The sequence below is a fragment of the Plecotus auritus genome (genome assembly GCF_963455305.1).
Source record: "Plecotus auritus genome assembly, chromosome: 1".
NCBI lineage: Eukaryota > Metazoa > Chordata > Mammalia > Chiroptera > Vespertilionidae > Plecotus > Plecotus auritus.
The window spans coordinates 245,672,939-245,741,575 of NC_137770.1; the positions used below are offsets into that span (position 1 = coordinate 245,672,939).

Below are 68,637 nucleotides of genomic sequence, written 5' to 3' on the forward strand. Positions count from 1 at the left end.
AGAGGATGGGGTGACTCCCATCTTCCTGTCTTCACTCTTCTCTTGAAGAAAGATCATGGACTATCTCCCCTCCCCCGCAGCTTGTAGTCACTTAACAAATACTGACAGCGGTAGGTGTGGTGCTTGTCTGGGGTCACAGGGCTAAAAAATGGAAGTTTTCTCTTCCGGGACACACACATCTGGTGGGAACAGTAGACAGTCAGGGACGACACTGAGTGGTAGGAGGCCCTGGAGCCTGGAAGAGGCGAGGTGACGAGTCGGTGGGGCGTGGGTGTCAGGGTGTCGGCGGGGTGTCCCGGATTTGGTCTGCGTCTTTCTACAGCTCACAGCCCTGCCCGGGGAGTCGTTTCTCCACGGCCCTCCTGACCCAGAGGCCGAGCTCCGTGCACCCACGGCTCTGAGGCCTCCTGCTCCCCCCTGTCCCAGCCCCACACCATGTCACCGGTCACACGGCAGAGCCAGGTTCACAGTGTGGCCTCAGTGAGACCCACAGGGCCTGCGCGGCGGGGGCACGGGTCACCGTGGCTTCGCGCTCTGCCTGGCACGACTGCCTGTCTTCGACTTTGGCGAATGAACGAGGAGCCGTGGGGTGTGTGGGGACATCATCAGGCGACAGGAGAGGAGGGGCTGGCGCCAGAGGCCGAGGAGAAGAAACGGGTCCTTAGGATGCAGCTTTTATTTCAAAAAGTAAGAGACCCAGCCTGTCCATTTCCTGTGTCAGCCGACCAGACGGCCGCTGTCCTCCTGTCCGTCCTCGCTGCTGGGCCGCGTCGGGCCCTGTGGTTGCCCGGGTCTGGAAGCCCTGGGCCCGCGGCCTCGGCTGAGCACTCACTGCCTCTGAAAGTGCACGAAGAAGGTCCGGATCTCCTTGGGGCCGATGGTGACGATGGGGCCTTGCGGGGTGCTGGGCCGGGAGCCACCTGGCAGGGGCAGAGGTGGTCAGCCCAGCCCTCCCCCTCGGAGCCCCTGTTCCCGGGACCCCCAGCACCACAGTGTGTGTGGCTGCCCCTCCTGCCAGGACCCACGGCCGCGGCCCTCGCATTTCTGCCCTTCCCAGGGCACTGGGCCTGCAGAGGAGGCTGGTGCTGGTCCCGCGTGGCCGCAGGACCTAAGAGGCTTCTCCCTGAGGCCATTGGGGGCCCTGACCTTTAGTTCACTGGCTCCCCAAAGTCATGCCCTGGGGTTTGGGCTCATACTGCTCATCCACCCTTCCCTCCTGCACCCACCCATGCATGATCCACCCATTCACCCCCTCGCACACTGACTGAAAGGCCCCCCGCCCCCGCCACGGCGCTGCGCAGTGGACAGAGAGAAGGTCGTGGGACCGAGACTCATGGCACGGCGAGCAGAGGCTCTGCCCCTGCCTGGCCCGGAGCAGGACAGGCCGGAAGGCAGGGCCAGGCGCGTTCCGGCGGAGGGAACGGCGTCGGCCAAGCCTGGGCGGCAGGAAGCAGCCTGTGGTTGGCGGGGGCCACAGTGGTGTGTGCGGAGCGAGGCGCAGCCTGGCACACTCAGACCGTGGGGGCACGCCGGCGAGCGTGGGTCTCACCCAGGGCACGGACAGCGGCGTGGCCTGCACACACACGCACTCGCAGATACGCACACGCACTCGCACCCGCACACGCCGGTGTGGAGCCCTGGCAGGCAGGCGCTGACCCCAAGCCTCTCCTAACGGCTAAGGCGGACTCGGGGCGGCCGCAGAATCAGAGGAGGCGAGGGGCCTGCTCAAGGTCACACACACAGCCTGGGGGGGCAGCGCGGGCAGCACCCAAACCCGGCCTCCCAAACCTGTGGTGCGTGTCCTCCACCTCCAGCGCCGCAGCGAGTTCACACTCCAGGTCCCCGTGAGCGAGCGCTCCTCCGCGGCCACCAGCGTGCCCAGCCCCCGCAGCGCGGACTGCAGGGAAGGCAGCGCGGGGCGGGGTGAGCCGCCGGGGCTCCAGGGCTGAGCAGAGGACACACGGCGGCAGGGGGGCACCCAGGACCCCACACGCCTCCTTCATTTCATTCTCACAGCAAAGCCACCGGCGGGAGCCCGCTTCGCAGGTGAGGCAAGTGAGGCCAGGAGGCCCTGCTTCCCAGCTGCCCAGCTGGATGGCTGTGCCCAGAAGGTGGCTGGCGCTCAGAGCTGCCCCTCCCACATCGAGCCTCCTCCTGCCCAGGGTGCTCAGTCAGTCACCCACCCCCTTTGCCAAGTAGCTCAACCCAGCCACCCACGCAGGGAGGGAGGCAGGGGCCCGGCTGGCCATCGGAAGACAGGCGCAGTGGCTGGCTGGAGGGCGGGGGATCTGGGCCAGCTGCCCTTGCTGATGGACGGGACGCGCACGGGCGACCAGGCCCTGGGTGCTGCGACCCCGCTCCGGTCTTACACCTGCTGGTGAGGCCCGACCGGCTGTGACCACAGGCGACAGCAGGAAGAACAGGAGCTAGTGTGCTGAGGACGGCCCGAAGGACAGCGACCAAGGGCAGCACGGCCCAGCCGCGTCCGCTGGTGAGAAACGCCCCGCCTGCTCCAGGCGCCCTCGCTGGCAGCCGCCCCGGGAGCCACGCACCGTCCTCCCTGAGACCCGCTTGGGCCACCGACCAGCACCATCCACGCGGAGAAGCAGCACGGCGTCCGCCCGGCCATCTGCCCCCCGAGGGCCTTGGCACGCCGCCTGGGTGGGGGCAGCACAGGGCGACCGATGCCCAAGTGCCACCTTGGTCTTCCCTGCGCCCTGACCACACTCACCCAGACCTGCTCTGGGCCTCCGAGGGGCCGTGGGACGGGGCAGGTGAGGGAGGAGACTGGTGAGGCTGGGAAAAGGGGGCGTCCGGAGGCACCCAAGGGAGAGGGGAGGCGTCCCGAACTACCTTCCAGGGAGAAGGGGTCAGGCCGGGCACCGGCTGGGGCGGGGTGGACCCACCAGAGCCCACGGGGCCGTGGTGAGGGCACCCTGACACGCCTCTTGCCAAGGTGGTTTCCGAGTTGGGACTGTGACCTGGGAATGCGACTCCCTGGCCCAGCGCCCCCAAGAGGCTGGACAGGGTGGTCCGGCAGAGGGACATGGGAGGGGGGCGTTTACCTTCAGGTTCACGGTCACCGGCCGAGACAGGACCTGGTGCTCCCCGACCTCATACAGGTGGTGGAGCCGCAGCAGCACCCGGCGGAGGTCGGCTTTGGCCTTCCTCGGAAAGCCTGGGGGACGGGAGGAAGGCGGCCGTGGGGACCCCACTTGTGCCGGGACTTGACACACTCACCCCCTTTACACCCTCACGCTCCCTGGGAGGCGGCGGCGTGGCCTCCCCCGGCTCAGAGCGGGCAGGCCCTCGCCCGAGGCCACACAGCGCTGCTGGGCAAGGCGAGGCCCGGCCCTCCGTCCTCCGCCACGGCTGTGGCCTCGCGGCCCCGTGCTCAGATCTGCCGGCTCTGGAGCATTCTCGCCTTCTCTGCCTGTGGCCACGGAACCCTGAGGCCCGTGCAAAGCGAGCAGAGGTGACCTGTCACTCGAGGCAGGAGCGTTTCCTGTCACCGGGACTAAGGCGGCACATGGTGCACCGTGGCCTCCATCTCAGGTCCCTGGCCCCACAGAGAGAGGGGCTTGCCGCTGACCCTCGAGACATACAGCGGCGGGGGCGGGGGGCAGGGGGCAGGGGGCAGGGGGCGGGGGGGGTGGGGGGTGGGGGCAGAGGGCGGGGGGTGGGGGTGGAGGAGCGGGGTCAGGGGGCAGGGGGTAGGGGTGGGGGGGCAGGGGCAGGGGGTGGGGGTGGGGTGGGGGGCGGGGGTAAGGGTGGGGGTTGGGGGGGCAGGGGCAGGGGGCGGGGGGTGGGAGTGGGGGGGCGGAGGGGGGGGTAAGAGTGGGGGTGGGGGGCAGGGGCGGGGGGCGGGGCGGGGTGGGGCGGGGCGGGGAGGGGGGCGGGCTGTCGGCACAGGGACAGCTGGGCCCTTGGCTAGGCGGCAGAAGGTTTGTAAAATCCCTTCTCCGTGGTCCTGGCTCAGTGGTTCAGGACAGGCCTCGAGCCGAGCGAAGCTTCGGGTCCCGATGAGGTGGGGCGGGTGAGGAGGACGGTGAGGATGACAGCCTACTTCACAGGGGGTCGGGGGGACTCCCGCCCTCCCGGTGCTCCCCGGCCTCTCCAGGAAGGGGTTTCTCATCAGGGGCTGCAGGGAGCCCCTCCCTCCTCCTCTTTGGGAGCCAGCCGCCCGCAGGAGTCACGTTCGCAGTCTGCGTGGCCACGCGCCCGCCCGTGGGAAGGATGTGCTGCCGGGGGCGGGGGCGGGGGCGGTGAGAGGCCGTCTGCCCAGTGTCTCCTGTGATGGTTGAGGTGCTGGGGTTCAGTGTGAGGGAGCCTCTGGGATGCAGACATGAGCCAAGGTCTCCCACATACACTTTTCCAGGGACAAGGATGCTACTTGGCCTATCGCCGCTTCTTAATTCCACAGGCTCTTACTTTGTGGGGGGCCAGGTCCTGGGTGGGACTTTGAGGGGGACCCGAGGGTGGCTGAGGTGCAGCCAGCCTGCTTTTCAGCGGCTCAAGTGCAAAGGGGCAGAGGAGGTGCAGCTGGAGCATTGGCAGCAGGACCAGTTGCTTCCTGGTAGGTCTCGCCTCCGCCGTGAAGCCCTCCCTGATGCCCAGCCCCGAGTTTCTGTCTGATCACTGTCATCGCTGCCTGGTGGCTTGACTGCTTCCCTCCCTAGACCGAGAGCTCAGCCAGCAGAGACCTTGCCGCACCGGTCACTGCGCACCCCCCGGCCCAGCCCGGAGACGTTGGCTTCACGAATGAATGGAAGTTCCAGGCAGTCGGGCTGCCAGGGCTCCGAGGGTGACGGGAGTCAGGTGCTTGCGGCCCCAGGAGGAGTCCCCGGGGGAAGCAGGCCCGGCGCGCAGCCCTAGGTCCGGCAGGATGTGGACAATGGTCTGGAGGTGAGGTGGGCTTACAGGGGTCCAGGGAGAATCATTTGGGCAGGTCCTGGGCTGGGGTCCAGGCCCCCCGTCCCTGGGCCCTCGATGCTTCTCTGTGGGCCTCCGTCTCCCCATTTGGCAGGTGAAGGGACCAGGTGACCTCCTGAGCCATGACAACGCTGAGGAGGCCCTCACCTGGCGGTGCGGTGGGGGCCGGGTCGGCGAGGGGGAGGGGGGAGTGGCTGGCCCGGGGCCCTGCTCACCTTTCTGGAGGTTTTGCAGGTGCTTGGAGTGGTCTGAGCTGTAGTTCCAGCCGGGGATGCTCAGGATCTGCAGGTGAAGACTTGGGGGCAGCGTCACAGCCTCTTGCTGACGGGCGATGGGGCTCTTGGAGTCAGCCTCTGTACAGCCCACGGACACAGCGAGGGGACGGGTTTGGGGCCAAACCACTCCTCTGCATTCGGAGCTCTCCACACCGCTGTCCCTCCCAGCCCAGCCGACCTCCCAGCCTCCCCACGGGCAGCCCACACGGCTGGTCCAGCGTCCACCCAGGCTCCCACCCCAGGTCCTTCCCCCCTAATGCCCCCCCTCCCACAGGCCCAGCAGCTCAGATGACGAATCGAAGAGCTGGACGGACCCTGAGTCTCCGGTCCATCCATGGCAAGTGCAGGTGGGGGACCACGGCCCAGAGGGGCACTATTTGCTGCAGATCAGATGAGAGCTCACGCAGAGCCCTGTTTTCTGTTCACGCCTGGGAAGCCAGCTCCTCCCTAGTCTGGTCACCCCGGTCTCTGCTCAGAAGACACCTCAGCCCCTCATCTCCCCAGGAAATGCTCCTTTCAACTCTGGGCTGCAGCTGGAGTGCCATCTTCCCCCTGTGCCCCAGGCCACAGTGATTGGTCCAGGCTGGGGTCATGTGATCCCATAGGGCCAATCAGAATCTTTCCCTGGGACTTTTGCGTCTCAGTTCCTTTGTGGGGAGATGACAGAGGAGGGAGAAACAGCCTCAGGAAGGTGCCAGCCTCGGTCCACGTTACACCCTGCCCTTCCCTCGATGTCTCTCACTTGCAACCAACAGAGACTGGAGTGAGGCCAGATGGAGGGAGCTGAGCACAGCCTCGGCGCTTTCTCAGACACGGCGCTCGCCCCTCCGGGGGAAAGGCTGCCTTTGCCAGGAAGAACACGGGGGTGGGGGAGGGGGGGCGCAGGCAGCCAGCATGGGGCCTGGAGGGGCAGTCCTGGGAGAGATGGCTCCCGAGAAGCCCAGCGCTGCCTGGCTGCCGCCTGCCCGGGCCGCTGCCCAGCTCCGCCTCCCGCCCTGAGCTTCCCAGCCTCTGCCCACCCCGCTGCTCCACCAGCGCTTTTCCTGTCAAACACTGAGACAGCCCACAGGCTCATCTCGGCTTGTGGGTGACACTACCTAACCCCTCAGGTCACCGGCCCTCTCGTCAGCCCCGCCCACTGTCCGCCCTGAATCTCAAAGGACATCCCACGAGGAATCCCTCCCGAGAGGACTCGAGAGGACTCGGCCTCACGGCGCACACAGCCCCGGCCCCGAGGGCACCCACTCGCCCAGGTTCTCGCCGGCCCGACGGGCTCCTTCTCGGCACCCCCTTACCAGTCAGCCTTCCCAGCACCACCACGGGCCTGTGCTGCAGGGCCAGCCCACTCCGCGGGCGCAGGCGAGTGGTCATGGACGGGGGTCCCAGCAGGAGCCAGAACACCGGGCGGACGATCGAGGGTTCTTTCAGGGAGACGTTGAAGTACTGGGACAACTCCAAGTTGTTCCACAGCCGCCGGTGAAGCAGCACCTGCAGGGGAGAGCTGGGTGGCAGGCCCCTGGCACCGTGCTTGGCGTGGGGGCGGGAGGGCAGCGTGGGGCCCCGCCTACCTCCACCTCTCCGTCCCCCTGGCTGGAGACGCCGTGCGCCTGCTCGGAGAGCAGCACCAGCCTGCTCCTGCTGTCCTCGATGTAGGCCGACTGCACCATGGGGTAGTAATTCTGTGGACACAGACAGGGCCAGGAGGGCGGTCGGGCAAAGGGCAAGGCAGGCCACCTGGTCAGCGATCGCCCTGTGGCCGCCCAGCCAAGCCCCAGCTCAGGCGCAGCGGCAGCTGGAGGTGCCATGGGGGAGGGACTCACATCCGGCTCCCCTGCCACCTGACCTGTGAGCTGGGCCTGAGCCCACTCGAGCCTCAGTTTCCCCTTCTGTAGATGGGGCGCAAAGACCCGCTCTGGACAAGTGCTGCAGGGAGGAGGTGACACAGGCCGGTCAGGGCCCTGGGCCGATGGGTGCTGGGGTAAGGGCCCGTGAGCTGAGCAGCCGTCACACAGCCGTGCCTCTGGCTCCCGTGGGGCAGAACCTCCCGGGGTGACAGGCTGGACTGTGGGGGGCCTGGCCGCAGAGGGTGAGGACCAGCGAACAGAGATGCCAGGGAACACACTCAAGGCAGGCAGTGCGGGGCGGGGCGGGGACCCCGTGGGAGGAGAAATAACAAAGGCGCATTGCGGGCACAAGAGATTCTCCCAGGGACCCTCACAGCGCCGGGGCGAGGAGAGGGCAGGGGCGCGGGGAAGCTCAGTCACTTGCCCAAGGTCACCCTGCCTGGAGCTGAAGGGCGTGCGCGCGGGACCGCATGTCTGACTTGAGGCCCTGCTGCCGCACGTTCCGGCTCAGAGCGTGAACGCGGCCAGCCCTTGACACGCGTCATCCCGCCAACCCTCAGACCAAGTCTCTGACGAGCGAGCCCTCATCTTACGGAAGAGGAAGCGGAGGCCCCTCGGGGACTGTCCCCAGCGCGTGGCAGCCCGAGTTCAGACGCCAGGCCGACCCCGACGGGCAGCGCGTGGGGGCACCTCCGGGGGCCTCCGCTCCGGGGGCCTCGCCGCGCGTACCCGGGAGATGCCGTGGACCAGGTAGTCCCGGTGGAGCCTCCGCTGCATCTGGAAGGCGTTGCTGTCCGAGTGCAGGACCCGCAGGCTCTGCAGGTCGGTGCTGGTCCTCAGGATGGCCTCGCGGTTCACCTGCAGGGGGCCCACGCGCAACTCCTGCTCGAGGCGGTGGCAGAGCAGCTCGCGGTCCAGCGGCACGTGCGCCAGGCGGGAGTAGATGGCGTAGGTGTGCTCTTTGGCGTCCAGCGTCCTGGAAGACAAAAGCCCAATCAGTAAGCAACCTCCGGGCCTTCTGGATGCCTCTTCCTCCTCCCCCTCCTCTCCTGCCCTTTCTTTTTTCTTTTTTTCTAATATATTTTTATTGATTTCAGAGAGGAAAGGAGAGGGAGAGAGGTAGAAACACCAGTGAAGAGAGAGAATCATTGATCGGCTGCCTCCTGCATGCTCCCTACCGGGGATTGAGCCCACAACCCGGGCATGTGCCCTTGACCGGAATCAAACCCAGGACCCTTCAGTCCACAGGCCAATGCTCTATCCACTGAGCCAAACCGGCCAGGGCTGCCCTTCCTTGCTTCTCTCCCCCTCCCTCCTGCAGGCAGGCAGGCAGGGTGCCTTCTCAGGGGCAGGACGGGAGGCGCCGGTTCCCTGAGGGTGCGGGGCCTGGCCAGGCCCGATGGCTTCTGGCAGGGAAAACACGAGAACTCCCCTTGTGCTAAGTCACTGGCGCCGCGGGTTCCTGTCCCAGCTCCGCTCAGACACCGCCGAGGTGACACAGCACATGCAGACGCAGCTGGAACGCGTGGCCTGGAGCCCTTCATTCCTGCCCCAGACTTCCATCCAGCGGCAACTGCCAAGCAGGAGCTGGGGACCTAAGCAAAGGTGGGCCCGCAACACCCGCCCACGCGCACCTACTGTGCGCACCTGTAGAAGTACTGCCGGATCTCCGTCAGGAGGCGCCCGCGCACGATCTCCACTCTCACCGCCTCCCACGCCGGGTCCGCAGGCCCTTTAGGCAGAAACACGTAGTTGTCGGAGACGGGGCCGTCATTCGCGTTGCCGCTGACGGTGTACTCCAGGAACTCCTGGGTCACGCTGACCGTCTGGTTGTTCCATCTACAAAAGCAGCCCAAGAAGGCAGGGTTACTGCCCTGCGCAGCACTCCCGGCATCACCTCCCCGGCTGGAGCCAGGCGGCCGCCCCAGTCTGCAGCTCCAGCTGCCAAGCAGGCACGAAGGGAGGATGAGTCGCCTCTGCACCCACCCTGGGGTGGCTTAGGGCCTCTGCACCCACCCTGGGGTGGCTTAGGGCCCCTGTACCCACCCTGGGGTGGCTTAGGGCCCCTGTACCCACCCTGGGGTGGCTTAGGGCCCCTGTACCCACCCTGGGGTGGCTTAGGGCCCCTGTACCCACCCTGGGGTGGCTTAGGGCCCCTGTACCCACCCTGGGGTGGCTTAGGGCCCCTGTACCCACCCTGGGGTGGCTTAGGGCCCCTGTACCCACCCTGGGGTGGCTTAGGGCCTCTGCACCCACCCTGGGGTAGCTTAGGGCCTCTGCACCCACTCTGGGGTTGCTTAGGGCCTCTGCACCCACTCTGGGGTGGCTTAGAGCCTCTGCACCCACTCTGGGGTGGCTTAGGGCCCCTGCACCCACTCTGGGGTGGCTTAGGGCCTCTGCACCCACTCTGGGGTTGCTTAGGGCCTCTGCACCCACTCTGGGGTTGCTTAGGGCCTCTGCACCCACTCTGGGGGTGGCTTAGGGCCTCTGCACCCACTCTGGGGTTGCTTAGGGCCTCTGCACCCCCTCTGGGGTGGCTTAGGGCCTCTGCACCCACTCTGGGGTTGCTTAGGGCCTCTGCACCCACTCTGGGGTGGCTTAGGGCCTCTGCACCCACCCTGGGGTGGCTTAGGGCCTCTGTACCCACTCTGGGGTGGCTTAGGGCCTCTGCACCCCCTCTGGGGTGGCTTAGGGCCTCTGCACCCACTCTGGGGTGGCTTAGGGCCTCTGCACCCACCCTGGGGTGGCTTAGGGCCTCTGCACCCACCCTGGGGTGGCTTAGGGCCCCTGCACCCACCCTGGGGTGGCTTAGGGCCCCTGCACCCACTCTGGGGTGGCTTAGGGCCTCTGCACCCACCCTGGGGTGGCTTAGGGACGGTGCTGGGGACAGGACGAAGAGGAGGCGTCCGCGAGGCCCCTCTGCCCTCCGAAGGGGAGGGAAGAGAAAAGCCTCTTTCACAAGCACGCCCCCGAGGAAGTGAAAAGTCACAGGACGGGAGATCTGCAAACCACGCCTGACAAGGGACTTGCATCCGGAAAAGATAAAGAACTTTTACAACTGAACAATAAAAAGGCAACTCAGCCTGGCCGCGTGGCTCAGGGGTTGAGCATCGACCTAGGAGCCAGGAGGTCATGGCTGGATTCCAGGGACATGCCCAGATTGTGGGCTCGATCCCCAGTGTGGGGTGTGCAGGAGGCAGCCGATCCATGATTCTCTCATCATTGATGTTTCTATCTCCCGCTCCCTTCCTCTCTGAAATCAATAAAAATATATTCTTTAAAAGACTTTAAAAAAAAAGGACAGCCCAGTTTCAAGCTGGACAAAGGATCTGCCCAGACATTTCATCAGAGAAGATAGACGGGGGGCGGGGAGAAGATAGACGGGGCGGGGGGGGGAGATAGACAGGGGGGAAGATAGACAGGGGGGAAGATAGACGGGGGGGAGACAGACGGGGGGAAGATAGACGGGGGGGATAGACGGGGGGGAAGATAGATGGGGAGAAGATAGACGGGGCGGGGGGGGGAGATAGACAGAGGGGAAGATAGACGGGGGAAGATAGACAGGGGGGGAGACAGACGGGGGGAGACAGACGGGGGGAAGATAGACGGGGGGGATAGACGAGGGGGAAGATAGATGGGGGGAAGATAGATGGGGCGGGGGAGACAGACGGGGGGAAGACAGACGGGGGGAGATAGACGGGGGGGAAGATAGACGGGGGGAAGATAGACGGGGGGGAGATAGACGGGGGGGGAAGATAGACCGGGGGAAGATAGACGGGGGGCGCCAGGCCGTGCAAGAGATGCCCAGTACCACAGTCAGCAAGGAAATGCAAGTCAGAACCACATCGGACGCGACGCCACTGCACCCCCGAGGAGCGCTGTCAGCAGCGAGTCAGAAAGTGAGCCCCACACACTGAGGTGGGACTGGAAAGTGGAGCGGGCACCGTGGGAAACGCTCCTAGGAGTCCACCCAAGAAAAGGAAAACCACATGCACACAAAACCAGGTACATGCATCGTCACGGCAACATGCTTCAGAAGAGCCAGAACGTGGACACCACACGGGTGCCCGTCCGCTGTGGGCTGGAGGAATAAACTGGTATGGCTAAGCGGTGGAATACTACGGAGGCATGAAAAAGGCACGCCGTGCACATCAGACGTGCACACGGATGAAGCTTTGGGACCAGGATGCTACGGGACAGAAGCCCGTCACAAAAGGACCACATGCGGTCCGTTTTCATTTTATGAAATCTCCCAATTGGGCGAATCCAGAGGGACAGAAAGGAGACTAGACCTGCCGGGGAGTCGGGGACGGGGAGCTTGAGATGTCTCGTTGGGGTGATGAACATGTTCTAACATGGTTGGTGGTGATGCCTGCACAGCTCTGTGAACATGCTAAAATCATAGGTGCATACAGTTAAGTGGGTGGGTGGGATGGTGTGTGAATTACAGCCAGCCAGCTCTTATCCACCACAGGCCTGGCGCGGGCGCTCCCTTCTATGGCACAGTGCCCCCCTCCTCTCTGCCAGCAGATTCTCCCCCTTCGAGGCCTCAGGCCGGGCTCCTGGGGTCTCCTCCCCGCAAGCCCCTCTGAGCACCCCCACTCCAGTTCCAGCAGCTCCTCTCTGAGAATGCCTCAGATGCTGCTTTGCGTGAGCTCACTGGGACTTTGGGGAGCCCAGTGAGAAACACCCTTCTCCTCACCTAACGCAGCTAACAGGGAGACAGGGGCCAGGAGGTGGGCGGTGGGTCCTGGCTTAGGTGCGGGCATCCAGGGCTGGGAGAAAGGGGTGGCAAGCCGGAGCTGGCCCTGGCAGGGGCATTCTGGAGGGTGTGCAGGACCAGGCAAAGAAGGACCCAATGCCAGCGGCTGACTCCACCTTTTTCCACCTGACCAGGGAGCTCAGAGCATGCTCAGGGCATTTCTGTGGTTCCCCTCCACCACTGGCTGAGGACCAGTCTCCTGAAGGAGTGACTGGATGGATGGATGGATGGATGGATGGACGGACGGACGGATGATTGACAGACAGTTTGCTGGACATGTGGATGGCTGAGTGCTAAAACGGATGGGTTGGTGAATAGATGGATGGATGGACGAATAGATGGATAAGTGGATGGATGGATGGATGGATGGATGGGACAGGTGTGTGGATAAATGGGTGGGTTATAAGGAAGAATGGAGGTGTGATGGGTGAATAGATGGGTGAGTGGGTGGGTAGATGGGTAGTTTGGTGGGTGATTGAATAGATTAATGAATTTTATGTTTCATTAAATTTTAAAAAAGGGGTAAAATGATTATTATATTTATTCCCTCAGGTGGAGGTCCCTCAATACCCCTTTTTCCTCAGGATCAACAGCTCTGGAATGAAAAAGTTTAAGGAAGTCTTTTTTGCACTGGCCAAAACTCATACTCCTAGAAATAAAGATGGCAAAATACTGAAAGGCCTCCCCCACCATCAGGTCCTTCGCCCAGGCAGGAGAGGAAATGAAGTCCCCTGTGGGGGAATGACAGCTCGGGCCTCAGGGAATGCCTCCACCTCAGAGCCAGCAATGGCTGCACCTCACCTCTCCCAGATGCTGTGCATCAGGTTGGTGTCCGGGTCTAGGAAGACAGTGTAGCAGTCGTTCTTCACGGACACCAGGTTCTGGCCCCTGGGCCTGGTGCTTAGTTTTCTCGGCTTGAGGTAAAGCTCGGAGGTGAACGTCATTGATGCCTGTTTGCCATCCGGGGCCTGCTCGGTGGGCCTGATACTATAGTACCGGTAGCTGAGGCCCCGGATTGTGGTCAGCACATACAAGTCATATTTATGTGGGATCTCCTTTGATCTCTGGACCTGCAGGGCCAAAGGTGCAAGATAAAAGAGATTCGGGGTTGGAGGACCAGTCTCCACTGTAACCCTCAGCTTGCCCTCCTCCTGTGCAGGGTGCTACCCAGGAGGCAGCGGGGTCTGTCCATCATCAAACTGAGCTGAGTTCCCCTCCTTGCATCCTCCCTGCTCAGCAGGCTCCAGCCCTGGTCTCATCTCCCTCCCCTGCCTCCCTCCCTCTTGGCACCAGCACCATCGACAACCCTTCCTTCCCAACACTCCTCCTGCTTCCTGCCCCCGAGCCATTCCCCATGCTGTTCCCTCTGCCGGAGGCCCCCGCCCGGGAGGGGGCAACCTTCTCCCTCCACCCTCCAATTTCCCATGGAGGGACGCTTTCAGGGGGGGCGGGGAGACCCTTTTTCATCCCTCTTCTCTGGTTTGGGGAGGGGCTTGGAGAAGACACGGGGCTCACTTGGCCATGCCCCTCACTCTTAGGGCAAGTGGGAGGCCTTTTGGGGAGGCCCACCAGCACACCCCGGAAGCCCCACACAGCCTCCCACCCGCCTTCACTGAGATGCCGCGGACGGCTGTCCCCCGCAGCCTGCCGCAGTGGTTTTCCTCCACCATCTCCGTCATCACTGTCACCGTCTGCACTTCCTCATATGGTTTACTGCCTGTCTCTCCGCTAGAAGGCGGGCCCGGCGGGCAGGGACTTTGGCTGGGATAGTACCCCAGTGCCTAGACCAGCGCGGACACGTGGCAGGGGTTCCAGAATATTCGGTCAGTGATCTACTCTGCGTGGTGCTGCCCTTGATGGGAAGGGGTCCGTGCTGGGTCTGAACAGACCAAACCCTCCCCCAGCACCTTCTGCTCAGGCTCCCGGGCACCGAGCCACGCCTTCCCTGGCCATTCAGCATCTGCTCCCCTCCCCACAGTGACGCCAGAGACCCAGAACCCAGCCCAGAGCCAGGCCCAGAACAGGCACAGGGAGTGTTTGCTGAATGACTGACGGGTGGCACCTCCCACGGAAGGGCCCGCAGGATGGCAGGAGGGGTGCCCAGGGGCACCAGGTCCCGGCTGGGAGGAGAGGAGAGGAGAATGGACCACACACTCACAGTGGGGGGCCCCTCGGTGTCTGGGTGCTGGGCTGAGAGGCAGCCGCTGATATCAGCACCTCCATAACCAGCCCTTTAAGGCACAGGAAGGTCTGTCCCTTGCAAAGTGGACATTTACATTAGAAAACCAATCTCAGGGCGGGGCGAGCAGCCCCAGGCACGCAGGCCCCTGAGGCCCTCCAGGGAGGGACTGTCCCGGGACCGTGGCCAGGTCAGATGCCCCACCCCAGAGCCAGCCCCCTGGGTAGGTCCCTCCACCCTCAGTGGACACGCCCCACATGGATGTCCCTGGGAGGGCCTGGCCCGGGCAGGTGTCAGCAGCAGCAAGTGCGCCCGCACAGAAATGGCGCCCATACCTGGGCCTCTACCGGGTGGCCTGACTCGTCGGTGACCGTGACGTGGGGAAAGCTCACGGTCAGGTTGATCAAAGTGGTGACCGTCCAGGCCAGGGGGTTGTAGACCGCGGCCAAGTGTCCCTCGGGCTCGGAGCCTGCAACGGAGGGCGGGCTTTCCTGCTGTTCTCACGCGCCACCGCTGTGCGGGGCCCCTCGGTGCAGGAGAATCAGGCAGGCGAGAGCAGGGCGCCCCAGGAGAGGACCAGGGACGGGGGTGTCATCCCTGCAGGGCGCCCCACACTGCTCAGCACAGTGTCCCTCCCCCAGTGCCCTCTGGGCAGCGGAGGCTCCGTGTGCTCCTGGCTCGCCTGCCCGGTCAGCCCATCTGCTCATGAGGACACTGAGGCCAAGCAAGAGTCGCTGCACCGGGTGGCCCAGCTCCTGAGGCCGAGCTCCGAGGCTCTGAGTGCCCGGCGTGGGGAGTGACCGGAAAATTCTCTGCAGCCTGGAAGGTCACGTCCAACTGCCCAGCCCAGCGTGCGAGACCCCTGGGTGCACACCCGAGTGCCTTTCTGTTCCATCGTGCGCCCCGCGTGCGGCCAGCTCTGACCACGCCTGTGGCCCCGCGCACGGCACACGTCGTCCAGCGCCGGCCCCTGCTCGGCTGCTCCCTCGGGCTGTGGTGCCCTCCCGGCCGTCTCCGCTGACCCCCTGCGGCGTCCCTGCCCTGTCGGCAGCGTGGCCACTGCCCTGTCCTAGCTTTTTCCTTGCTTCTGTCTCTCTCGCCTGCCCAGCCCAGCCTGGAGGCAGTGATCCGTGTTCTGTTCCTGTCCCCAGGGCCCCCCAGAGTCCCAAGGGGGGATGGGGTCCCTCACAGACACGGGGGGCGGGGAGGGAGCGGGCCCGGTGAGCCATGACATGGAGGGGAGAGGGCCCGGTGCGGCGTGCAGGCTGAGGGGGGCCTGTGGGTTCGAAGCCCCTCAGACCCGTCCGAGGGGTGTGATCGTCACTGCAAACTCGTGACGCCCTCGCAGTCAAGGCCCGGGTCCGAGGCTGCGCGGGGGGATCCCATCGAGTCAGGTTCCCGAGGTGCTCTAGGCCTGCGCAGCTGGGGATCCGCAGAGCCACCCCCCGCCCTGTTCCCCCCCCACCGCCGTGCCCTCAGCTGGAAGAGCAGGGCAGGAGCCGCCCTCCCAGGCAGAGTGCGGGCGGGGCATGAACTGGCCTGAGGGAGGCCCAGCGATGCTCTATGCTCGGCCCGCCCTTGTGCAGGGAGAGAAGACGGAGGCTCGGAGCGGTCAGGCGCCTGCCCAAGGTCAGGCGAGGTCAGGGCACCTGCGGGATGGGGCCGCTGCATCCGATGGTCAGGTGTTCAGGCCCCGCCCCGGCCCCAGGCCCTCTTCTCAGAAAGGACCAGAGCGTCCGCACCCCCAGCCCACACCCCACCCTGCGGGCCTCGCGTACCTGGTGGGTCTCGGGGCCGGTCCAGGGCGATGGAGGCCATCAGCTGGAGCACGGCCTGCACCCCTGCACTCAGGTGCTTCACAAACATGTCCCGCACCTGCACGGCCTCCGTCCCCGTGATGCCATCGTGGTGCTGCACCTGCGGTCCCGCCAGAGGGAGCAGTGGGTCCGCCTGCCCCCGAGAGCTTGCTGGGCCCCTGCCTGCCCGGCCCTGGCTACCCTTCCTCTCAGCAGGTGTGGGCGGAGGGGGTCCCGCACTTCACAGAAGGGGCACTGAGGCACTGGGAGGCGAGCCGCTGGCGAGTACCTTCCTGACCTTGCGGAAACCAGCTGACTTGGGAGATGGACCGTTGCTCCCCTTGGGCACCCCCGGGGAGCACACTGGGTCCCCGGGGACACGCTGGGCTCAGTCAGTCCCTGCGCTACGGCAGGGCGAGATGCAAACGGCGCCGTGTGGCCGCCGCCGCCGGGCCAAGCGGGTCCTGCACATTATGGCACTCAATTGCCCTCCACCCACCGGGTGGGCATGTGTTCTCATGGCACAGGGACGGGTGAGGGCTCAGAACGTCCCATGCCCGAGGCCACACAGCAGAGCAGGGCCTGCATCCAGCATCCCCCATCCAGGCTGGTCACCAGGGGCGACCTCTGCGGCGTGGCCAGTAGTGACCAGGGCTGGACAGGGAGGGCGCGGTGCGGGGGTTCCGACCTGCGCGGCCGCTGCGGTGCCGTTACCTCGGAGACGGCCCAGCGGAGCTTCTGGAGCTGCTTCAGGGCCCAGCCGGGGTCCAGGCGGCCCCAGGGGCGGGGCCACATGTAGCGAGTGAACATGGACTCCCCCGCGTGCAGCAGCGCGCTGGCCCGCCTCGCCAGCCCCTTGAGCGGGCTGCGGGAGGCGTAGAAGCCGGTCCACACCTGCGACTCCTCTGGGAGACAAGGGCCGGCAGGGGGTGTGAGCCCCGGGCCCGCGGAGCCTTCCAAGCCCTGGCCCCGTGAGAGCTGGGGCCAGAGGGGCAGGGTCACCTGGCTCACCCAGGAAGGCCTGGGGGCTCCTGCCCCAGCCAGGCCAGGAACTGCCCCAGAGCCCTGGAGGCGCTGGGGCAGGTGGGAGGAGGGTGCCTGGGTGGGCTGGGGACAGGAAAGCCCAGGGAGGGTTAGGAAGGCCTGGGTCAGCCTCGAACCAGGGGCCTGGGAGGCCTGGGGGAGGGGAGGGAGGCGAGGGGAGTGGGCAGGACCCGCTGAGAGGCCCCAGCACCGCAGCCTCTGAATGTGATTCTGGGACCATGGGGGGCCCAGGACAGGCCTGCGTTCAGCAGGTGCCGCTGGCGGCCCAGGGAGGGTGGGCGGGAGGAGGGTGGAAGGAGCTGAGAGACCAGGAGATGCTGTCCTCACCCAGACAGAGGATGAGGCCTGACCAAGCGGGGGGGGGGGAGGGGGGTTGAGGGCCTCCAAAGCGGGACTCCGTCAGATGGGTCCACGTTTGGCCCACACCATCCCCAGCTACCCCCTAGGCAGGGGCAGGAGGGCTTGGCCCACACCATTCCCAGCTACCCCCCACCCCCAGGCAGGGGCAGGAGGGCTTGGCCCACACCATTCCCAGCTACCTCCCCCCGCCAGGCAGGGGCAGGAGGGCTTGGCCAACACCATTCCCAGCTACCTCCCCCCCCCAGGCAGGGGCAGGAGGGCTTGGCCAACACCATTCCCAGCTACCCCCCCCCCCCCCAGGCAGGGGCAGGAGGGCTTGGCCCACACCATTCCCAGCTACCCGCCCCCCCAGGCAGGGGCAGGAGGGCTTGGCCCACACCATTCCCAGCTACCTCCCCCCCCCAGGCAGGGGCAGGAGGGCTTGGCCCACACCATTCCCAGCTACCCACCCCCCCAGGCAGGGGCAGGAGGGCTTGGCCCACACCATTCCCAGCTACCCCCCACCCCCAGGCAGGGGCAGGAGGGCTTGGCCCACACCATTCCCAGCTACCCCCCACCCCCAGGCAGGGGCAGGAGGGCTTGGCCCACACCATTCCCAGCTACCCACCCCCCCAGGCAGGGGCAGGAGGGCTTGGCCCACACCATCCCCAGCTACCCCCCAGGCAGGGGCAGGAGGGCGTTTCCTGCAGCCAGCTCCCCGCACCTGCCCGCTGTGCTGCGTCTAATTCCCCCGGGTTGCAGTGGGGGAGCTGGGGCCTGCAAGGGGCTCCTCAGCAGGGGGCTGAGCACCGGATGAGCGGCCTGACGGGGCACACGCTGCAGGCCCCGAGTCCGCCTCCTGGGCAGGGACGGCCCTGCTCACATCTGGGCAGGGCCTGGCACAGCGGGACCAGGAATGGCATCATAGTTACTCATCGCTACATCTGCGGGCCCTTGTTCTGTGCTGGACCCAGGATCCGAGCGTTCCTTGTTTCGCTTCATCTTTACAACTCAATGGACGAAGCGCCATTACCGTCCCGGTTTCGCGGAGGCACCGCCGGTTGGTGAGGTGCACGCAGCCAGGAGGCAGGCTCAGGCAGGGCAGCCTCCCAGCCTTGGGGGCGCCGTGTGGGGCCAGCGCCCGCGGCCTCCAGGACGCAGGCGTGAAGCATCGGGGTCCCCCGAGTAGGACCATGGAGTAATAGAAGGGAAACCCCCTGGTCCAGCCTCCAGGTCAGGAAAGGTCTCCGGGAGGAGGGGACAACATCACAGATGAGTGGAACTTGTGCAGGAAGAGACGGGAGGGGGGCCCTTCCGCCGGGAAGCCCGCCAGGGCAAGGTGCGGAGGCAGGAACCTACTGTGTGTGGGCAGCCTGGGGACCAGGCTGTGGGTGTGGCAGCCAGGATGGCCAAGGGGACAGGTGGGTGGGGCCGGGGCCAGTCTCCCAGACTGGAAGAGCAGACGCTGAGGGGGCACCACCCTGGCACCAATGGCCACCCTCGCCCCCGAGGCGGGTACCTGAGGAGTAGGGCAGAAAGTCCTGGTGGCCACGGACGTGCCAGGTGGCATTGTGGGCGTGCACGGCGTGGAAGTAGGAGCTCAGAGTGGCGTACTCCACCGTGATGCCCAGCTGGGATGAGTGGGTGTTGATGAAGCTCAGCAGGAGGTCCATGTTGGCAAACTGAATGCCGGCATTGAAGAACTTCCTGTCACACCCCTGCGGCAGGACACGGGCCACGTCCCGTCCTGAGGGCAGAGCTCAGCCCAGCAAAACGGCCCCGGGGGCCTTCCCAGGACACCCCGCCCCCTCCACGGGGCGTCCACGTCCCCACACCAGCTCCCCGGCTAAATTCCTGGACGTTTCCTTCTCTCTTTTTCTTTCTTTTCTCTAAATCATGTTGTACAGCCCTGACGGGTGTGGCTCAGTGGATAGAGCGTTGGCCTGCAGATTCAAGGGTCCCGGGTTCGATTCCGGTCAAGGGCATGTACCTTGGTTGCGGGCACATCCCCAGTGGGGGGTATGCAGGAGGCAGCTGATTGATGTTTCTCTCTCATCGATGTTTCTAACTCTTTCTCCCTCTCCTTTCCTCTCTGTAAAAAAATCAATAAAATATTTTTTTTAAAAATCATGTTGTGCCGAAACCGGTTTGGCTCAGTGGAAAGAGCGTCGGCCTGCGGACTGAAGGGTCCCGGGTTCGATTCCGGTCAAGGGCATGTACCTTGGTTGCGGGCACATCTCCAGTGGGAGGTGTGCAGGAGGCAGCTGATCGATGTTTCTCTCTCATCGATGTTTCTAGCTCTCTATCCCTCTCCCTTCCTCTCTGTAAAATATCAATAAAATATATTTAAAAAAAAAAAAATAAAAAATAAAATAAAATAAAAAATCATGTTGTACATCCCCTATATTTGTTTATCTTTTATCTTATAAGAAGTTTGCTCCTGCCCTGGCTGGTTTTGCTCAGTGGATAGAGCATCAGCCTGTGGACTGAAGGGTCCCAGGTTCGATTCCGGTCAAGAGCATATGCCCGGGTTGCAGGCTCGGTCCCCAGTGGGGGGCGTGCAGGAGGCAGCCGATCAGTGATTCTCTCTCATCATTGATGTTTCTCTCTCTCTCCCTCTCCCTTCCTCTCTGAAATCAATAAAAATATATTGTATAAAAAAAGAAGTTTGTTCCTTTGACTCATCCCCCAACCCCCACCTCTGACAACCACAAATGGGATCTCTTTTTTTCTACGTGTTATGTGTTTTTAAATTTTACATATACTATAAGTGAAATCATACAGTATTTTGTCTTCCTCTGACTTATTTCACTCCCTGGCATTTCTAAAATCCATTTAGTATTACTACTCATCAAAGTCATCCATTCTAGTACTGTGAGAATTGTGAATAACAATGAACTAGCCACGACTCACATTTATTGACCTTAACTTCACCTTCAAAACGGCAAAGTCAAAATTGTTAGAAACATAGTACCTACCAAGACTGAATCTGAAAAAGTAGAAAATGTCAACAGACATATTACTGGTAAGGAGATTGAATCAGTAATCAAAAAGCTCTAAACAAACAAAAATCCAGGACCAGATGATTTCATTGGTTAATGCTATTCAAAGGAGAATTAATACCAAGCCTTCTAAAATCTTCCCCAACAACAGAAGAGGAGAGAACATTTCCACACGCATTTCCGAGGCCAGCATTATCCTGAGACCACAGTGAGACCGGGACACCACAAGTAAAGAAAAGTACAGGTGGCCACCCCCGATGAACATAGATGCAAAAATGCTCAACAGAATGTGAGCGAACTGAATTCAACAATACACTGAAACTACCACACCGTGGGATCCAGTGGGAAAACAATCCAATTTTAAAATGGACGAAGGATTTGAGCAGATACCTTTCCGAAGAGGACCTACAGATGGCCAACAGGCCCAATGAAAAGGGGCCCAGCATCCCCAATCATCAGTGAAATACAAATCAAACACCGCATTGCCCTAGCCGGTATGGCTCAGTGGATAGAGCATTGCCCTAGCCCAGGGGTGGGCAAACTTTTTGACTCGAGGGCCACAATGGGTTCTTAAACTGGACCGGAGGGCCAGAACAAAAGCATGGATGGAGTGTTTGTGTGAACTAATATAAATTCAAAGTAAAGGAGCGGAGGGGAGAGCAAGAGAACCCTCCGCTCTTTCGGCTCCGCGGGCCGGATAGAACAGCCGAACGGGCCGGATCCGGCCCGCGGGCCGTAGTTTGCCCACGGCTGGCCTAGCCAGTATGGCTCAGTGGATAGAGCATTGGCCTGCAACCTGAAGGGCCCTGGGCTCGATTCCAGTCAAAGGCACACACCTTAATTGCAGGTTCCTCCCCGGCCTGGGCCCTGGCTGGGGCTTGTGCAGGAGGCAACCAATAGATGTGTTTCTTTCACATTGATATTTCTCTCTGTCTTTCCCTCTCAATTCCACTCTCTCTAAAAATCAGTGGAGAAATATCCACAGATAAAAATTAAGAATCTTACCTAATAATAGATAAACATGTAAATTGACCATACCTCTGCTACACCCACAGCCAATCAGAGTGAGTATGCAAATTAACTCAACAAAGATGGTGGGTTAATTTGCATACATTAATTCTAAAAGTTATATGCACCCATATTCATAGCAGCCTTATTTACAATAGCCAAAACATGAAAGCAAGCTAAAGTGTCCATCCATAGATGAATGGATAAACAAATGTGGTACACACTCACACACACACACCCCATTCGATTCCTGGTCACACACACACCATTCAATTCCTGGTCACACACACACCATTGGACATTCGATTCCTGGTCACACACACACTCACACACACACACACACACACCATTCGATTCCTGGTCTCACACACACACACACACACACACACACACACACACACCATTCAATTCCCAGTCAGGGCACATGCTCAGGTTCCAGGCTCGATCCCCAGTGGCGGGCGTGCAGGAGGCAGCTGATCAATGATTCTCTCTCATCGTGGATGTTTCTCTCTCTCTCCCTTCCTCTCTGACGTCAATAACAATAAAGAACAGAGGGAGGTGACAGGATGATGCTGTTAGGGTTTTGTGGCCTGGACACCAGTTATTTTAGGCACGTGTTTCTGTGCCCCTTTGCAAGCATCACATTCTATTGTGAACTACTGAGAAAGCAAGCATTTCATTATTTTGTTTCTTTATTGCCTACGTATATTTTAAGTTATGCCTCAAACCTCATCTAAAGTTATCCTATATAATAAAAGGCTAATATGCAAATCATCCGAACGGTGGAACGGCTGGTCGCTATGACGCACACTGACCACCAGGGGGCAGACACTCAATGCAGGAGCTGCCCCCTAGTGGTCAGTGCGCTCCCACACTGGGGGGAACGCCGCTCAGCCAGAAGCCCTGAGCCAGGCTCAGGGCCGGAGAGCACAGAGTGGTGGCAGGAGCCTCTCCCGCCTCTGCAGCAGCACTAAGGATGTCCAACTGCCGGCTTAGGCCCACAGGGAGCAGACCGAAGCCGTCAGTCGGACATCCCCCGAGGGCTCCCAGACGGTGAGAGGGCACAGGCCGGGCTGAGGGACCCCCCTCCAGTGCACAAATTTCATGCACCGGGCCTCTAGTGTGTGTGTGTGTGTGTGTGTGTGTGTGTATTAGATCAAATGTGTCATACAAGTGGCCTGTTGACATCATGTATGGAGTTTTATAGTTTTCAAAAAATATTGTTAATATCTGCACCTATAGAAAAAGGAATCACAAATAAAAAGAGCAAAACAATAAAATCAGCATTAAAAGAAAGAAAGAGAGGCAGTCACACGTGAAAAAGCCGGAGAGAGCTGGTGGGAGCCTGCGGGGGTGCGGGCCAGGGGTTGTACTTCAGCGGAGAGGCTGGGGTGAGTTCAGGGTGTGGAAGGAGCTGGTGGGGGGCGGGGCCCGGGGTGTGCAGGATGGCAGCCCGGCGCCTGGGTGGAGACTGGCCCGGTTCGAGCGGAACACGAGCCTGGAGTGGCTGTGACGCGGACACCGGGCCTGGGACGCCGCTTACCCAGGGCCAGAGGATGTGCGGGGTCCGATACCATCTGGCCCGCAACTTCACGTCCAACACAAAGCTCTCCATGTACGTTTCAATGTTGCGCACAGTGACGGGGTCATTCGGGTCAGTGTATGCCATACCCTGGAGTCGTGTTGGGAACGGGGCCTCACCTTCCCAGGAATACCCTGCCCTGCGGGAGAAAGAAAGGTCAGGGGACCCCACCCCAAGAAGGAAAGCAGCCTGGGGTCCCCGGGGCCTGGCAGGGCTCAGGCAGTCCACAGGGCAGCTCAGGAACTGCACACCCTCCTCGGTGACCCCGTCTCCCACCAGCGCCACGGGCAGGCGAGGGGTGGGCAGGCAGGAGCTTTGCGGACAGAGGGGGCTCTAGTCCAGGCCCCACGCTCCCCAGCTGCGGGACAGACACGCCACTCCCTGGGCCCGCGTCATCAGCTTCCCGTGGAGCCTACACCCACTGCGTCCCGCTCCCCCACAGGGGCCACGTGGGACCCCTTAGATCACGCCTTCCCTGTGCACCTTCGAGCCTGCAGAACGGGGTGCAGGGCCATGGACAGCGCTGGGACTGGGCTGGGGCCAGGGAAGCAGCCACCTCAAGCTCCAGTCTCAGTGTCCCCAGTAACGAGATTTAACGCAATGTTTTAGAGAATAAGATCAATGCCGAAACAATCCCGGTGAACAAAACCTCACGGTGTTCAACAAAGGCAGACGCTGCGTCGGCACTTTCCCTCCCCCCCCCCCCCCCGGCTCCCGCGCGTGGCACGGCTCTGACCCTGAGAATGAGCCTGGCGCCGGCCTCGCTGGGCAGCACAGGGGCACATGGGGGACCCGGGCCAGCCCAGGGTCTCGTGGGGAACATGTGCTGAAGGCCGTTATGAGGATTCAATGACAATAATTGTGGAAGACCGCAAGAAACAGTGCCTGGCACGGAGCGGGCCTGACCCCTGGCACGGAGCGGGCCTGACCCCTGGCACGGAGCAGGTCTGACCCCTGGCACGGAGCGGGCCTGACCCCTGGCACCGAGCGGGCCTGACCCCTGGCACCGAGCGGGCCTGACCCCTGGCACCGAGCGGGCCTGACCCCCCGGCCTCACCGGCAGTGAGCCCGCTGGCATCCCTCTCCCAGCAGCCCCTCCAGCATGCCTGCTGGTCTCTCCTTCTCAAAGAGGGACGGCCACCCTGTCCCCGGCCTCGCAGGTACAAAGGGGCTGGCTGTACCCAGGACACCAGGCCCAGGAGCTGGCGCCTGAACCGAACACCACTCGAATGCTCGCTAGCCGCGGGGACCTTGGCCGTGTGGCTCTGACATGGCTTCTCGTGGTGTGACAGGGGGCACTCGGTGCGTCTCCCTCCCTCGGGGTGTGTGAGGGTCACCGTGAGGTCACACAGGGACAGCGTGGAGGGGGCCCGGCTCGGCGAGTGCTCACGAGCAGTAGCTGTAATAGTCCAGGACGTGCGTGAAGATCTGCTGCTGCTCCGCCAGGGACTGGGACCCTCGCCACACGAACTGCATCTCCTGCGAACCGGAGGGGCCGGAGCGGGACTGAGGGCCTGCCGGGTGGGGACAGGCCTCCCTCGCTGCCTCCTCCCGCGGTCCCATCTCACCCCCCAAAGCCGCATGAGCTGTGGATTGGCCCTCGGAGCAGCCAGCCTGCCCGGTCACCGCCTCCTCCTCGGTGGGGGGCCCCCCCGCCAGGCACAGGGCTCAGCGCCGCTCCCTGCGTGGCAGCCCGTGTCACACAGCCCAGAGGGCCAGGCAGTGCTCAGGGTGACAAGCGGGGTGAGATCCTGGTCCCGTTAGCATCCCTCTGGGACACACACAGGCTCCCCGGCTCCCCAGCGACTTGATTTCGGGCCTTGGGAGACCCGCAGAGCCACGCTCAGACGGAGCTGCCTGCGGCTGAGAAGCAGACGCACTGCTCCATGCTCGGGGGCCCCTGGGGGCGCTCGTAAGGGTCACTTCTCTTGCCCCCTGGAGCTCCACCACTTAGCCTGCCTCCTGCGGGCAGTTCCCACTGCTCTGCTGACCCTGAGCCCCCCTGCTTCCCTGCTGGGGTGCGGCCCCGCCCTGCAGGGGTGCCTCCCTTAGGACAGGTGCTCCCTAGGGCGCAGGGAACCACGAGGGAGGGCGGGACCCAGGGGGGCAGTGGCAGGTGCGCCCAGCACTCACCCGAGCGTGTATCATGGCCTCCTTGAGCTCGTAGTCGATCCGGGAGATGACATGGGCATTGAACCCCGCCAGGGCAAACAGGGTGGGCGTCGTGGCAGAGGCGCCAAACGCGTCCACCTGCCAGGAGAACTGTGGCCGGATCCCGAACGTCTCATAGAGGAAGCCGTGTCCTTCTGCAGAGAGAGCACAGTCGCCCACACTGGGGACAGGGGGCCCCGAGCCCCTCGCTCACTGGGCACTGGGCACCGGGTGCCCGGGCAGGCAGGGTCTGCTGCACAGATGCCTCATACAAAGGGCTCCAACCCGGTCACCCCGCCCCTCACTTATTCCTCCGGGACCGAAGGGCCACCCCAGGAGCCAGAGGCCAGGCAGGGAGAGGAGATGGGCTGGTTGGGAACTGGAGCCTCTGGGGTCCACGGAAGAGAGCGCCCTTCCTGTCCTGCAGCGATGCAACCCCGTTCCGGGCGCCATGCACGAGGTCAGGCCTGCAGGGTTAGCACTGGGCGCTCAGGGTTCAAGGGCACGGTGGGCTGGGTCCTGAGGCAAGGCTGTTGCTGCTGTGGGCACCCCCGAGGCAGGCCGGCAGCACCCTCCCTCCCCTGCCATGCCCATCAGCGCCCTCCCTCCCCTGCCATGCCCATCAGCGCCCCCTCTCCCCTGCCATGCCCATCAGCACCCCCTCTCCCCTGCCATGCCCATCAGCGCCCCTCCCCTGCCATGCCCATCAGCACCCCCTCTCCCCTGCCATGCCCATCAGCGCCCCCACTCTCCTGCCATGCCCATCAGCGCCCCCTCTCCCCTGCCATGCCCATCAGCACCCTCCCTCCCCTGCCATGCCCATCAGCACCCTCCCTCCCCTGCCATGCCCATCAGCGCCCTCCCTCCCCTGTCATGCCCATCAGCGCCCCCTCTCCCCTGCCATGCCCATCAGCACCCTCCCTCCCCTGCCATGCCCATCAGCGCCCTCTCTCCCCTGCCATGCCCATCAGTGCCCTCCCTCCCCTGCCATGCCCATCAGCAGCCCCCCTCCCCTGCCATGCCCATCAGCGCCCTCCCTCCCCTGCCATGCCCATCAGCACTTGTCCAGCCAGACGGTGAACCGAGGGGGCCCCAAAGAAGACTCAGACTCGGCTGCTGACAGAGGCCCCCTGAGTTTCGGGGTGAAAGGGAGGTGATAAGAACTGCGGGGACCCAGAGAAGGGGTCCTGGCAGAAGAGACTGAGATGAGCTGTTCAGGTGGAGACAAAAGGAAAAGTTACAACCAAAAACACAGGATGGGTTCCAGTTGGCGCAGGTAACGGGCGGGGTAAAGGGCGGCAGGAGCCCTGGCCGGTGGCTCAGTGGTTAGAGCTTCAGCCGGCAAACTGAAGGGTCTCGGGTTCCATCCCAGTTAAGGGCACAGCTGTCCGTCACAGGCTCAATCCCCAGCCCTGGATGGGGCGCGTGCAGAAGGCATCCACTCAATGTGTCTCTCTCACATTGGTGTTTCTCTCTCTCCCACTCCCTTCCACTCTCTCTAAAAATCAATGGAAAAAAATATCCTCAGGTGAGGATCAACAAAAACATATAAATTAAAAAATCAAAAAAATGGGGTGGGGGGGCAATGGTAAGATATGTACACATATAATACCTTAATAAAAAAAAAAATAAGGATTATTGAATACTAAAAAAAAAATGTAACTTAATTTTTACAATATCCTGTTATACATAAGTATTCATAACAAACTACAACGTTAGCTAATGGCTGATTTCTATAATCGAGCTGCATTCAGTTCCCATATGCACCTTATGCGCAGGCGCACCATTTCCCTCCACTAATACCAGCAGCAAATATTTTAGCAGCCGATGGCCACGTCATTGGTCTTGGACTGACTTGTTTGGTGTGCGCAACAGGAAATATTTTGCTTTTGGAGAACAAGAAAAACAGGTTTATTTCTGTTACGCTTATTAATTTGTGCAGTTATTCAGTGTCTGGTAAGTTAATGTTCAGGAAAAAATATTAATTTTTATTAAAATATTCTATTTTATGTTAACAATTACTCATTTATTTCAGCCCTTTGTATTTAGCATGTCTCTATCAAAATAAACCTACATTTCTATGAAAATTGAAAAAAAAATCAATAAAAAGGGAGCAGGAGGCGGGAGAGGAGCCGGAGAGGCCCTGAGCAGCCGAGGCCACACGGAGGCGCTGGGAAGGGTCAGGGAATGAGAGCTGAAGCGACTGCCATCGCATTCCCAGCTCCCACGCTCCTTGCTCTCCACCAGCCTCACTCACTCTCACTGGAACCAGTTCCAGCCCCGCCCTCACCCTCGGGCTGGGCTGGCGGCTGTGGCCGGAGGCTCCCTCTGAGCCAGGGCCCCCCGCCAGGGTGTGAGCATGTGCAAGCATGTGCGAGGGGCACAGGAGCAGCCCTGGCGTGCAGTAGGGGCTCTGTGGGCGGAGGGCATCTTGAACACAAGAGGGACATGAGAGTCTGAGAAGAAAGGGCCTTGTCAGCAACATTACCTTCAACAAAAGTGACAAAGGGGGTGAAGTCTAGGAATGAGGCAGGGAGACCTGATAAGGGAAGGCTCCAGATTAAAGGGGGGGCAGTGCTCAGAGACCCTAAGACAGCATCCAGTTCCTCTGACTCTGCCTTGATGTTTTATACACTCGGCGCCTGGGGCCATGCTATCGTGGAGCGACCTGGGGCGGCGGGTTTCAGGCCTGGTGTCATTCTGGCTCATCCACTGGCTGTTTTCCTTTTTTTTTTGTCAGTGTTTCAGCTGCCCTAGTTTCCTCCCGGCAGCCTGCCGTTAAATGCTTCTTGGGAAGCGTCTGGTAAACGGTGAGAGAGGTACCACCATTGCAATGGTGGGTGGAGGTGGGGATGAGGAAGGTGCTGGTGGTCATGAAGGTGGTGGTGCTGGGGGTAGAAGTGGAGGCTGTGAAAGTGATGGTTGTGATGGTGCTGGTGGTGTTGGTGGTGGTGGTGGTGGTGGTGGTGGTGGTGGTGCTGGTGGTGGTGGTGGTGGTGGTAGTGATAGTAATGGTGATGGTGGCAGAGGTAAGGATGGTGATACTGATAGCTATGTTGGTAGAATTGCAGATGGAGCTCATGGTGATGGTGATGGTGATAGCGGTGATGGTAATGGTGGTGGAGGTAAAGGTAGTTATGGTGATGGTGGTGGAGTTATAGGCAAAGCTGGTGTTGATGGTGATGATGATGATAATGATGGTGATGGTGGTGGTGGTACTGCTGCTGATGGTTATGTTGGTGGAGTTGTAGGTGTAGCTGGTAGTGATGGTGATGATGACGATGATGGTGATAATGGTAGTGGTGGTGGTGATGGTGGTGATAATAATGGTGGTGGTGGTGGTAGTGATAATGATGGTGGTGGTAGTGGTGATGATGATGGCGATAATGATGGTGGTGGTGGTGGTGGTGATGATGGTGGTGGTGGTGGTGATGATGATGATGACAATAATGGTGGTGATGATGGTGGTAGTGGTGGTTATGGTGATAGTGATGGTGATGGTGGTGACAGTGGTGGTGATGGTGGTGATGGTGATGGTGATGGTGATGGTGATGGTGGTGGTGATGATGGTGGTAGTGGTGGTTATGGTGATAGTGATGGTGATGGTGGTGACAGTGGTGGTGATGGTGGTGATGGTGATGGTGATGGTGATAATGATGGTGGTGGTGGTGGCGGTGATGATGATGATGACAATAATGATGGTGGTGGTGGTGATGGTGGTGGAGGTAAAGGTGGTTAGGGGGTGGTGCTGATGGCTATGTTGGATTGTAGGTGGAGTGGTGGTGATGGTGGTGTAATGATGAAAGGCATCTAACCTTTAATGAGTATTCACTAGGGAACACTGCACTTTACTAAAGTGATCTATTTGAATTATTGCAATCTATTTCTCACAAACCTTTAAGGTAGGTTCATCAAACTCATCTGAACGAGGAGGACACTGAGACACAATAGCTGACCTCCGTGGCCCAGGGTCACAGAGCCAGGGCCCAGCGGGCTAGCTGGTCTGGCGTCCCCACTCAGAGCCCTGCGCCCAGCAGCCAGGCCTGTGGCACTAGCCGTCGCTGTTCGCACTGCCACAGTCTCCGTGCGGAGGGAAGACGAAGCCCAGCAGCTGGATTCAGACACCAAGTCCCAGCCCGAATGGAGGCCCGAAAGGCCCGTGGCTACGGGGAGTGGTGGCCGAACCTGTGAGCTGCAGGATCTGGTCATCAAAGTGCGTCACCGCCTCGTCGTGCATGACCTGGCCTCCGCTGACAAACTCCAGGCGTCCGTGGGCCAGCAGCTCGCGAACCTGGCACGGCGGGCACAGAGGAAAGGCCAGGTCACAACCCCAGAGCTTGGTGGCTCTGCAGGGGACATGTGACAGTATCTTGGGGTGCCTCCCCTGAAACTCCCACTTCATTCCTTCTGCAGGGGCAGGACACTGTGTCCCCCTCTGCATGGCATCCCTCCCCCAGAACAGCACCTGGCCTGTGGCTGCTGCAGGATATAGCTTTTATATCTTTTTACTTTTTAAAATATATAATATTTTATTGATTTCAGACAGGAAGGCACAGGGAGAGAGAGATAAAAACATCAATGATGAGAGGGAATCATGGATTGGCTGCCTCCTGCATGGCCCCTACTGGGAACCAAGCGTGTAACGTGGGCATGCGCCCTGACCGGGAATCAAACCGTGACCTCCTGGTTCATAGATCGACGCTCAACCACTGAGCCACACTGGCCAGGCTAAATTTTTACTTTTGAAATAATCTCAAAGTTAGAGAAAATGTGCAAGAATTAAACAAAGAGCTCCATGTGTCCCCTGGCTGGAGTTCAAGGCTAACTTTACCCAGTTCCCTTCACACCCCCATCCCTTTCTGTACAGTGTGTTTCCAAACCATTGGAAAGTATAAGTTAGCAAGTGCATGCCTTCTCCCCGCAGAATTTCAGTTAGTGTCCGGTAAGAAAAGGATTGTTATACTCATAGCATAATGATCAAAAGCAGGAAAGTCACCCTCGCACAACACCCCTCTCCAATCCGCAGACCTCCCCCCGACTTTGCCGAGAGCTCCGTGAGCGCCCTCCTCCAGCTGCGGCTTTGAGCTGCCGGTGCCCTGCGACCTGCGCTCAGGAACAGCTCCCCACCACTGTCCTCACCCATAGGTGTATGATTTTTGTCCAGTCTCTTCCCGCACCCCCACACCCCTTTCCCCCCGAGAATTGTCAGGCCACTCCCTTTCTGTGCCCCCGATTCTATTATATTCGCCAGTCCATTCTGTTCATCAGATTTTTTATTCACTTGGTTTTTAGATTTACTTGTTCATAGACATATATTAGTTGTTCATAATTTTTATCTTTACCTTTTTCTTCTTCTTCCTCTTCTTAAAGAATACCTTTCAGCATTTCATATAATCCTGGTTTGGTGGTGATGAACTCCTTTAGCTTTTTCTTATCTGTGAAGCTCTTTATCTGACCTTCACTTCTAAATGATAGCTTTGCTGGGTAGAGTAATCTTGGTTGTAGGTTCTTGCTATTCATCACATTGAATATTTCTTGCCACTCCCGTCTGGCCTGCATAGTTTCTGTTGAGAAATCAGCTGACAGTCGTATGGGTGCTCCCTTGTAGGTAACTAACTGTTTTTCTCTTGCTGCTTTTAATATTCTCTCTTTGTCTTTTGCCCTTGGCATTTTAATTATGATGTGTCTTGGTGTGGTCCTCTTTGGATTCCTCTTGTTTGGGGTTCTGTGCGCTTCCTGGACTTGCAAGTCTATTTCTTTCACCAGGTGGGGGAAGTTTTCAGTCATTATTTCTTCAAATAGGTTTTCAGTATCTTGCTCTCTCTCTTCTTCTGGCACCCCCATAATTCAGATGTTGGTACGCTTGAAGTTGTCCCAGAGGCTCCTTACACTATCTTCAAATTTTGGGATTCTTTTTTCTTTTTGCTTTTCCAGTTGAGTATTTTTGCTTCTTTGTATTTCAAATCTTTGACTTGATTTTTGCGATCCTCTAGTCTGCTGTTAGATCTCTGTATAATATTTTTTATTTTAGTCAGTGTATGCTTAATTTCTAGTTGGTCCTTTTTCATATCCTCAAGGGTCTTGCTAAATTTATCGGCCTTTTCTAGAAAATTCTTGGAAAACCTTATAACCATGGTTTTGAACTCTATATCCAGTCATTTGCTTTCCTCCATTTCTTTCATTTGTGATCTGTTTCTTTGTCTTTGCATTTTGGCTGCTTCCCTGAGTTGATAGAGTGGCTTTGAGTGCTAGGTGTCCTATAGGGCCCAGTGGCTCAGCCTCCCCAGTTACCTGAGGTGGACACTCTTGGTGCACCCCTTTGTGGACTGTATGCACAGTCTTGTTGTAGTTAAGCCTTGATTGTTGTTGGTATCACTAGGATGAACTGACCTCCAGGCCAATTGGCTGTGAGGATCAGCTGTGTCTACGCTGGGAGAACTTCTGTGCTGGAGACACCCTTATGAGACAAGACTTACAAAAGCCTCTGTGCTCAGCTCGGATGGGGTGGAGTCTCAGGGCGGAGCAGACAGCATTGGTTTCCCGTCAACCCTGCCCTAATAGGCCCCTGTGTCTCAGTGTCCCGTGGTAATCGCTGCAAACACCTCTGAGAGAAAGCCGCCCTTGAGTTCCGCCCACCACCAGACAGTCCAATTTCTCCCTGAATGAGTCTGGGTCCCCAGAGTCTTGCCCGGAACTGGAATTCAGTGCAGTCGGGAGCTTTTGTCTCCCTCCAGCTTGAGAAAGCCGGCCGCGCACTCAGTTGTCAGCCCTCTCCGCGCTCGTGTCTCAGTACCTCTGCCTCCTGCAGCTCCTCTGAGTCTCAGTGTGCTTTTCTCTTTCCTTCTAGTTGTAGAATTTCCACTCAGCCAGCCTTCCTGTGGTTCTGGATGATGTTCGTTTTGTCTTTTCGTTGTAGTTTTGAAATTGTTGTGCGAGGCAGCAGTTTAGGTGTTTACCTATGCCGCCATCTTGGTTTCTCTCCTCAAATTTTTTTTAATATCAGAAAAATACTAGGTAATCTTAAGAGAATGAATGGGAGAATGAAACATAAATAATGGCCAAAGAATGTGGGCCATGACGCCACCCTGCTGCTTATAGACTGTATTTTTTATTTGCTTTATGAAGGTGCAGTATTTATACTGCATTCACTCAACGAATATGGAATGAGCCCCTACTCGGTGCTGTTTTAGGTGACCACCTACTACACGCCAGGCCCTGTTCAGGCTTTGCGGATCTAGCCGTAAACCCCCGCTCCCAGCACGCTGGGCCATTGAGCTGCCTGTCCGGGTCTTTGTTGGGACCCTCCTCTCCCCAACGGGGAAGTGGGGGTAGGAGACAGACATCTGGCTTTGGGGTGTCCATGGAAGAAAGTGTGGACCGCCCACTGGACACCAGGAGAAACATACTTTGTCAGACATGTATGGTTCAGAGTCCCACCTGTCACCTATGAGCTGTGTGACCACAGCACCGTCACCTGCCCAGCTCCGTAAAGTGGGGTAACTAGCCCCACCACACAGCCAGTAGGGAGGGTTCAATGAAGCAATGTGTACAAGGCAGGAGCCCAGCCCGGCTGGCTCAGGGGTTGAGCATCGACTTATGAACCAGGAGGTCATGGTTAGATTCCCGGTCAGGCCACATGCGGGCTTGGTCAGGGCACATGCGGGTTTGATCCCCAGTGGAGGTCGTACAGGAGGCAGCTGATTGATGCTTCTCTCTCATCATTGATGTTTCTCTCTCCTTCTCCCTTCCTCTCTGAAATCATTAAAATATTCATTTTTTTTTTAAAGCAGGAGCCCAACGCTGGCCACGGCCCCATCGAATGTGAGGCTCTTCCTCATGACTCCACAGCTTCAGGTTCAGACACCCCTCCAGGGGGACCCGGAGCTTCCTGATAAGCCTTAGCTTTGCACCCTTGACTGAGTCACTCTACCTCTCTAAACTTTATTGGGGGGCGGGGCTGTGCTGAAGGGAGGTGCCAGCCCTCTGAGGAGGGGTGGGCCCTCCCGCCCACAGCTGTGGGCCCGCAGTGACAGTCCAGCCGGGCCTGGGAGCACTCCGGAGGTGGGCCGTGGGGATGGCTGCCCGACCCAGGCCGCCTCTCCGCAGAGCCTGGCCTCTCTGACTCCCGCACCGCACCGTGTGATTCAAGCCTGCTGCCGCTTATAAACCACGGGGACCGTTGCACCTGGTCGGGGTGCCCAGGTCCGGGCCCATGGCCGTGCACACTCGGAAATGAAGGACGCAGGTGTGGGCACAGGGCCACCCCAGGGGGGCTCAGTGCACAGCGGGGCAGCAGGGCTGCGGTTTCCTGAGCAGCCAGAAGGCCAGGGTCCTATGCGGCTGCCAGGAGGGAGACCTCACCGCACCACATCTCAGCAGCCCTGTGCCAGCCCAGGGTCGCCCAGCCCTGCCCCTGCGCTGTCCTCCCGTCTCCCCTCCCCGGACACCGCGCCCGCCCCTCTCCCCGGGCAGCGTCACCTGGAGCTTCTGGGTCCTCGAGGCCATCTGGTCCCACCACAGCCGGAAGTACTCCTGCTCCACGGCGATGAAGCGCCGGTGCTCCTGGAGGGCCAGCTCCCGCACCACCGACGTGTACACGCTGGCGGCGTAGACCCGCATGCTCTCCTGGGGGGGCGCCGTCACCAGCCCGGGCAGGGACCGTGCCTTCCCCGCCTCTCGCTCTCCCGCCGCCTTCCCTCTGCTCTCATCAGGGACCCACTGCCCCGGGCACGCAGGGCGGCTGGGACGCAGCCAGGGACACGCTCTCCAGCCCGGTGAGAACACGCTGTCCCCGAGAGGTGAGGCGTCGGACCCTGACACGCCCCGGGCAGTGCCCGGAGGGGCCAGCGGCCAGCGCCAGGAGAGGACCTGGGCCCCAGGGACCCTCCGGGGCCTGCTGGGCTCAAACGCAGGGAAGGCCGTGTGGAGAGCGGTCCCGAGGTCACCTGCCTCCTCCCCTCAGGTGGGGGCTCTCAGGGGTGACCGGGCTGCTTCCCATCAGGGTCTCCGGGTGCACGCAGCGTGCCCAGGGCTGCTGGGCAACAGGCTGGCAAAGAGCACTGGGCAGCGAGTCAGCAGGCTCGAGGGTGATTCCTGAGTGACCTGGGACCTTCTCTGGCCTGTGTCCTCTTCCGTAAAAGGGGGTGACACACATGCCCCCCCCCCCCAAACCATCTCCATCTGCAGGAGTCGTCACCCCCAGAGGTTCCAATGTGCCCCGGACCGGACTTAACCCTCGGCCCCGGAGCCTCTTCCTGCCCGTGTCCCTGTAACTCGAGCGAATCCCTGGTGAATGTCCTTCGCAGAGTGACCGGCCGCACCCAGCCGCCTGCGCCCCTCTCTGTGGGCATTTCCCGCTCATGGCCAAGTCTGAGGCGGCTGCAAACCCGAGGAAGTCAGAGACCTCCACGCCGTCCTCTCTGTGCCGGTTCGCTCACTCAGGGGTTCTCCGTGTCCATCCGCACACAGAGAACGTTAGTGATTAAAGGGGGGCAGCCACCCCGGCTGTGGGCTCCCCTGGGGTGGGAAACAGGCCGTCCCAGGCAGGGGGGGAGGAGCAGCCTTCAGTGACCCCTGCAAGGCCTCCAGGAAAGTGACCCGCAGGAGCGCCCTGCGGAGGTAGGGACGGGGTCCCGCCGCATTGGGAGGGAGCCCCCTGGGCAGAGGGAGAACCCTGCACGTCTGAGACCCGCACCCCCTGCGGGCGGGGAACGGCCCGGAGCCTCCCCCAGACAAGGGCTGACCACGGCCTGACTCAGGCCAGTGCGCCTTCCTCTGGCCGTGGCTGCCCCGTCACCGGTGGGGAAGCCGGGTCAGAGGCGGGAAGTGATCGCTCAAGGTCAGCCGCCCAGTTAGCCACGCGGGAGGCACACCTGGCGGCAGGCTGATCCCCCCCCCCCCCACGCTGGCGCAGACCCCGGCGCAGAAACCCACGCGGGGAGGCGCAGGGAGAGGAGGTGGCAGCGCCAAGGGCCACTCGGAGGAGGAGGCCGGCACCTACCTGGACCGTGTAGAGCCAGCCCACGTCCATGTGGCTGTGGGGCACCACAAAGACCCTGATGGTGTCCTGGGCCCCGGTCCCCGACAGCGGCAGCGCCGCCAGCTGCGCCAACAGAGGCAGCCAGCGCGGCAGCCCCATCCCGGTGCCTGGCGGGCAGCGGCCGGTGCAGGGACTTCTCCCACAGCCAGCAGGCAGGCCCTAGGCAGCAGACTGGGCAGCCCCCGCCCCCCCCCCCGGCCCAGGGGAGGGAGCAAGTGGGCGATTAGGAGGCGTGGAGCCCCGGGCTGGGTGTCGCCTGAGCCCTGCGGGAGGAGGTGCTCACTCAACAACGTCCAGTGATCGGCCCCCTCCAGCGTTCAGGCCATTGCTGTCCGCCTTTTCCTTCTTCTTTTCCTCTGTTAATTGTTAGCGCGAGGAAGGGGGGGAGAGAGACATCAATGTGAGAGAGGAAGAAAACGCGTTCAGTTGCCTCCCACACATGCCCTGATTGGGAATCAAACCCACCACTTCTTGGGGTACAGGGCGGTGCCCCAACCAACTGAGCCACTCAGCCAGGGCCATTGCTGTCCTCCTTAAGCTGAATCCCAAGTGCCAGCTCGCCCAGCAGCCTGCCAGATGTCCCTCGGCGAGGGAACGGCCCTCCCTCTCCCCAATGCCCACACGCCTCGCTTGTGCCTCTCTCGAGTGCTCTCTCTTGGCGTCCCCACCCTCTGGAATGGACTCCTGGACTCCGCGTTGGTCTTGCAAAACTTAATTCAAACTCAGCTTGGAAGTAGCCACCGCCAGGAAGCCTGCCCTGATAGCCTCTCCCTCACAGGAGTCCCCAGTCTGGGCCACGGGACAGGGACGGGCGCTCCACGTTAAGGAGGAAAAACGCCTTCAGAAGGGACTTGCCGAGGTCACGAGCTGGTGGAGGAGCAAGGCTGTCCTAACAGCCAGGATCGGTCTGGGTGCGGGATGGCCACCCTGGCAAGACACGGAAGCCCTCTGACTCCCCGCCGGCGCATGGGAAACTGGGGTTGGCAGCAGAGGGCTGTGGATTCAGTGCCACGCACTGCGGTGACACTGCAGCGTCCCGGGCCACCTGGAGGCTGGCGAGGCCTCATCGGTGCCGCCTGGGCCATCTCTGTGCCCAAGAGCGGAGGTCTCCCGTGGGGGGACCACCTGAGAGCCACGTGCACACTGCCCCGCGCGGGCCATCTTGTCCTGTCACTCACTCGGCAAATACGCCCGGAGAACAGCGCCATCCTCAAGCCAGTCGGGTCCCCTCTACTCCACCGCCTCCCGGAGGTCTCCCGTGAGGCAGACAGGACGTGCCCAGCACCTGCGCCCACATCCCGCCAGGCCACACAGCGCCTCACCTGCGACGGCCACGGGGCCACGCTCAGCCCGGGAGGTAGGTGGTGCTGCCCCCTTCCAGGCTGGCCCGAAACACACCCGGCTATCCCTCCCCCACGCCGCCCACGCCCTCCCTCCTCCACGCCCTGCCCTCCCTCCCCCACGCCCCCACGCCCTCCCTCCCCCACGCCCCGCCCTCCCTCCCCAACACCCCCCATGCCCTCCCTCCCACACACCCCGCCCTCCTTCCCCCACACCCTCCCTCCCCACACACAACTCTCCCCCACCCTCCCTCCCTCCCCCACGCCACGCCCTCCCTCACCCATGCCCACACCCTCCCTCACCCACGCCCGGCCCTCCCTCCCCCATGCCCACGCCCTCTCTCCCCCACGGCCCTGCTCTCCCTCTCCCATGCCCACGCCCCTCTCTCCCCCACGGCCCCGCTCTCCCTCCCCCATGCCCATGCCCTCTCTCCCCCACGGCCCCGCTCTCCCTCCCCCATGCCCACGCCCTCTCTCCCCCACGGCCCCGCTCTCCCTCCCCCATGCCCATGCCCTCTCTCCCCCACGGCCCCGCTCTCCCTCCCCCATGCCCACGCCCTCTCTCCCCCATGGCGGAGCAGAGGACACTGAGGACCTCCGGGCTCAGAGCAGCCGCTGGCCATGAGCATCGAGTGGCTGGCAGGTGTTAAGCCACTGGGCGTATCTGACAAGCGTGCCCGTCGTTTCCTGTGATGGCCATGCAGCGCCCCGCACCGGAGCATGTCACAGGACACAACACTGACGTCCTCCCGCTGTGGGGACAGCTATGGAGGACAGGCTCTGGGCCTGAGACCTGGGTCCGAGCAGCCGATTGTCCAGAGGAAGGCGGGTGGGCACTGTGCCCTACAGCCACCTGCCCGGGGAGATGGCACGCCTGAAGGGGAAGGCCGCAGGGGAGGAGCGTGAAGCTCGGGGTGATCTCCAGGAAGGAACAGCGTGCCCCTTCCGGGTGTGGGTGGGCACACCTGCCCCAGTTCTCCCTGCGTCCCTGTGACAGCAGCGCCTCTGTCCTCCAGAGCGAGGGACAGGCCTGGGGCTGCCGCTGCCCTGCCGTGGTGGGAAACTGCCCGGGGCACACCGGTGCCCACGCCCTGGGGGACCCGCGCATGGACAGCATCGCCCTGCCTCCGCCCTCCCCTGGCCCCCGGTCCGCCCTCCAGAAGCCCGCCCTCAGCTGTGCTTTGGCCTTCAGGGTCAGGCGCCAGCCCTGGACCTGGGACTTGCAGAAAGTCTGTTTCTGTTGTTAAGCCGCCGGGCTGTGGTACGCTGTCAGGGCGGCCCTGGAAACTCAGAGGGTGCCTCCGAGCCGCGGCCCAGCCGCTGGGGGCCTATCTGTGTGAACAGGCGCGTGACCCGCTCACAGCACCCGCTCAGTCAGGTGTGTGCTTGGCCGCCCAAGGCCACCGCTCACCTCCTACTTGTACGGTTTTTAGGGGCGTCAGTTAAGGAATCTCTCCGAGGACCCCGGGGGCAGGGCTGACCCCAGAGGGACCCGGGGCCCTTGTGATTAATCAGGCCAGTGACGAGGCTGGCGCTGGAGCGTGTCAGGCCGTGGCGGGCCCTGCAGGGAAGGACATACTGCTTGGTATTTGCTAAGCCATCAGCGAGAGAAACCATCCACAGAACAAAAAGGGAGCCCGCTGTGTGGGAGAACGTATTGGCAATGAAACGCCTGATAAAGGGTTAATCTCCAAAATATATAAAGAACTCATACAACTTCACAAAAGGAAGACAAACAATCCAATTAAAAAATGGGCAAAAGACCTAAATAGACTCTTCTCCAAAGAGGACAGAAGGAAGGCCAAGAGACATAAAAACATGCTCAAAGTCACTAATCATCCGAGAGATGCAAATCAAAACGACAGTGCGGTACCATCTCACACCTGTCAGAATGGCTATCATCCACAAATCAACAAACGACAAGTGTTGGCGAGGATGCGGAGAAAAAGGAACCCTGGTGCACTGCTGGTGGGAATGCAGACTGGTGCAGCCACTGTGGAGAACAGTATAGAGTTTCCTCAAAAAACTAAAAATGGAGCTCCCATTGGACCCAGTGATCCCATTTCTAGGAATATATCCCAAGAAACTAGAAACACTGATCAGAAAGGATATATGCACCCCTATGTTCATAGCAGCACAGTTCACCATAGCTAAGATCTGGAAACAGCCCAAGTGCCCATCGGTAGTTGAGTGGATAAAAAGCTGTGGTACACCTACACCAGGGAATACTACGCTGCGGTAAAAAAGGAGGATCTCTTACCCTTTGAGACGGCATGGAAGGACCTGGAGAGTATCCTGCTAAGTGAAACACATCAGTCAGAGAAAGAAAGGTATCACATGAGCACACTCATCTGTGGACTCTAAGTAACAAAATAACCTGGTGAACAGAGTGCATCCAGAGACGTGGAAGCCTGGAGTGGCGTGCGGAACCTCAGAGGGAGGCGGGGGAGGGGGTGGGAGAGGGAGGTGACCCACCAAAGACCTTGTCTGTATACATAAAAGCCGAAGCGACTGAACGACCGAACGACTGGTTGACGGGCCGCTGTGATGCGCACTGACCACCAGGGGGCAGACGCTCAACACAGGAGCTGCCCCTGGTGGTCAGTGCGCTCCCACAGGGGGAGCACTGCTCAGCTGACCGACCTGTCCCAGCAGCCCAGCAGCCCGGCGCAGCCACTCCCTCCCTCAGTAGTCCTGCAGGTCCAATCTCCGGAGAACGGGCCAGGCACCGAGGGACCAGCGCCACCGGCATGATCCCAACAGGGCCACTGGCCTCCTGGAAGTCACCTCGGGCACTGTGGCTGCTTCCCCTCACCGCTCCCCCTCCCTAGACGCTCTGCAAGGAAGAAACGATATAAAAGTGGCCACCAGGTAGCTCCCGACAACCAGCTCAAACGTCAGCTGGACGGATCCGGATCCACCGCCCGCCCGGAGGGCCGATCGCGTCCCTGGCACCCCCCTTGGGATGGGCGCCAGGCACAGGGCTCATGGCTGGCGAGGGCCCTGCAGCGGCGCGAACTTCTTCCCATGATTGGAACTGAGTGGGCACGAGCCTGCAGCAGGCACAGCGGGGCCAGGATGAGCGGGAGCGGCAGGCAGCACTGGACTGCCAGTTTCGGCTGGATCCCCGCAGGCCACCCCGAGGGACCCCACCCGTGCACGAATTCATGCACCGGGCCTCTAGTATGCACATATGCATAACCCCTGGACACAGACAATAGGGTGCTGAAGGCCTGGGGTGGGGGGGGACAGGCTTGAGGGGCTCAACGGGAGAAAAAGGGGGACATATGTAATACTTTCAACAATAAAGAATTATTTAAAAAAAAAAAAGAAAGAATCCTCCATAGCCCAGCCTGCATAGCTCAGTGGTTGAGGGTCAACCTATGAAAAGCAGGAGGTCACAGTTTGATTCCCAGTCAGGGCACGTTCCCTGGATGCAGGCTCCATCCCCAGTGTGGGGCGTGCAGGGGCAGCTGGTCAGAAAAAAAGGAAGGAAGGCCCTTCGGGTTACATAATCTCAACAAGATGGCAGCGCCCAGGGCGTCCCTGCACCTGTCGGCCCCCATGTGGAACCTGGGTACCAGCGGTATCCGTGGTCTGAGCAGTGCAGTGACCCCAGAGGGCAATCAGAGGAAGGGGAGGGTGCCGCTCCAACTCCTGACTGACCGCTTCTATGATGTGGAGGCTCCGAGGGAGTATCTGTTCCAAAAGCAGGTGTCAAAAGTGCACCAGGAAAATGGATCCTTCGCCGGTATCAAGAACCAATCCGGCCCATCCATCGCAGGAGCCTGTTTTGTCCTGAAGCAGGGAGGCGCCGTCCAACTCCAAGGCAAAGGGTGGGTTCGGTCCACTGAGCATGGCTACTCCCCTCTCCAGTTGTTGCATTTCCAGGCAGCACCTATAGCGGCGGTGGATGCCAGTGACTGTGCCGTCAACTGCGAAGGCCTGGACCACCTCTTGGCCCTGAAGGAGCCGCAGTCCCTGTTGCTGCAGCGCTATCCCCACCTGGATGATGGGTGTCTTAGCCGCCTCCACCGGCTGGCCAGTTCATTGCAGGAGCTCTCGCTGGCTGGTTGCCCCCGAATCTCCGAAAGGGGCCTCGCCTGCCTCCGTCACCTCCAGAACCTCCGCAGGCTGGACAGCTCAGACCTACCTGCTGCGTCCAACCCAGGCCTCGCTCAGCTCTTGGTGGAGGAGATGCTGCCCGAGGGCGAGATTCTGGGGGCTGACTGGGCCCACGGCCTGAATCGGGGCCGGAAGAGCAGTCTCGGGACACAGCCAGCCCCATCCCTACCTAGTCACAGCCCCTCCCCGTCCAGACGGAGCTCAGCCAGGCCGTGTGGAGTCTCTGACAGTTGTACTTCTGGCTTCCAGTTGGGCTCACTCATTGTGGGGGTTGGGGTGGGATGAGGGATGTGGCACTGGCGGGTCAGGGGGAAGGAGAGCATGTGGCCCCCACCTCATGGACTGGCTACACTCTGGACTGAAGGTCACAGCCTGTCATCCTGTCAGGTAGCCTTTCCCACATACTTCGAGTTCTAGTAACTTCCTGCCTGGCCAGCCTGGGGCAGGTAAGGACTCTCGGTTGCAAGTAGCCCCAGGGAGCTGCATTCCCTCTTGTGGCCTCCCCACTTTGCCCACTACTGTGTCAAGACTTCTCAAATGAACCTTTTAAGTGTGCTGTTTCCTACCGCAACCCTACAATATAGGGGTGCTCCTGGCATCCCAAAGGGGTGGTTATTCCGTGTGGGACTAGTCAGCTCACCGCAGGGTATAGCATCCCTTGCCCACACTCACTAAATGCCAGTAGCATCCCCCCCCCCAAAAAAAAAAAGGAAGGAAGGAGGAAGGAGGAAGGAGGGAGGGAGGGAGGGAGGGAGGGAGGGAGGGAGGAAAGGGGAGGGGAGGGGAGGGGAGGGAGGGAGGGAGGGAGAGAGGGAAGGGAGGGAGGAAGGAAGGGAGAGAGGACAGGGAGGGAGGGAGGGAGGAAGGAAGGGAGAGAGGGAGGGAAGGAGGGAAGGGAGGGAGGAAGGAAGGAAGGGAGAGAGGGAGGGAGGGAGGGAGAGAGGGAGGGAAGGAGGGAAGGGAGGGAGGGAGGGAGGGAAGGAAGGGAGAAAAGAAGGAAGAGAGGGAGGGAGGAGGGAGGGAGAACAGGGAGGGAGGGAGGGAAGGAAGGAAGGAAGGAAGGAAGGAAGGAAGGAAGGAAGGAAGGAAGGAAGGGAGGGAGAGAGGGAGGGAGGGAGGGAGAACAGGGAGGGAGGAAGGAAGGAAGGAAGGAAGGGAAGGAGGGAGGGAGGGAGGGAGGGAGGGAGGGAGGGAAGGAAGGAAGGAAGGAAGGAAGGAAGGAAGGAAGGAAGGAAGGAGGAAGGAAGGAAGGAAGAGAGGGAAGGAGGAAGGGAGGGAGGGAGGGAGGAATGGAGGAAGGAAGTGAGGGAGGGAGAAAGGGAGGAAGGGAGGGAGGGAAGGAGGGAGGAAGGGAGGAAGGAAGGGAGGGATGGAGGGAAGGGAGGGAGGAAGGGAGGGAGGGAGGGAGGAAGGAAGGGAGGGAGGGAGGGAGGAAGGAAGGGAGGGAGGGAGGGAGGGAGAGAGGAAGGGAGGGAGGGAGGGAGGGAGGGAGGGAGAGAGGAAGGGAGGGAGGGAGGGAGGGAGAGAGGGAGGATGTTGGAGAGATTGGGGGAAAAGGGAGCCCTCACTCACTGCTGTGGGAATGTAGGCTGGTGCAGCCACCATGGAAAGCAGCCTGGCGATCCCTCAGAAAATTAAGAATAGAGCTGCCATACGACCCAGCAATCCCTCTCCTGGGTGTACACCCCAAAAACTCAAAATCATGTATTCGCAGATATATGCACCGCAGCATTATTCACAGCGGCCAAGACATGGAAACAGCCACAGAGCCTGTGACAGAGGACTAGGTAAAGAAGACGGGGTACAGCCGGCCGGCGTGGCTCAGTGGCTGAGCGTCAACCTTGAACCAGGAGGTGCTGGTTTGATTCCTGGTCAGGACACAGGCCTGGGTTGTGGGGTTGGTCCCCAGCAGGGGGCGTGCAGGAGGCAGCCGATAATGATTCTTTCTCATCATCAATGTTTCTCTCTCTCTTCCCCTCTCCCTTCCTCTCTGAAATCAATAAAAATATACATATAGTTTTAAATGCGGTCCATATACACAATGGAATACAACTTAGCCATAAGAAAGGATGAAATACTGCCATTTGCAACAACATGGACAGATCTTGAGAACATGATGCTGAGTGAAATAAGTCAGTCAGAAAAAGCTAAGAACCATGATTTCACTCATATGTGGGATATAAGACTGAAACTCGTGAACAAACAGCAGTGTGGTGGCTGCCAGAGGGAACGGGGTGGGGAGAAGGGGGGGGCCCAATATATGGTGATGGGAGATTTGACTCTGGGTGGTGGATACATGGTGCAATATACAGACCTTATCACACAGAAACCCAAATGTCACCCTGATAAACTTACTTTTTTTAAAAAAGAAATACATTTGACACATCTTCAAGGGGAAAAGCGAGTTTCAGAACCCCCTGTATACGTTCTTGGGCGGCCCTCATGACAGAGGGCTGCAAATGGGGGGCTTGAACAACTTCTGGGAGACCAGAGTCCCCAGTTGAGGTGCCAGCAAGGCCGTGCTCCCTCCCAAGGCTCACGGGGAGGGTTCCTTCTCACCAATGCCAGCCTTGGTGGCTCCCCACAATTCCTGGGGTTCCTTGACTTAGCTCCTCGCTCGCACTTACTTCCACCTGTACCGTCTCCCGGCCATCTTGCCCCTCTGCCTCTTCTCACAAGGGCGCCAATCTTAGCGGGTTAAGGCCCCGCCCATCTTAACTGGATTACTTCTGCCAAGATCCCATTTCCAGGGAAGGTCCAGTCCCAGGCACGGGGGTAACACTTCAACACAGCAACTCACTGCACCCAGATTGTGTCTCTGTGCAGACACACGTAGAGAGATTTCCAGGCATCAAAACGTTTGGGGCAATTCCAGAGAAAACTGCCAAAGAGTGCCCAAGACCGGTTTTTTCAGGAGTAGACCGTGCAAGCACCAGCGGGGGGGCTGTGACAAGCACAAATGGCCAGGCCCCACCCAGACCAAGTAAGCCAGCCGCCGGCGGGGTGGGCCCAGCAACGCGCTTTAACAAGCTTCCCGGTGCCCCGACGCACACAGAAACCAGAGAAACCAGCGACCTACGGGCCTGCGTCCCACCGGGAGATGTATGTACACAGGATTGATTCCACGTATAAAGTCCAACACGGGGAATATGTCATCTTACTTAAGACTGCAATCATAGCTCATAAAACAATAAAGGAAAGAAATTGGATTGAAAATATTCAACAATAAAGAATTATTTATGCCCTGACCGGTTTGGCTCAGTGGATAGAGCGTCGGCCTGCGGACTGAAGGGTCCCAGGTTCGATTCCGATCAAGGGCATGTACCTTGGTTGCAGGCACATCCCCAGTAGGGGGTGTGCAGGAGGCAGCTGATGGATGTTTCTCTCTCATCGATGTTTCTCTCTATCCCTCTCCCTTCCTCTCTGTAAAATATCAATAAAATATATTTTTTTAAAAATAAGAATTATTTAAAAACCAAACTGGTGAGTAGCAGCAGCGCCGGCTGAGTGTTTGCCTCCGACCGACCGCAGAGCTCTCTCTCATCTCGCTCGGCTGCGGGACATCGGGCTGAAGCGCCCCAGTCCCCGATGGGCAGAGAAAAGGAACCGTTCCGTAAACTCTTTATTGGTGGCGCGAGCTTTGAAACCACAGAAGTTTGAGGAATGGCTATGAGCAATGGGGGGACTCCCAGCCGTGTGGTAGTGAGATCCTGCAAGCGAAAGACCAAGAGGATTTGGTTTGGCGATTTCACATCCATGGCTGAGGTTGCTGCCGCCATGGCTGCAAGGCCTCATTCAATTGATGGGAGCGTGGTTGGGCCAAAAGGTGCTGTTGCAAGAGAAGAATGCGGAAAGCCAGGGGCTCATGTCACTGTGAAGCTGTTTGCCGGTGGGATTCAAAGAGATACTGAGGGACAGCCTCTTGGAGGTGACCTGGAGGAGTGTGGGAAAACTGATACCATGGAGACAAATCAGAGAGGCAGTCTGGAACGAAGAGGCTGGATGTGTTACTTTTGATGAGCATGACCCTGTGGATAAGACCAAACCACCCATGGCCATCGTGCAGAAGTACGGCTTCTCTGGACAAGAAATGCAGGAGCTCCAAGTTCCAGAAGTGGGAGAGGAGGCAACTTTGGTTGGAGACTCTCGAGGTGGCGGTGAAATTTTGGACCAGGACCAGGAAGAACTTTAGATCAGGGGTCCTCAAACTACGGCCGCGGGCCACATGCGGCCCGTCGAGGACATGGATCCGGCTCGCCGGGTGCCGCTGCCTGTCCTGCTTAGCAGCCGACGCGTCCTGGGCCCACAGTGTGCATAGGAATTTGTTCATAGTTTTTTTTTTTTTTTAAACTATAGTCCGGCCCTCCAACGGTCTGAGGGACAGTGAACTGGCCCCCCATTTAAAAAGTTTGAGGACCCCTGCTTTAGAGGATCAGATGGCTATGGAAGTGGCCGTGGGTTGGGGAGACAGCTAAAATGGGTATGGAGGGCCTGGAGGACCTGGCTTCCTATGGAGGGGGAAGAGGAGGCTCTGGTGGTGGACCCGGGGGCAGGGGGGAGGGGGCGACTACAGAGGTGGTGATGACAACTCCGGAGGAGGAAATGACGGAAGTGGAAATTGCCACCATCTAACTATGGTCCCACGAAGCATGGACATTTTGGTGGTAGCAGGAACGTGGGGGGACCAGATGGTGGAAACTATGGTCCTGGGAGAAGTGGGGGCTATGGAGGGAGAAGCCGATTTCTTCCTATTTGTCATGAGTGTCCCTGTATGAGGATGAGCCCAGAGGTAACAGAACAGCGTCAGGTTATGCAATAACCATGTCAAGGAAACCCTCAGTCATGCATAAGCATGCAGTGCTGTGGCAGAAGACGCCAGAGCGGATGCAGAGAGCCATTCTGTGAATGGGTTGGATTATTTAACATTACCTCACTGTGGAGGGAGGATTGTAAAAAAAAATGCCTCTGAGACAGTTTCTTAGCTTTCTACTTGTTTATTTCCAATGGGCTTTGTACGAGTGTAGATGCATTCCTTTCTAATGATGTTAAATTTGTAAGTTGCAGGTGACATGTGAAACCTTTAAGATTGTTCTCAAAGTTTTGAAAAGCTATCAGCCAGGATCATGGTATAATAAGACATAACATTTTTCCTTTCAAAAAAATGTAAGTGTGTATGTAGATTTAAGAAGCTGTTGTACATTTACAATCCTATATAATAAAAGGCTAATATGCAAATCGACCCAACGGTGGAACAACTGGTCACTGTGACGAGCACTGACCACCAGGGGGCAGACACTCAATGCAAGAACTGCCCCCTGGCGGTTAGTGCACTACCACAGGGGGAGCGCCACTCAGCCAGAAGCTGGGCTCACGGCTGGCGAGCGCAGTGGGGGTGGCGGGAGCCTCTCCCGCCTCCGCGGCAGCGCTAGGGATGCCCGAGGGCTCCCAGACGGCGAGGGCGAGAGGGCACAAGCCGGCATGAGGGATCACCCCCCCCCCCCGCCCACATACAAGTGCATGAATTTCGTGCACAGAGCCTCTAGTTTAATATATTAATACTATGGGAGGGGGGGGGAGAAATTGGTAACCTGGTCACAAGAGGGATTACCTCTAGGGGAGAGAGGAGAGGCAGGGCTGGATTAAGAAGAGACAGCAGAATTTCTGAGGGTGTTGGCATGGTTTTACTTCCTGATCTGGTGTAGGGTTACACGTGAATTTCTTTCAAAGTTATGCATTGTTATAGTTGTTTATACTAGCATGTAACACACTTCCTATATATCCTATCACATGTATTTCCTATATAAATATGTATTACACATGTAACATCCCTGTGTATCCACACACGCCTCTGCTGGAATGTCACGTATCAGAGATGTTGCCTGACCATCCTACATAAAACAGCCCACCTTCCAATGCTCCCTTCTGTTTTTTTCCTACAGAGCTCACTGCTGACATATACAATACCTTTCTTCCTGCCTTCCATGGCCGGGCACTGTTCTTTCTTACAAACACCAGGTCCAATGCACCAGCATGGTGTCTGCTCCCTGATGGAGCCGCGCCTCTGCGGGCACTCAGTTTACATGCTGACGCAAAGACCAGCGCTGGGGACACCACATGTCATTGTGGGTCACAGACGGTCTCAATGGGTTACTAGCTCGTCTCTCCCGGAAATTCCTAGTGTTCAGGGGATTGTGGGCCAGCACATGGTCCCAGTGAGTAAGTGACTGAATGAACCTCCTGAAGGTGGGGGCCACACCAGATTCTTTCCTGAGGCCCCTTCCTGCTCTGCCTCCTCCCCCTCCTGCTCCAGTCGCTGCAGCTCAAACCTCCCTCTGGGCTACACCGGCCTGTGAACACATTTCTAAGTCAGGAGCAACTGACCTCCATTTGACAATGACGGACAATCAGTGAGAAATGTGCATTTTGAAATAAATTTATTTATCTCACCTTTTCTGGCCAACTCAAGGGCTTTGGTCATTTGTACAAAGATTCTAAAAATTGGTTTTCCAGGCAAGTGAACTTCATCATAACAAGCTGGAGCTCTGACCTCAATCCCGGTGAAGTCTGCTCCGATGGCCTAGGATGGACATCGTCGGAGCCTGGGAGGTGCCTCGTGCTCTCAGCCTGAGGCCCACCGTGGCCCCAGGCTCCTCGCTCTCCTCCCCAACTCCTCCAGAGATCATGTGCATTTGTGGCCGAGAAGCCCGTGAAATGCACGACTGTATTATTTTAAAAAGTCACCAAATACATGTCGTGACGAGAACTCGTCCCCTACCCTACGTTACTCACCAGACAGGTTACATGATGTACAGCAATTAACGTGCCACAGAAAAAATTACATTTCTGAAAAAAAAAAAAAAAGAGGAAAAAGAAACAGGACACAGCCCTCCTGCCTTAATCTGCCGGGCTGCATAGTCCCAAAATTCACACACCACCACTCTCCGTGCCAGCCGTGCGCTGGGCCGGCTTCATCTTATCCAGGGAGGGGGCCCTCGTGCACACCTTCCACCGGGACTTGGGTTCTTGCTTCAGCAGCTGCAGCCAAGGTGTGTCTTCTCTCGTGCAGAACGCTGACCTCAGGTCTCTCTCGTGGGTCCCCAAATTCCAGGAAGCATAAAAAACAGCGGAGCACAAGCGTGTACTTGCAAACTTTAAAAATACAACAGTCACGGGAACGAATGTGACCACACAGCAGCCGACAATCTAGGCCCCATTTTTCATGGAAGAGCATTTAATAGAAAGTAAAATGATACCTACGCTGTCTTTTCCAAGCCGAATGCACCAAGCAATCAATCATATTGCACGTATGACAAGGTAACACGGAAGACATCTACCAGAAGGGTCTGGAGAGATGTCTTTACCAGGATGAAAACGCAGACAGAAAACCAGGAGAGAGGGAAAAGGAAAGCCTCGTGGTTTCAGCCTCTCCAAGTGGTCAGTCCTCCTCACCGGCCGAGCCCATCCGCGGATAACCTAGAGTACAAGCGGGGAAAATTTATCATCAAGACCCAAACACCAGCCACCTTGCAGAATGCTACCCGGGCCGCAAGGTCACCCGAAACACCCCAATTTCATCAGAGCGGTTACAAGTGTCCATCTGACTTCAGTTTCCCACTTCCCTGACGTCTCCTCTTTTTTTTCTTGCTTTGTGACCTAGGTTTGCACCCTAGTGACTGGGCTGGTCCACATTCTGCAAAATATTTCCTGGATGTTTCACATCTACAGACCAACCAGTTTCCTTCTAATTAGCACCGTTAAAAGAGTAAAGTCTCAGCCTCCGCGTACCCACAGCCGCCCCCCGCCCCCGCCACCCCCATTCCCCAGGGCCGAAGCCTGTCGGTGCGGGGCGTCACCCATCACTCCAGCAAGCCGGCTGCCCGCGGCCCGACACGCACCTGCTGCTCCGCGCCCTTCAGCAACACCCGTGGCTGTCGATCTGCTGGTGGATCTCCACGATGCGCTTCCCCATCAGCGCGGCCTCCACCGCCTTCTTCTCCACCTGCTCGCACAGCTTCACCACCCGCTCCTCCGCCTCGGCGCCGGGGCTGCGCGCCGGGTCCAGGGCGCTCTCCTCCGAGGCCTCCACCTCGCTGTGGATCGCGTCCAGCAGGCTCTCGATCTCCTGCAGCCTCCGGCGGGCCCGCAGGTGCGCGCGCACGTGCTCGCGCTCGAGGGCGCTGACGTCACGGCGGGCGGCGGCGAGCGCGGGGCTCCGGACCCTCTCCCAGTCCAGCTCGGGTTCCTGCGCCTCGTCCGCGTCCACGGGCCGCATCGCGCCGCCCGCCGCCCGCCGCCGCCCTTCGCCGCCCTGCGGCCCCCGCGGCCCGGTCACCGCCCCCGAGAGGTCGGCCGGCAGACAGCGAGCGCCCGGCGCGGGGCTGAGCTCTGCCCAAACGCCACTGTGACGAGCAACAGGTTCTTTCAACTTTCGCAGCAGAGACGGCGTCCAAAATGGCCTCCCCGCCGTCTGCCAGGGCGCGCTGCTGGCGTGCGGCGCTTTTACGACGCGCCGGAGCTCCTTTACGGCCACGCCGCCGGTGGGAACTCGCGGGCCTCCTCTGGCGCGTGCACGCTCCCGCCCTCGCATCACGGTCGGGCTCCCCGAGATCTTGAGCTCGGGTTCCTCTTCTAACGCGTCTTGGGTTTTAACGTCGATTTCTCTGCATTAGAGTAATGAGACAGCTCAGTAGGGCGCTTACGGTGTAATGGTCCACTAGACTCTAGTCTAGATACTGGCACCCTTCGAATCTCTTAACGCACCGAGCAAGGAGTGGCTCTCCCAGGGTCGATGTCAGCTCGGCCAAGGCCGCCGTGGGGCAGTGGCTTCTCCCCGAGGCTAGAGAACTGCGATATCCCAGTGCTGATGCTGATGGCCCTGTCCTCACCGCCCGCCCCACCTCGCCTGTTGTCTGCTGGGTCTTACTCTGCCTTGGGTGGTGGTTAGGGCTGCAGCTCGCTTTCCGGGACTTGGTGTTGTCCTAGTTCAGCCGTTTCCTCAGCCCCACCCAGCACCCAGTGTGCCCTGGGAGAAGAAGACGGAAAGAATCCATTCTTCACTGAAAGGGCAGAGACTCCATTTCTGTGCTAGGCCCTTCCTCCTGTCCCAGAATAACTTCCCTTCCGAGAAAAACGACAAGAAAGCAGCTAGGCCCAGATTGGGCTATGCCATAGCATGCTCCTTCACCCATCAGGTGCCTGGGCCGGCCTGGCAGGTTGAACCGGGCTGAGGTAGGGCGGTGGGAATTGAGAAGAGAAAGAAAGACAGGAGAGCGGGATCGGGAGGACTACAGGTCATCGGGAGACTGCAGCAAGTTTATTAACTGCGTAATGCCTTTTGTGCACAGAACACTGAATAGGAGGTCTGTCAAGAGGGATGTATTCTCCGTTCCTCTTAATCTCTAAGGGAGAGACAGAGCAGAAGGACAAATTCTCAGCACAGCAAATCTCAGTAAATAGTTACAGACTTCTTGGTAAGCGATGAAAGGTTGCTCTCATTCTACTGATAACCGCCATCCAAGCAAGCCTGGGAAAGCTGTGTGGGTAGGGGACAGCCTTGCTAGTCCCTTCAGGTGACCTGGAACTGACTAATCGGGGTCAGCCAACTCAGGGTACCCTCCCCCTGCCTCAGACCCCTATAAAACCTTTGTCCTGTTGAAGCTCGCGCTCTCTCTCTCTCTCTCTCTCTCTCTCTCTCTCTCCACCTCGCTGCTGCGCCGGTGTGTATGGGACTGAGCTCAAGCTAGCTCGAATAAAGGCTCTTTGCTTTTGCATTGGACTCGGCTCCCGGGTGGTCTTTAGGGATCACGAAATCTGGGCATAACAACAGCAAGGGCTCAATAAATGTGGCTTTAACATTACTTCCCAATAGGTATTTTCATATGCCGTTCCTGCCATATATTGTGACCGTGGGGTGAATAAAGTCCGTTTCTAGGTGATTCACTCTGTCCGTCTAGCACCGTGGTCGGCAAACTGCGGCTTGCGAGCCACATGCGGCTCTTTGGCCCCTTGAGTGTGGCTCTTCGACAAAATACCACGGCCTGGGTGAGTCTATTCTGAAGAAGTGGCGTTAGAAGAAGTTTAAGTTTAAAAAATTTGGCTCTCCAAAGAAATTTCAATCGTTGTACTGTTGCTATTTGGCTCTGTTGACTAATGAGTTTGCCGACCACTGGTCTAGCAGGTAATATGTGGGAGACCCTCTTTGTTGGTGGGCCAGGGTCTCTCTCAGCTTCTGCCGGCCACTCTGGTCCTTGCACATAGTGAGTGCCCTCCGTATGCAAAGCAAGCAACAGCGTGTCAAATGGTTCTCATCCTTGTCATCTCTCTGACAGCCCTTTGCTCTTCGCCAAAGGAAAGTCTGCTTTCAGGATTAGGTTACCTGGATAATCTCTCTTTTGCAATATAAGGTAACAATCACAGGAGTAATAGATCATAGAGGGCCATCTTAAAATCTGGCCTGGCACAGGCTCCTAGGAATGCTAAGGGCATGATCTCACAGCAGCCAGGTATGGCAAAAGTGCAGGTAATTAGGTCTAAAAAGTTAAACATACCTCACAAAGACTCGTCCACCAGGGGGCAGCGCAGAACATGGCAGGCGTCTCAGCAACGCAGCGCTGGCAGGGCCGGCAGTTGGAGGTGCTGCCAGCCCTGATGGGCCCTGAGGAGAGCTGGACCACAGCGGGATGGTGGAGCAGGTGAGTGGGCGGCACCAGGTCAAGGTGGGTGCGAGCAGGGCCCCCGTCGCCCCGGTGACCAGCAGTAGCGGCCTGAGGCGAGGTTGCTGCCCTGCTCCCAGGCACTGAGGGAGCCGAGTGGGGGGCCTGGCCCTGATCGATTGCCCCACAGGGATGGAGGAGCAGGTGAGGGGGCTGCGCCAGGCCAAGGCAGGGTGCCAGGCGGGGCTGCAAGGCTGGGGGTGCAAGCTGGTGCCCGATCTCCACAGGCCAACCTGAGGGGACACCCCCCCCCCATGCACGAATTCTTGCACCTGGCCTGCAGTATTAGCAGAAATGCTGCCAGCTGGGATGAAAAGAGACTAAGACTGTTCAAAATATAAAAAGACATCTAGACTCCCAACTTTCTACCAGCAGAAAGCAGCCTCTGGAGCTAAAAACTGGCATATTTTTCAGTGCTCTCTTCAGAAATGGTCAAGGAGTGAGATGGAAAAGGAAAAACATATTGGAGAGCCCCGACAGTATTGTGAAGAATAATGCCCGTCGAGTGTGGCTCAGTGGTTGAGCACCAACCTATGAACCAGGAGGTCACAGTTCGATTCCTGGTCAGGGCACATGCCCGGGTTGTGGGCTCCATCCCCAGTGGGGAGCGTGCAGGAGACAGCCAGTCGATGATTCTTTCTCATCATTGATGTTTCTCCCTCTCCCCTCTCTGAAATTAATTATATATATATATATATATATATATATATATATATATATATATATATTTAAAAATAATAAAAATAATGGACAAGGACAGGAGTTGGCAAGCTATAGTCCCTGAACTAAGAATGGTTTTCACGTTTTAAGGGCTGTTAAAAAAAAAAAAAAAAAAAAAAAAAGGAATATGTGACAGAGACTGTTTGGCTCACAAGAACTAAAAAAAAAATTTTTTTTAATTTACTATCTCTTTATAGAAAAAGGTTGCCGCCCTAACCGGTTTGGCTCAGTGGATAAAGCGTCGGCCTGCGGACTGAAGGGTCCCAGGTTCGATTCCGGTCAAGGGCATGTACCTTGGTTGCGGGCACATCCCCAGTGGGAGGTGTGCAGGAGGCAGCTGATCGGTGTTTCTCTCTCATCGATGTTTCTAACTCTCTATCCCTCTCCCTTCCTCTCTGTAAAACAATCAATAAAATATATTTAAAAAAAAAAAAAAAAGCCAGCAAAAGGTTTTTTTTAAAAAAAAAAAAAAAAAAGAAAAAGGTTGCCAATCCCTGCCCTAGGGAGCCACTTCTAAGTTCAGAACCAAAGCCTAATCATCCTCCACCTTGTCATCCTCCCTCGGGTCCCCTCATGTATTCTCCACTTTGGCACCTGCCCCTGGTCTTCCTCTCCACCCCATGCCCTGCCATCGCCCTGGATCTCACACAGCCACCATCCCCCACCTGGGCTGCTAGGCCCTCCGCTTCCCCGTATCCAATGAGCTCCTCCACGCCTCTTGGCCACTCGTTCCCAACGGTGACTTGGCGCTTGCTTTCACCGCACACCTGCTCCGCACTCCTCTGCTGCCCACATCCCACCCTTCCAGGGGCACTTCCACTCTAGTCACCGGCACTTTGTTAAGCCTCTGACCCCTCAGTTCACTTTAACCGCTGCTTTCTCCCGTTGCTCCCCTGCTTCTCATTCCCCCGCTACCCAGTCAGTGGATGTGGTCCTTTGAGGCAGTAACACCTCCTCAAAACCCTAACCTCGCGCTCCCCTTTCCTTTTTCCCCTTCTCTCTACTCTGTCCGAAATGCAGCCCCTGGTCCCTAGTAGGGCAACGAGGGACCATCACCATCGAGACTGCAGGAAAGCCCAGGCTTGGAGGAGTCCAGCCTCAGCTGTTACAGGTGTAAAGAAACATGCTTTGAAGGGGCAAATGATAACATGAGGAAATAGTAGTCCAAACAGCATGGTACTGGCATAAAAACAAACAGATCAATGGAACAGAATCGAGCTTAGTAACAAACCCAGGCCTGTACTGTCAATCAATATTCGACAAAGGAGGCCAAAGCATACAATGGGGTAAAGACAGTCTCTTCAGTAAATGGTGTTGGGAAAATTGGACAGACACATGGAAAAAACAAGACTAGACCACCTTCTTACGCCATAAATAGAATAAACTCAAAATGGATTGAAGGTGTCCTGGCCTCTTTGCTCAGCTGTTAGGGCACTGGCCCATGCACCAAAAGGTCGTGGGCTCCCTTCCCAGTCAAGGGCACGGCCCTGGGTTGAAGGTTTGATCCCCAGTCCTGGCAGAAGGCAGCCAATCGATGTTTCTCTCTCACATTGATGGTTCTTGCTCGCTCTCACTCTCTCTAAAAGTCAATGGAAAAGAATATCCTCAGGTGTGGATTAACAAACAACAACAAAAAAAATGGATTCAAGACATAAATGTTGGGATCCGAACCAAGATGGCGGCATAGGTAAACACCTAAACTGCTGCCTTGCACAACAATTTCAAAACTACAACTAAAAGACAAAACATCTCTCACCCAGAACCATGGGAAAGCTGACTGAGTGGAAATTCTACAACTAGAAGGAAAGAGAAAAGAGCAGTGAGACGTGCACAAGCGCTGAAAAGCTGGGGTAAAGAAGCACGTGAATCGGGCTGGCAGCGGGCGACTGGGAGCGCTGCTTTTTTCAACCCGAAGGGAGACAAGCTCCCGATTACTCTGAACTCCAGTCTCTGGGGAGATGCTGGGGACCCAAGCAATCATTGTTTACTGCGCTGGGGCGCACGACGCAGGGACTTGGAAACATGGAGACGCAGAGAGGGCTGACTGGCAGCCATCGCTGTTTGCCACACCCTAGCCTAGTGACTCCCTGAGACCCTGCCCCACACAATCTACAAAGCCACCCAAGCTCCATGCAGTGGCTTTTGCATATAAATGGCCTGCCCTATCGCAGCTTAACCTAACAAACTGCAGCTCTGGTCAGACAGCTCCAAAACCTCCAAACCCCAAGCAAAGAGGAGAAAACTGTAGTTCTCGCTGTAGCTCCTGCTGGGTGGCCTCAGACAGTAGCTGACTTGCACCCCATTGGAGATCCAGAAGCCAGTGTATCTAATGGTCAGTGTGAGATGACACCAGATTTCAACTCCTCACATCCATAAGTGACACATTCAAGAGGCAGACTCAGTGAGCACCAAAGCCCCACTGAAGCAAGTCCTGCCCCATAAGCGTGTCTCCAGCACAGCAGTTCTTCCATTATAGACACAGCGGGTCCTCACAGCCAATTGGCCTGGAGGTCAATTCCTCCCAGTGTACCAACAGCAATCAAGGCTTAACTACACCAAGACTTTGCACTCAGCCCACAAAGGGGTGCACCAAGAGTGTCCACCTCAGCTGATAGGCTGAACCACTGGTCACCTACCACAGAAAACCACTCCATCAACACAGGAAAGCAGCAAAATGCAGAGACAAAGAAACATGTCACGAATGAAAGAAATGGAGGAAAGCAAACTACTGGACATAGAATTCAAAACCACATTTATAAGGTTACTCAAGAATCTTCTAAAAACCTCTGAGGAACTTAGTGAGACCTTTAAGGATCTTAATGAGAATGCCAGAAAAAATGGAAAAGGACCTGTCAGAAATTAAGCATACACTGTCTGAAATAAAGAATATACAGAAATTCAACTGTAGATCAAAGGACCCCAAGAATCAAACCAAAGATCTGAAATATGAGGGAACAAAAAACACCCAACCAGCCGAAACCGGTTTGGCTCAGTGGATAGAGCGTCGGCCTGCGGACTGAAAGGTCCCGGGTTCGATTCCGGTCAAGGGCATGTACCTTGGTTGCGGGCACATCCCCAGTGGGGGGTGTGCAGGAGGCAGCTGATCGATGTTTCTCTCTCATCGATGTTTCTAGCTCTCTATCCCTCTCCCTTCCTCTCTGTGAAATATCAATAAAATATATTTAAAAAAAAAAAAAAAAAAAAAAACACCCAACCAGAAAAAAACAAAAAGAAAAAAGAATCCAAAAATATGAAGATAGTGTAAGGAGCCTCTGGGACAACTTTAAGTGTACCAACATCCAAATTATTGGGGTGCCAGAAGAAGAGAGAGAGCAAAATATTGAAAACCTATTAGAAGAAATAATGACCAAAAACTTCCCCTACCTGGTGAAAGAAATAGACTTACAAGTCCAGGAAGTGCAGAGAACCCCAAACAAGAAGAATCCAAAGAGGACCACACCAAGACACATCATAATTAAAATGCCAAGGGCAAAAGACAAAGAGAGAATCTTGAAAGCAGCAAGAGAAAAACAGTTAGTTACCTACAAGGGAGTACCTATACGACTGTCAGCTGATTTCTCAACAGAAACTATGCAGGCCAGACAGGAGTGGCAAGAAATATTCAAAGTGATGAACAGCAAGAACCTACAACCAAGATTACTCTACCCAGCAAAGCTATCATTCATAATGGAAGGTCAGATAAAGAGCTTCACAGATAAGAAAAAGCTAAAGGAGTTCATCACCACCAAACCAGGATTATATGAAATGCTGAAGGGTATTCTTTAAGAAGAGAAAGAAGAAGAAAAAGGTAAAGATAAAAATTATGAACAACAGCCGAAACCAGTTTGGCTCAGTGGATAGAGCGTCGGCCTGCGGACTGAAGGGTCCCGGGTTCGATTCCGGTCAAGGGCATGTACCTTGGTTGCGGGCACATCCCCAGTAGGGGGTGTGCAGGAGGCAGCTGATCGATGTTTCTCTCTCATCGATGTTTCTAGCTCTCTATCCCTCTCCCTTCCTCTCTGTAAAATATCAATAAAATATATTTTTAAAAAAATTATGAACAACAAAATGACAACAAATACATACCTACCAACAAGTGAATCTAAAAATCAAGTGAATAAAAAATCTGAAGAACAGAATGGACTGGTGAATATAATAGAATCAGGGACATAGAAAGGGAGTGGACTGACAATTCTCAGGGGGCAGGGGGTGTGAGGGGTGTGGGAAGAGATTGGACAAAAATCTTACACCTAGGGATGAAGACAGTGGCAGGGGGTAAGGGCATGGGGTGGGGTGAGGAATCAGGTGGAGGGGAGCTATGGGGGGAAAAAAAGAGGAACACCTGTAATAATCTGAACAATAAAAATTTATTTAAAAATAAAGAAAGAATATATTAAAATATATTTTTTAAAAAAAGACTTAAATGTTGGACTCAAAACCATAAAACCCTAGAAGAAAACATAGGCAGTAAATTTTTATAGAGATATTTTTTCTGATATATCTCATTGCCAAGGGGAACAAACAAACAAACAAAATAAACAAATGGGACTACATCAAACTAAAAGCTTTTGCACAGCAAAGAAAACCATCGAGAAAATAAAAGGAGAACCCAATGAATGGGATAACATATTCACCAATACATCTGATAAGAGGTTACTATCCAAAATTTATAAAGAACTTATAAAACTCAGCACCGAAAGAACAAACAATCCGCCCTGGCTGGTTTGGCTCAGTGGCTAGAGTGTCGGCCTGCGGACTGAAGGGTCCCAGGTCCGATTCCGGTCAAGGGCATGTACCTTGGTTGCGGGCACATCCACGGTGGGGGGTGTTGCAGGAGGCAGCTGATCAATGTTTCCCTCTCATCGATGTTTCTAACTCTCTGTCCTTCTCCCTTCTTCTCTGTAAAAAATCAATAAACTATATTTTATTTTATTTTATTTATATTTTTTATTGATTTTTTACAGAGAGGGATAGAGAGTTTGAAACATCGATGAGAGCGAAACATCAATCAGCTGCCTCCTGCACACTTCCTACTGGGGATGTGCCCGCAACCAAGGTACATGCCCTTGACGGGAATTGAACCTGGGACCCTTCAGTCTGCAGGCCTACGCTCCATCCACTGAGCCAAACCGGTTAGGGCAGTAAATTATATTTTTAAAAATTCAATTAAAAAATGGGCAAAGAGCCCTAGCTGGTTTAGCTCAGTGGATTGAGCATCGGCCTGCGGACTGGAGAGTCCCGGGTTCAGTTCCAGTCAAGGGCACATGCCCGGGTTGCAGACTCAATCCCCAGTAGGGGGCGTGCAGAAGGCAGCTGATCAATGATTCGCTCTCATCATTGATGTTTTTGTTTCTCTCTCTCTCTCCCTTACTCTCTAAAATAAATAAAAAAATATTTTTAAAAAGATGGGCAAAGAACCTGAACAAAAACTTCTCCTAAGAGGACATACAGGCCAATAGACATATGAAAAGATTCTCAACATTACTAATCATCAGAGAGATGCAAATCAGAACTATGAGATATCACCTCACATCTTTCACAATGGCTGTCATCAATAAATCAACAAACAGGTGTTGGTGAGGATGCGGAGAAAAGGGAACCCTCCTGTACTCTTGATGGGATGCAGACTGGTGCAGCCATTGTCGAAAGCAGCGTATACTGAAGACTGTGCAGCCCTATGTTCATTGCAGCGTTATTTACAATAGCCAAGATCTGGAAGCAGATAAAAATGGAATACTACTACTCAGCTGTAAAACAGAAGGAAATCTTACTCTTTGTGACAGCCTGGATGGGCTGGAGAGCACTATGCTAAGTGGAATAAGCCAGTCAGAGAAAGACAAGTCCCATAGGATTTCACTCATATGCGGAATCTAATGAGCAAAGTGAATAAGCAAAATAGAAACAGACTCCTAGAGAGCAGGCTGACAGCTGTCGGGTGGGGCTGGGGGAGTGGGTGGGAGGTGAGGGTGGAGGGATTGAGCAAAAATCGAGAAAAAAATCATGGACATGGACAACAGTGTGGTGATTGATGAGGGAAGTGGGAGTAGGGGGAGGTGAGAGGGGGAGGGGATGGGGAGGCGAATGGTGATGGAAGGAGACTTGATGGGGTGGTGAACGCAGTGTACAGATGATAGGTTGTGGAATTGTGCACCCGAAACCTGTGTAATGTTGTTAACCAGTGTCACCCCAATAAATTCAATAAAAAGGAGAAAACAAAACAAACAGAAGATTTGAAAAATAGTATGAATGAGTTTGGAAATGATAGAATGGAGGATTTTGTGAGTCACGGAATAGAAAGTTTGAAGGATATACATCAGGAGAAAGGAACTACAGAACATTACCGGGATCAGAAGAGGGGAAAATGGATTGGCCAGGGGGAGGGTCTTATTCTGGACAGCAACTGAATGAAGCAAGCCCTGGATAGATTTCCCTTCATCTGGCCGCAGTGTTACCCGATAGCAAATCCCCACCTACCTCAGGAAGAGGATGGGAACGCCGCAGCTTATCCACCGCCCGGATAAACCCGCTAAGGTTTTTCCTCGTTTGCACTGTGTGTTCATCACAGGTTGGCAGGGAGCTACTCTCATCAAAGGGACACAAGCTGATGACCAACCACCCATCTGGAATGTTGCTGGTCCCTGTGCCAGAGGGAAGAGAGCTCTGGAGGATCTCTCGTGGGAGGTTCTGGCTTGGATGTGACTTACTTTTCTAACTCATTGACCAGAATTAGCCACACACCACCATCACCATCACCACCGCCGCTGCCGCCACCTGGGGGCTAGCGAGTGCAACCAGCCCGTGCCTGGGAGGTGGAGAATTTGAACAGCACTCATTGCCCCAGAGCAGTTTCCTCCAGATTAGCTTCAGGTGGAGAAATCATACAGAATGTCATGCTGGAAAGAACCCGACACAAGCCAGCGTCTGCTCAAGGTCACGGAGAGCAGGTGGCAGGTGCCGGGAGCCAGGCCTCCCGTGTCCCAGCCTGTTCCCAGCAGCCTGGACCCTGAGGGTTCTCTTTGGGAAGGTGAGGCTGCAGACTGTCCTGCAGCCAGGCCTTTGTTAATGGCCCTCCCCCGCCAAGTGCTGACTGTGTCCTTGGCTGTCACCGGTCCCCCCGTAATGTCCACGAGATTCAAATTTTTCTTCCCAGGGGTCATTCCTGAAGAAACATCCGGGTGCAGAAGCCTCTGTAGTACTACTTTGGGGACTGTCTCCCAGCCCGATCCTGGCCACGTGCGGGACCAGGGCAGCATGAACGTCCTGCACACTCTGCCTCCACTTCTCATCAGAGCTCGTTACCTAACCCTCCACGCTCCCCCCCCGCCCCCCCCCCCCCCGGCTCTTAGGGTTCTTTCTGTAGCAGCACTCTGCTATAAAAGGACACTTGTCACTCCTGAGCTACCCCAGCAGAGAGGTCCCAGCCTCAGGAACCTGTCCCAGAATCCCCAACAGCCCTTCTGCACAGCCGTCGGTGGCCTGAACTCCGCAGGGATCCCAGGAAAGGGATGGAGGACTTGGGGCTCACGAGGGACACATGGATCTGCCATGAAAGGCTTCCGGCAACACTAGCTAGTCTCAATTTAGCCTCTCAGAATGGTTCGTCCGATTTTTTGCTTAGAAAATGCAAGATTCCATGGATCCTCCAATTACTGGCAAGCCAGGACAGACTTAAGGAGCTGGGGAAATCTGAATTGGCAGCTGCTTTGCAGTTGTGACTAAAATCACAAGGAAGAGGAACTGAAGAGTTGCTGAAAAGAATTTAGGACGATGGTTCTCAAACTGGTGCAAGAATCTCCTCTGATACTTCACCTTAGAGTGCGATGAACACGTGCAGCCATTTTAAAAGGGTAGAGCTAGATGTTTAGAGTTAAGACTTTCAAACTATGGTTTAGGTAGACAAAAGCAACACACTGAGGACATTCACAGGTTATACATGTGTTACCATGTAGGTGAAAAAGAAAAGTTTGGGCGAGTTTTATGCTCACCCATATTTGGAAGGATATACAAGACACTGGAAAATGATTGTCTTCTCAGAGAGAAACTGGGAAATGGGGGAGTGGAGATCATTTGCATCTTTTGAACTGTGTGCCATTTGTAGTACCTGTTTTATTTACTTATTTTTTAATATATTTTTATTGATTTCAGAGAGGAAGGGAAATATCAATGATGAGAATCATGGATCAGCTGCCTCCTGCATGCCCCCTACTGGGGATTGAGCCCGCAACCCAGGCATGTGCCCTTGACCAGAATCAAACCTGGGACCCTTCAGTCCGCAGGCCGACGCTCTATCCACTGAGCCAAACCAGCCAGGGCTGTAGCACCTATTTTTAAAATCCATTACCAAATGCAATGTGGTACCCTAAAACGGAAAAAGGGCTTTGGTGGAAAACTGGTGAGATCAGAATAGTCTGTCGTTTTTGTACCGAGATGAATTCTCGTTTTAACAAACGTACCAAATGCAGCTTGGATGGCGGTGGTTTCCTGGTTCATAATTCCGTCCTACCCACGTCTCCCCACCATTAGAATGTGCTCAGAAAACTCCGAATCTCCGGCATCTTCTCACTGTTCCCGTGCCTGGGTGTCCCGCATTCTCTCCTGGTGTACTCATTCTTTAAGGCCAAGTTCACCAGTTCTGTGCTCTGAATGCTCTCCTTGGCTCTCCCCCTCAGTGCTCTGGACACGGCAAATGTATTGTCTCACGTTTACCCATGGTTCCCCAGGAGCACTCTGATGCAGGAAGGGGGGCTGTGATGAGGCCCTAACAAAAGCCTCAGCGGACCCACAGGGAGCTCTGAAGCCAAGGTGCCCTTCAAAGTTTGCCCCAAGTAGCAGTGAGAGGGAAACGGCCTTGGACCCCAGCCCACTTCGCCCTGGAGATGGGCACCTGCGAAAGGGGGTTTGAGCTTGGCTAAGGCAGCTCTTAAGCAGAGACATTTTTCAGAGAGTGGACCAGCTGGGGCCGCCGGCAGCAGTACTTCCGGCAGTAAGTCCTTCCCTTCGGAAGGGGTGGTCTCCCATCTCACCGTCTCACCACTTATTCCTAGTGCAAGGACTACAGTAGACTTGTCTGCGTCTTCCAAGTGGGGAGACGGAAAGCACTCTGGCTTCTGAAGGCAGGAGCCTGGACCACAGCATGAGGCGCCTTTCCTCTCAGTTCCCAGCGCAGCATGCAGAGAGAAATCTTCCCATTAGAGGTGACTGAGCGCATCAAAAACCACAGCAATTCATTTTCCACTTGGCAACGACGCCAAGGAGAAAGACTTCATTCTAAAGGAGAAAGATTTCATTCTAAAGGAGAAAGACTTCATTCTAAAGGAAGGTCGTGTGTCTTTTCAAGCAAATGAATACTTTTATTAACATGGTAACTCTTTTTTAAACACATGGTAGGGTTTTGACCTCAAATACTTGTCAGGTCTGCTATTCAAATGAACTTACAGCTGGACAACGTATGAACCTTCAAGATCCCTAGTCCCTGTCCGTTTTAGGGTCCAATGCAGACAGTCCTCGCTTTCCTTTCCCAGCCCCTTAAAGGCTTTTGCAAATATCTCTTTCATTTTAGCCCCTGAAATGCATCAGGGTCTTACATCAACTTGTACAGAATGCTAAGATCTCCTCCCCCATCTAGGTTCCATGTCCAATGAAGCTGAGTTAGGCTGTCCAAACAAACCGACCAGACAGGTTACATCGGACAGTGTGCCACATAAAATTTACATTTTGAACAAAATACATCTCTCCTCCTTTGGTCTCACACAGAAAGCAACTCAAGTCCCAAAATACAGACAATGCCATCTTCCGCCGTCGGATTCACCAGTCCCAGCCGGATCAGCCCCGTCAGGCCGCTGGAAGTCTGGTCCCTTCCTCAGCTTCTTGGGCCGCTGCTGCATGGATTCCTGTCCCGGCAGCGAGCAGCCCTCGGTCCTGCAGAGCTGGAGACCTCCAACTCTGGGGCTGGCGTCCCACACAGACCCAGAGTTCCAGGGAGCTATCAGGTCGCACAAGAATGAGCAAAAGCACCTCAAAACTCAGAAATAACCAAAACCCAGGAACAATGCGCCTGCTGCACGAGCTTACAATCTAGGCCCACTTCTGTGTCAGAGCATTTCCCAAATCAAAGCTACTTCCCCGAACAAAAACATCCAACAAGTCAAAACTCATATTGAGGTCATCAACCACAGACCACAGCAGAAACGTAGTGTAAATGAGGACAGAGTGTAGACGGAGAAAAAAAAAGGGGGAAAACAAAAGGCTCTCTGGTTTTAGCTTCTCCAGGGTGTCAGCCAATCTCCACCAGTCGACCAGAATCCATTGGCTGTAAACCTGCAATGCAATGGCGAGAAACCCATCATTAACAGGTTAATTCTATGAGAAAAACAGCCCCCAACAGCCCCCCATGCCCCGCCAATGGACAGCCCTGCGGGACGCCCCTCCCCGGGAAGCCACCTGCCTCGGCCCGTCTCCTAGCAAAGTCCCGAGCTGCCCAACAGCGAGGCCTTCCCTCTGAAAACCCCACCTCTCCGCCCCCGGGTCGGTGGCCTGTGTCGTGATTTTGTTCCCTTGGCGACTGTTAGGTTCACTATCCCACAATTACTCTTCTGCCGCGCGACCTTAGGTTCCATCCAGGTACCAAGCCAACAACAGGCAATGTTTTTCCCAGTTACCAACGTAAAAAAAAAAAAAAAAAAAAAACCACCAAAAACTTAAAGGGCAGCGAGGAAGCCTCCTACGGGGAACACGGAGATGCCGCTCTCCCCTCCCCCCCCCCGCCCGCCCGCCCGCGGGGACGACGGTTCCTTCCACCCCGGAGGGTCATCGAGTGCGAGGCGGCCACCAGGGCTCCCCGGCCCCAGCGCGGCCTTACCGCCGGCCGCTCAGGACGACTCGCTCTTCTCTATCCGCCGCACCAGCGCCACCAGCATCTCGGCCATCTTCGCGATCTCCTTGGCCTTCTCCTCGGCCTTCTCGCAGCGCCGGGCCCCGCGGCCCTCGGCGCCGTCGCCCGGGCCCTGCAGGTGGTTGAGCGCGCTCTCCTCCGAGGCCTCCACCTGCGTCTTGATCTGGATGAGCATATTGTCCATCTCCCACAGCTTGCTCCGGTTGCGCAGGTAGGCGCGCCCGCGCTCGCGCGTCAGCGCCGCGATGTCCTCGCGCATCTCGTGGATGACGGGCAGCAGGAACTGCTCGAAGTCCTCCTCCGGCTCCAGCACCTCCACCTCCTCCGGCTCCGCCAGCTCGACGATGTCCAGGGGCCGCATTCTCTTCGCTCCTCCGGAACCGCAGGGTCGGCGTCGGCTGCGGAGAGAAAACGGAGACTCGCTACGCTGAGCCACAGAGTTCCAGAACCGTCCTTCAAACTTTTACCCGGGTTCAACTTTTCGCCTCCGAGAAGCCACGGAAAAGAGCGACTTACGAGCAGAGTAGCCGCAAACAAAATGGAGTCCCGGCCGTCAACCAGCTCCCTGCGCGTTGCGGCCCCGTTCACGACACGGCCGGGCCTCTTTACGGTCGCGCCGCTGGTGGAGCGAGGGGCGGGCGCGCGCGCGTCGACGGCGGGAGACGCAGCCGGCTCCGCCGCGGTCGCGCGCACACACGAGCACGAGCACGCACGCGCGCTCCCGTCCCTGCTTCCGCTCACCGGGTGCCCCGCCTAGCTGCTCCCCCCCCCCCCCCCCCCCCCCCCGCCTTGGGGTGAGCTCTTCCGGTGCACCCTCTCCTCCTAGATTGCTTCTCAAGCGAGGAATCTACATTTTAAAGATGTAAACGCTAGCTATCTAGATCAGCGGTTCTCAACCTGTGGGTCACGACCCCTTTGGGGGTCCAATGACCCTTTCATAGGGGTCGCCTAAGACCATCGGAAAACACAGATATTTACATTACAATTCATAACAGTAGTAAAATTATAGTTATGAAGTAGCAACAAAAATAATTTTATGGTTGGGGGTCACCACCACATGAGGAACTGTATTAAAGGGTCGCAGCCTTAGGAAGGTTGAGAACCACTGATCTAGATGCTAGGCAATAGTGTTTTTAAAGGCTGTGACACCCCGGCTTAACCCGAATAGCCCCTTCCTTTTGAGAATCAGAGCTCCAGGTGTCTGCTGCGTGTCTGCATGGGGTGGGAGGGTGGTGGTGGAGGGGGCTCTTAACTGTGTGCCCCCACAGCCCAGAGCAGAGCTTGGCACGCATGAGTAAATTTGCTTTTACGTCACTCTTCTTTCTCCTCAGAGGACATACAGATGGCCAATAGACGTGTGATAACATGCTCAACATCACTAATCGTCAAAGAGCTGCAAATTCAAACTAGAATGAGGTATCGCCTCTCACCTGTCACAACGGCTACCATCAATAGCTCAGCAACAAGTGTTGGTGAGGTCGTGGAGAAAAGGGAACGGGACCCTGGTGTCTGCTGGTGGGAGTGCAGCGGGTGCAGCCACGGTGGGAAGCAGTATGGCGTTTCCTCAAAAAGTTAAACATGGACCTGCCTCATGACCCACCGATCCCACTTCTGGGAATACTATCTCTGCAGAAACCCAAAACATGAATTCAAAAGAACATACACACCCTGTGCTCATTGCAGCGCTACGTACAGTAGCCAAGATTTGGAAGCAGCGCCAGTGCCCATCTGAGTGGATAAAAATGCTGTGGGATCCCTAACCAGTTTGGCTCAGTGGATAGTGTCGGCCTGCGGACTGAAGGGTCCCAGGTTCGATTCCGGTCAAGGGCATGTACCTTGGTTGCGGGCACATCCCCAGTGGGAGGTGTGCAGGAGGCAGCTGATCGATGTTTCTCTCTCATCGATGTTTATAGCTCTCTATCCCTCTCCCTTCCTCTCTGTAAAATATCAATAAAATATAAAATAAAAAAAATAAAAAATAAAAAAGCTGTGGGACATCGACACCATGGAATACTACCCGGCCGTCAAACAGAAGGAAACCTTTGTGACAGCATGGATGGACCTGGAGAGCATTGTGCTAAGTAAGCCAGTCGGAGAAAGAAGTGTCACATGATCTCACTCACATGTGGACTCTAGTGAACAAAATCAGCTGATGAACAAAATAGTAACAGACTGCCCTCGCTGGGTGGCTTCACTGGAGCATCGTCCCATACACCAAAAGGTTTTAGGTTTGATCCCAGTTGGAGTGATCAATGTTTCTCTCTCACATCAATGTTTCTCCCTCTCCCCCGCCCCTTCCTCTCTAAAGTCAATGAACACATCCTCAGGTGAGGATTTTTTTTTTTTTTTCAAATAGAGCCCTGGCCGGTGTAGCTCAGTGGTTAGAATGTAGCCCACACACCGAAGGGTCACGGGTTCGATTCCCAGTCAAGGGCATGTACCTGGGTTTCAGGTTCCATCCCCACCCCGGTGGGGATTCAGGAGGCAACCCATCGAGGTGCCTCTCTCACATCAATGTTCCTCTCTCTCTCTCTCTCTCTCTCTCCCCTGTCTCCCACTCTCTCTAAATTAAAGTCACTGGACAAATATCCTCAGGTGAGGTTTAACAACAACAACAAAATAGAAACAGACTCCTAGATAGAGATCAAACTGACAGCAGTCACGGGGGGCGGGGGAGGGGCTGGGTGAAAAGGGTGAAGGGATTAGGCAAAAACAAAAACAAAAACACCTCATAGACACAAACAACAGAATGGTGGGTATCAACGGGGAAAAGGGGGAGGGGAGCTAGGAGAGGTAAAAGGGGCATAAATGGTGACGGAAGGAGAATTGGCTTGGGGTGGTGAATACACAACACAGTATACAGTTGATGTGTTATAGAATTGTACCCCTGAAACCTATGTAATTTTACTATCTAATGCTACCCCAATACATTTAATTTTTAACCGGTTTGGCTCAGTGGATAGAGCATCCGCCTGTGGACTGAAGGGTCCCGGGTTCAGTTTTGGTCAAGGGCATGTACCTGGGTTGCAGGCTCAGTCCCCAGTAGGTGGCGTGCAGGAGGCAGCTGATGGATGTTTCTCATCGATATTTCTAACTCTCTACCCCTCTCCCTTCCTCTCTGTAAAATCAATTACGTAACTTTTAAAAAATTAAAATAAAAAGGTACATCCGAGCCCTTTACATTCAACACCGACTACAGCTCTGTCTAGCTGCACAGCCGTGGGCAAACTACGGCCCGCGGGCCGGATCCAGCTGTTCTATCCGGTTCTCTTGCTCTCCCCTCCGCTCCTTTACTTTGAATTTATATTAGTTCTCACAAACACTCCATCCATGCTTTTGTTCCGGCCCTCCGGTCCAGTTTAAGAACCCATTGTGGCCCTCGAGTCAAAAAGTTTGCCCACCCCTGGTAGTAGTAGCTGAAGAGAGGCTATTGAGTCCTTCAAACTGAGAGCAGAGGACTATTTTGAAGCTGATTTCTAAAGCCGCACACAATCATATGCCATCCAATCATATGCCATCCGGTGATTTTGTTTGGTTTTCTCTTCATTTGTATGCACAAGTTAACTAACCCACGGTCTAAATGAGTGGACCCGGTTCAGAACAAACAACAGTGCAGAGCTGAGTGTTGCTAAGAGGAACACACACACAGTTGTAAAGGTTTGGTGGAGAAATGAGACAGAGCGTTGAATGGGTTCCTCCCCCTGCTCGAGTCCCACCTGCAGACCTTCCCTGTGTATCCTGACCCCCAGGCACTCAGACCGATGTTCCAAACCTGACTTGCAGTTTTATGTCTTTGTTCTTCTATTTCAGTTATTCCAGGCTGTCTTCTGTTTAAAATGCAAATTAAACTTAATCCAAGTGTTTTTTAAAAAGTCACTCGACACAGAAATTAAGGACAGGTAAGTTAATTTTCTAGCCTGTTGCCCCAGCCTCAGGACAGTGAGAAACATGGCAGGAATCCGGGGTCTGTTCTCGTCAAAGGCACACAAGTCTTACTTTCGAACACGACATGGACTTCTCACTGCCCGTCGTTCACATTTAAATCCTCCATGGCGAGAATGCCTGCCCTTCGTCTAGACTCGTGGTTCTCACTCTGGAGCAGGCAACAGAACCACCTGGAAGGTCGGCCAGCTCCATCTCCCAGCCACCCTGGCGGCTGGGGCCCTGCCCGGGGTTTCTAATTCAGAGCGTGCTGATGCTGCTGGCCGGGACCACACTGGAGACCCCTGGGCTGAGCCCCTTTGTCTCATGGCCGCCCTTAAGCACCACCCCTCCAGAGCCTTCCTGCTCTCCACAGCAGCGGGGTTAGCTGCTCCTCCGGGCTCCCACCGGCCTCTGGCGTGACCCTCCCATGTCATTGTTTGCTTGTTTCTCAACGTCCAGACACAGCGGACCCTTGGGGCACCTGGAAAGAGACGGCAGCTGGGAAACTTAGAAGGAAGAGGAGGAGAGGAATGGAAATAGTGCTGAGCCGGGCCGGTGTGGCTCAGTGGTTGAGCATTGACCTATGAACCAGGAGGTCACAGTTCGATTCCCAGTGAGGGCACATGCCCTGTACAGGAGGCAGCCGATCAATGATTCTCTCTCATCATTGATGTTTCTATCTCTCTCTGCCTCTTCTTTCCACCCTGGAATCAATAAAATATATTATCAATAAAAAATATATTTACATATATGTCTGTGTATGTATATATATGTGTATATGTATATGTGTGTGTGTGTGTATATATATATATAGTGTGTGTGTGTGTGTGTGTGTGTGTGTGTGTGTATGAAATAGTGCTGAGTACTGCGGGTCTGACACTCCATGCTCCGCCCCAATTCGTCACTGCGGCTGGCCCTTGGTCACTGCGGCTGGCCCTCGGTCAGTGCGGCTGGCCCTCGGTCAGTGCGGCTGGCCCTTCATCAGTGCGGCTGGCCCTCGGTCAGTGCGGCTGGCCCTTCGTCACTGCGGCTGGCCCTCGGTCACTGCGGCTGGCCCTTCGTCAGTGCGGCTGGCCCTTCGTCAGTGCGGCTGGCCCTCGGTCACTGCGGCTGGCCCTCGGTCACTGCGGCTGGCCCTTGGTCACTGCGGCTGGCCCTTCGTCACTGCGGCTGGCCCTCGGTCAGTGCGGCTGGCCCTCGGTCAGTGCGGCTGGCCCTTCGTCACTGCGGCTGGCCCTTGGTCACTGCGGCTGGCCCTTCGTCAGTGCGGCTGGCCCTTGGTCAGTGCGGCTGGCCCTTCATCAGTGCGGCTGGCCCTCGGTCACTGCGGCTGGCCCTTGGTCAGTGCGGCTGGCCCTCGGTCACTGCGGCTGGCCCTTCGTCAGTGCAGCTGGCCCTTCGTCACTGCGGCTGGCCCTTGGTCACTGCGGCTGGCCCTTCGTCAGTGCGGCTGGCCCTTGGTCACTGCGGCTGGCCCTTCGTCAGTGCGGCTGGCCCTCGGTCACTGCGGCTGGCCCTCGGTCACTGCGGCTGGCCCTTCGGCACTGCGGCTGGCCCTTCGGCACGGCCGCTGGCCCTTTGTCAGTGCGGCTGGCCCTTCGGCACGGCCGCTGGCCCTTCGTCAGTGCGGCTGGCCCTTCGTCACGGCGGCTGGCCCTTCGTCAGTGCGGCTGGCCCTTCGGCACGGCGGCTGGCCCTTCGTCAGTGCGGCTGGCCCTTCGTCAGTGCGGCTGGCCCTTGGTCAGTGAGGCTGGCCCTTGGTCACTGCGGCTGGCCCTTCGTCAGTGCGGCTGGCCCTTCGTCAGTGCGGCTGGCCCTTCGTCAGTGCGGCTGGCCCTTGGTCAGTGCGGCTGGCCCTTCGTCAGTGCGGCTGGCCCTTGGTCAGTGCGGCTGGCCCTTGGTCACTGCGGCTGGCCCTTCGTCAGTGCGGCTGGCCCTTCGTCAGTGTGGCTGGCCCTTCGGCACGGCGGCT

The 68,637-nt window shown here is 57.3% G+C and overlaps 3 protein-coding genes and 2 pseudogenes across 6 annotated transcripts; 2 read left to right on the forward strand and 3 right to left on the reverse strand.

The window, feature by feature from the left end:
- Positions 1 to 658: 658 nt before the first annotated feature.
- Positions 659 to 35,062, reverse strand: MAN2B2 (mannosidase alpha class 2B member 2). 2 transcript variants are annotated; one of them, XR_013959663.1, is made up of 19 exons: positions 34,915 to 35,062; positions 33,393 to 33,539; positions 29,100 to 29,205; positions 24,897 to 25,069; positions 24,154 to 24,242; positions 22,725 to 22,902; positions 18,691 to 18,889; positions 16,503 to 16,693; positions 15,771 to 15,909; positions 14,328 to 14,461; positions 12,615 to 12,883; positions 8,699 to 8,783; positions 7,781 to 8,027; positions 6,776 to 6,886; positions 6,503 to 6,695; positions 5,148 to 5,285; positions 3,066 to 3,178; positions 1,789 to 1,897; positions 659 to 920 (listed from the first exon to the last, which is right to left on the reverse strand). XR_013959663.1 is itself a non-coding variant. In XM_080651430.1 (19 exons), exons 1-19 carry the CDS (start codon positions 35,050 to 35,052, stop codon positions 829 to 831), a joined length of 2,958 nt encoding a protein of 985 aa, XP_080507556.1. In that variant the 5' UTR covers positions 35,053 to 35,062; the 3' UTR covers positions 659 to 828. The 2 variants fall into 2 exon arrangements, 1 of the variants encoding a protein (XP_080507556.1); XM_080651430.1 differs by having other exon boundaries at positions 8,699 to 8,890.
- Positions 35,063 to 39,818: 4,756 nt separating this feature from the next.
- LOC308242251 (distal membrane-arm assembly complex protein 2-like) lies at positions 39,819 to 40,591 on the forward strand (annotated as a pseudogene). The gene has a single exon. The product of its transcript is annotated as a distal membrane-arm assembly complex protein 2-like (transcript).
- A 3,415-nt stretch (positions 40,592 to 44,006) lies between these two features.
- Positions 44,007 to 45,237, forward strand: LOC308242258 (heterogeneous nuclear ribonucleoproteins A2/B1-like; annotated as a pseudogene). Its single transcript has 2 exons — positions 44,007 to 44,617; positions 44,847 to 45,237. The product of its transcript is annotated as a heterogeneous nuclear ribonucleoproteins A2/B1-like (transcript).
- Positions 45,238 to 46,835: 1,598 nt separating this feature from the next.
- On the reverse strand, positions 46,836 to 50,186 carry MRFAP1L2 (Morf4 family associated protein 1 like 2). Its single transcript, XM_080660796.1, has 2 exons — positions 48,314 to 50,186; positions 46,836 to 47,891 (listed from the first exon to the last, which is right to left on the reverse strand). Exon 1 carries the CDS (start codon positions 49,003 to 49,005, stop codon positions 48,331 to 48,333), a length of 675 nt encoding a protein of 224 aa, XP_080516922.1. The 5' UTR covers positions 49,006 to 50,186; the 3' UTR covers positions 46,836 to 47,891; positions 48,314 to 48,330.
- A 10,993-nt stretch (positions 50,187 to 61,179) lies between these two features.
- LOC308238943 (MORF4 family-associated protein 1) lies at positions 61,180 to 63,444 on the reverse strand. The gene is made up of 2 exons (XM_080651454.1): positions 62,709 to 63,444; positions 61,180 to 62,167 (listed from the first exon to the last, which is right to left on the reverse strand). Exon 1 carries the CDS (start codon positions 63,100 to 63,102, stop codon positions 62,719 to 62,721), a length of 384 nt encoding a protein of 127 aa, XP_080507580.1. The 5' UTR covers positions 63,103 to 63,444; the 3' UTR covers positions 61,180 to 62,167; positions 62,709 to 62,718.
- Positions 63,445 to 68,637: the final 5,193 nt, after the last annotated feature.

Bases quoted from the DNA above. Each gene is read 5' to 3' on its own strand.
- LOC308238943 (XM_080651454.1), bottom strand. From the start codon at position 63,102: ATGCGGCCCCTGGACATCGTCGAGCTGGCGGAGCCGGAGGAGGTGGAG.
- MAN2B2 (XM_080651430.1), bottom strand. From the start codon at position 35,052: ATGGGGCTGCCGCGCTGGCTGCCTCTGTTGGCGCAGCTGGCGGCGCTG. The intron at 15,910-16,502 runs GTAACGGCACCG...GCGGGACCGCAG, and splicing joins TCCGCTGGGCCGTCTCCGAG to GTGCAGCACCACGATGGCAT. The intron at 6,887-7,780 runs GTACGCGCGGCG...CTGTGTCCACAG, and splicing joins TGGTCCACGGCATCTCCCGG to AATTACTACCCCATGGTGCA.
- MRFAP1L2 (XM_080660796.1), bottom strand. From the start codon at position 49,005: ATGCGAGGGCGGGAGCGTGCACGCGCCAGAGGAGGCCCGCGAGTTCCC.